Source organism: Lactuca virosa, chromosome 2 (genome assembly GCF_052849685.1).
Source record: "Lactuca virosa cultivar CGN04683 chromosome 2, Lactuca_virosa_CGN04683_v6, whole genome shotgun sequence".
Classification (NCBI taxonomy): Eukaryota; Viridiplantae; Streptophyta; class Magnoliopsida; order Asterales; family Asteraceae; genus Lactuca; species Lactuca virosa.
In genome coordinates, this window is record NC_136427.1 from 273,736,859 (window position 1) to 273,808,947 (window position 72,089).

The window sequence follows — 72,089 nt, forward strand, 5'->3', positions numbered from 1 at the left end:
AACAGTCAAATCGATCTAACATATCACAAAGCATAGCAACAATCCTATAACCAGGATATCGACCTAACAGGTCAGTAACATAGCATCATCCTATATACCAGGATACCGACCCAACCGGGTCACTAAAGCATAGCATATCACCATCCTAACTACCAGGATATAAATCAGTAAGCATAACATGCAATAATCCGAATACAATCCATAAAGGGCCGACCTTGGTGCCTTAGACCCCATTGATATAGTGAGGAGAATTCACCTGGCACTGCTGAAGTCCCGCGGATAAAACTCCAGCTACTGGTTGACAGCTTCCCGAACTGTCAACATCAAACAACACCCAATTAATAATTGGGTTCCAAGCCCAAAGTCCAACTCACACTACAAAACCCAATAGTCAAGTAATGGGCCAAAGCCCAACACATGGCCCAATTTTCCAAATTGGGCCCAACCCTTCACATGGGCCTTACCCCTTAGGCCCAACCATCCCTCCTGGTCCAAATACTTGGCATACTAACGTCCCAATCTCTCATAACCATAAAGGCCCAGTTATGGCCCATCTATGGTCCAATTTTCCAAATTGGGCCCCAGTCCTCACATGGGCCTTATCCTAAAGCCCATCTAATTATTTTGGTCCGTTAGCTTGTTCGTGGGTAGCCCATCAATAGTCCAATCACTAAAGCCCAATAGGAAGGCCCAACTCTAGGCCCAAGTGAAAATAGGGCTTTCACATGAAATGATGATTAGGGTTAAGTGTTTCTTACTTAACCCATTAAGGACTTAATCCATTAAGTCCATTATTGCCTTAAGTTAGTTTGCCAATGATTAATATTTAATATCTCAAGTTATTAAATAATCTCGTGTGTGTCCCGGTAATTTCTCAAAATTAAGGTTTTAAGCCATTAAGATTTTCCAAACCCAAATTAGGGTTTCCTTACCCAATACTAGCCCATTAGTCAAACGGTTGGGATTTTAGGTCACTTTGGGCCTCATTGGGCCCATTAAGATTTTATTAAGTCAATTAGGGCTTTATTGGGCCCCATTAAGCCCACTAGAGTTTCATTAAGCCCATTAGGGTTTCAAGCATCCCAACGAATCAATACCACAATACAAAGCACACCGCCACCCGACACGGCGGCCGGTGGCGGCAGGAGACGGCAGCCACCACCTCACGGTGGTGGTTAGGGTTTTCTTTTCCATTATTTCACTTTGGTTACAAATTACAATATTACCCTCTTAACACACACAACCAATAAAACACATACTAATTAAACACACACGGCCGCACCGTGGCGGCCGGTGGTGGTAGAGGGTGGCAGCCCTAGCTTTTCAGCCTCACAAAACACACACACCCACATCCGGTATCAAAATATACTCCAGCCACCCACCTGGCAGCAACAACAGCGATAACAACTTATTAGAGGCGGCATCCACCATCTTACGGTGGTGGTGGTGGCCTTCTTGTGAAATACGGCCAAAAAACACAGCCAAAACCGCATACACACATCCTTCTGTTGCGAGAAAGCTCAGCCACCCACCTGGTGGCGCGTGATGATGGAAACAACGGCCCTAATGGCCGCAACCAAGACTGACGGCGGCGGCGGACGGTGGCATCATTGGGACCCAACAACAACTAATCCGACTGGTCCTTCCCACGACCCCAGCATCAGCTCGAACCCTCGTCTCAAGGTCTCCAGCGTCCTACGGGAAGTCCTTTGCTGTTCACGACGTCCAACAGTGGCGGTGGGGTATCGCGAACCATGAGCAGCAGCAACGATGGCATGAACGGAAATCTCCCGGCTGAAGCAACACCCTAGCGGTGGTCTGCGTCCTCGGCCACAGGAGACGGTGGTTGAATGTCTCCAACGATGGGCACAGTGGCGGCGGCAGCACACGTAAATGGGTTTCCCGGCGGTCCTCAATGCCACCATCAAGAGTTTCGCGGTGGTTTGCGACTTCGACTACAGTGGGGAGGGGAAGGGGGTGTAGCAGTGTCGGAGATCGGAGAAAAGAGGAGTGATGACGGCTGGAGGGACTGGAGGCGTGGAAGGTGGCGGGCGCAACAAGCTATTAGGGTTAGGGTTTAGGTTACGGGGTGGCGACGACTTTATACCCTCTACATCCAAACTTTGGCCCATAATGCCACTCTTAGTCCCTCCTTCCTTATTTTCTTTAATATAAATCCCAAATTTACCATTTGACCCCTCCAAGACAAATTCTTTCCAATATGGGTCCAAAATTTACCTTTTAGCCCCCAACTCCCAAGAATCTTTTAAATCTAAGCCCAACATTTACCAAACAACCCCTGTCTTCAGAAATCCTTACAAAATAAGTCTTGAACTTACACTTTAACCCCCCCCCCCCCCCCCCCGAAGACTCAATTCTTGTCGTTTGGCTTCCCGGAACCAACAACCCGCTAATTATTATTTAATTTGAGCTATAATAAGTTAAAATAGTAATAAAATTACCTCTCGGGGTTCCGGGCTTATTCTTTAATTATTCTATTTTAAACGGGGTGTTACAAAAACATATACCAACTTCAAAAAGATGGAATTTTTTAAGGCAAATGAGCTTGATTCATTTGATATGTGAATCCTATTTATATGGGAAGATGATTCACAAATGTCTTTATCTATTAGCAGTTAAAGAACAAAAGGCTTGAAAAAGAATTATACATAAGTGATGTACGTAATGTTTTCAATCCATGAATATAATTGGTGATATATGTTTAATCAATTTCACTGACGACTTTTATTCGTTATTGATGAAACCTTTGATTTGATCAAATTGTTTCATAGTGAAGATTAAAATACAACTTAATGAGATCATCATTAACCTTTCGTTGTGATAAATAAAATGAGTTTTTGTGAACCAAGTCTTCTTGGAACATCTTAGGAGTTGTGGAATCGATTCACAACTCATTCCGACAAAAACACTCACTCGTCATTAGTATGGTTCTTTTGGCACAGGATCATCTAGTCACTTGGATCTATCTTTTGATGTTCGAGATAGCCTTCGAATTTGCTAGTGAGATAGGGTCACCTGGCTACTGGTTGAATGTCGATGGTACAAATTTTTGAAGAGGATAAAACATAGACCTTGCAGTCTATTATATAATATTTTAAAAGAACTACTTTATAAATTTTTTGGAATTATGCTCAGTGCAACAAATATTATATATATATATATATATATATATATATATATATATATATATATGTATATATATATATATATATATATATATATATATATATATATATTCCAACCAAACAAGTGGATTAAATACTTTCATTAAATTAAGGATGTAATGGTTTGTCCTTATCTAAAAGGTGTGGAGTTATAGAGCTTATGTTAGACAATAAGCTTAACCACTCCAGCATCTATTAATTGCATTTATGTAGACTATCCTAAATGATTGTTTAGGATGAAGTCTCTACTAACCCCACTAATTGTCATTCCATAAGACAAGTACTTAAAAAGTTCTTTTTCTAAGTGGGAGCAATTTGGAACTTTAAGAGCTAAAGATCCATAAGCTAAATGCATCATAGTTTGGAACTACCAAGTGTTCAACCGGTGTTGAATCCTCTAAATAGTTGACCGGAAACTAATAAAACACATAGAGATGCATTCATGTATGATTATCAAGTATGGGCTTGATTAATGTTCCTCGATATATTATGAATATAAAGAGTAAGTGAGTTTTCAGAGGAGAAAACATACATAAATGGAAATCTTTCCAAGATTTAAGGTAACATCTCAAAGTAAGAATCTTCGTTCTTATAAGATAATTACATAGTGTGATTTGATTATAAATCAAGATGATTCTAGTGTTTTTTTTTCTACAAAGCTAGTGGGAGCGCAGTAACATTCCTAGTCTTATATGCAATCAACATACTAATACATGGAATAAAGATCTATATAGATAGATCATGGCAACTTACAAGAATAAGTAAAATTGAATTATGTAACACCCTAATTTTCAAATATCGATTATATAAGAAATAATCGTTCCAACATCTCCCAAGATCAATTCTAAACTTACTTATAGACTAAACTACAACGGAAGCAAAATAATATAAATATAAAGTCTTCAACCGAAGAGCTTCGGGTGTTACGTCTTTGCGGAACTCCTTTGTCGTCTTCTTGATCAATCCTTCTCCCTATCCTTCTTACTGCCACTTGTTAAATAGTTTCCCGGGTTGCACACATTTAAAGTTTCTAAAAGGGTAAGCCTAAGGTCTAGTGAGTTTGTGTTGCACATACATGTTCATCACTTAATAAAAACAAAAGGTTTTATCATATATCTTCAATAAATCATGCAACAAAACATATTACCCGATGACATAATTTAGGAGAACGATTAATTATCCAGAGAAAGAACCAAATGTTCATTTCCCTTCTCTTTGAGACAACTCATCTTCCATTGTACTCAAGTGTTTTAAATATCCAAGGAAATGAGTATAATTCTCAATTCCCATCCCCGCCGATCACACACATCCGTCATGCTCACGACGATTAAACACCCCACACGTTCCCACTAAACATGTAACGCCCGTGTTTATAGGCTAGGCATTAATATTGACATAATGGTCTAGGTTAACCTTTGTGACTCATTTTGAAGAAATGAAAAAGGAATTATGTGAATTCTATGTGTTTTATGTGTTTTATGCTTAATTACTAGGAGTTAATTAATTAAGAATAAAAATAAGCGTCAAAACTAAATTTTAGATAAAGCCGATATCTATTAAGAAAGTTGTAGTGGTCGTGACAAGGATTACGGATATATAAAGAATGCCGAAATCCGAGTTATAACGAAGAAGTTATGACCTGTCGAAGTTTCACGACAAAACCGGTTCGGTGCTGAATGTCGTAAAAAGTGAGTTTTCGATAAACTACTTTTTAGCCTTAGTAATCTAAACGAAACTTGTAGTGTTCGTTAAACCAAGAAGTTCGATAAAAAGAACGCCCGAATCTGACTTCGTATGAGGAAGTTATGATTTTTCGAAGTTTCAGCTTAGCAGTAGACAGCTAAAAACTCGAATTTTAGATCGAGTGATTTTTAGCCGACACAACCTAAACGAGAATCGAAGGTCTCGTCATTAGTAGCACAACGGTAAAAAGTCTGACGGAAACGGACGTCGGATGAAGAAGTTATGAATTTTTAACGGATTTCCTGTCTCGGTCTGTTAAAAATAATAATATAAAAATTAAAGTCAAAATTAGCCGACGAAGTCTAAACGGAAGTTGTAGAGCGTAATTTTACCTACGCGTGCATATAAAGAACGTCAAAAACGGAGCTCGTATGCAAAAGTTATGGATTTTAGAAGTTTTTGCACAAAAACCGAGAAAATTCGCATAGTCACGATTTGCCACGTCACCCTCGCTTAGAAGGTGCCACGTGTCCGAAATGGTGAGCCAGGCGAGCCACGTGTCCGAGCTGCTGAGTCATCCGAGCACCTGATCTATCCGAAGTGGTCCAATAGCGGTGCGACACGTACTCTCTTCCCTCGTGTCCGAAACCTCGCAAGAATGCCACGGATCCCCCCTACTTCAGACTAGACCTCGGTCCAATCAGGAGAGGATAGCGAGGCCTTCGCACGTGCAGCCACCTGCACACCCTTGCCTGCGGACCCCACCACCAGAACCGACTTCGGACCGAGGCTTCGGTCCAATCACAAGAAGCCAGCAGCCACTTCGCACGTGCAACCCTCGTGCGAGCCATCACCTGCGAGCTTCGGATCTGCGACGCGTGGCTTCTTCTCAGCGGTTGGATCAAGAGGCTCGCCCCTATAAATAGAAGGGTGCGAGACCTCCCGGGGGTATTTTGAAAACTTGTCACTTTTAGCCCATAAACCCATATTTCTTTCATATTAACATCCCCCGAAGCCCCGATATCAATTATAAGCCCCGAAATACGCCACGAAGTGCCCGTGAATCCCGGAAAATTTATCTTTTCGGTTTCGAAGCCCGACTTTTGCAGAGCCCGGTTTCTCAATAAAACTCCCGGTTTTATTAGAAACGAACGTTTTAGGAAACGAATTGCTGCCCGATTATCATCAAATCATGTGAGTGTGTAGTTACTTTCACCTTACACATAGATATGAAGTATTTTACATAAAATACGTGCTGTGTGAATATATATATATATATATATATATATATATATATATATATATATATATATATATATTGTTTGTTTATTTGAGATGGGTGTTGAAGGAATGATTTATATAGGTTTTTAAATAATTTAAACTGTATATGTATTTTTATCTACGAAAAATGTTGGGTAAAACATGGGTAGATGAAATAGTGGGTGTGATGAAAGGTGAGTTGGACAAAGGAGATGATCAGTAATATTGATCATGAGTTGAGAGTGAGTGGTGAAATGAGATCATGAGTTGAGAGGGAGTGGTGAAATGAGATCATGAGTTGATAGTGAGGGGTGAAGCCCTTACCCAAACGTTGGCGTGAGTGGTGCAATATGAGAAAATCCCTTACCCAAACGTGGGCCCCCGTCATTCAGCAGAGTATGGATGACAACCATGGACTATTCTAGACAGTCTGTGGAACACTAGCAGGCCCGCAACCTGTAGGTGTAATGAACTATATGTTCATTTGCTGTACTCTAAAAACCCATTGACATGTATTGCAGGGGGGAATACCTGTAAATAATACTGTCGATAAATGAGAGCTATGAACTTAGCATATGTTGAATAAACCTTGGCAGCTATGGACTTAGTGCCCGTTGTATAAACCCCGGTGACAAGGTGACTTTGTGTCTATTCCTTAGGATGAATCCTTAGGAAGGAGTGATAGTTGATTCTTAGGGTAAACCCTTAAGAAATAAATAAGATAATGGGGTTGAGGTAATTCGGTTGATTGATTGATGTTTAAGCATATTAAATTATGTATTGTGGGTTGAAAACCCTATATGCTCACCAGGCTTCCAAGCCTGACCCACTCAGCTTTTTATGATTACAGGTAGTGGACCCCGAGCATAGTCGGATGATGATGATGAGTGATTTTTGGATTATAGGCCAATAGTTATAAATAACTGTTGTAAGGCTTATAATGTCTTGTTTATGCTTTTGATCTGTATCGGAACATGACATCCTGAGGTTTTGTTATAAAAGGAAATTTTATATTTCTTAAAGAAAGGTTTTGACAAACTTTTATCATGTTTTGTTTTGTGAACAAATTCCGTAACATCTTTTAAAAAGATTTCTCTGATTTTATTTTAAAAAGCATAAATTAAATCGGTCTTTTCTGGCCGAGAAATTAGGGGATGTCACAGTTGGTATGAGAGCATTAGTTTAAGCGAACTAGGAAATTTGTAGGATTTCTAGACTTAAACTTAGAATGCTAAGCGATGATTGTGAGTTGAGTGTGTCTATTATATTTTAGGTAGTACACCTAAATTGACACGAGCACTAGTTTATTTTAGGAAAGATGCCTAAAATGCTTTTATGTGCTAAATGCTATATGTTTGCCATATATGCCATTATTTGTTCGGATCTATGGTCTGTTGCCGACCGGATCTGGAAACCTTATGTGCGTAGGATTCTAAACATATGACTACGATATTAGAACTAACATATAAACGTTTCGGAGTAATAACGAAGACTTAACGTCTAACGAAAATGAAGATCTAAATTCACCTACGATTGGTGTATAGATCGAAATGACGAGTACTCAAAGTGGGTTCGGAAGCGATAATCCACAGCCTGAGCCAATCACGATGGCTGGGGTGCAGGCAATGGTGCGTACGATGTTGGATGAACAGATGGAAGAAACAAAACGTTTACTTCAACAAAGTAAGGGTGAACTTACTATGCCAGTACGTCAGGCATCTGTTCTTGAGGCAACTATTAGGGTTGCCAAGTCTGTTGAAGATATGATCAATGACAGGACCGCCAACAAGATTGAAGTTGGCAAGAAGAGGAAATTTGAGGGGTCTTCAAGGCCCAACAAGAGCAACATATCCTCAAAGTCTGGCAAAAGAGGAGGTGAAGGAAATTGGTGTGGGAAGTGCAAAAATAAACACTCTGGGGATTGTGACAGGAAGGTGAAGTGCTTTAGGTGTGGAGAAATAGGGCATTACGCCAATAAGTGTACGATTCCCAAGGATGTGTGTTATGTATGTAAAGAAGAAGGCCATATTTCTAAGAACTGTCCGAAGAACAATGAAGTAACAAGGCCAAGTGCACCATCAACGCCAAAGGAATTTCAGGATATCCTTGACGAAGCGATTAATAACGCTAGGAAGTAGAAGTAAAGACTTGATACCCGAAGATCAAGTTACGAAGTAGTAATGTGAATAGTAACAAGTGGTTTAGCCTATTAGAGGCATAGTATAGGGTAAACTTGAACCTTTGTGTAATCGTTTCAAGGAAATAATATAAACCCTGGTTTTGTCATCTGATGAATGGAATGGTTGGTGTAATTTTTGAAGTTGTCCCAATCGTCTGGAATTTCCATCACCAACCAAGTTGAAGCAGAATTGATGATTGAAGATACGTATGGAAGAAGTCCTAGTAGAGTCTAGGAAAATTTTATGATTAATTGGACACGTTCGTATGTGTTAAATTGTTTTGTGATTTTAGGACTTGGGGACTGCGAGACCGTACTTGGGACGAGTATGAGTAGGTGTGAATAGTAGTAGAGATCTATACTACTGGAAGCACGGGACTCATACTTGGATCAGGGAAAGTCACAAGGTTACCAAGAAACTAGTAATTGATTCCGTCTTATTCTAGTCTGTCGTTACCATCGTTTCAGTAATGACTAAGAAGATGATTGTTATTCCGACCTTAGAGGTCATATCGAATCGAGTCCGACTAAGATGAGTTTATTATGTGGTTCAGAGAACCAATTTCTATGTAGTATTTGACTTAAGCCAGAAGATTGAAGTGAGAAATGATCAAAGCGATCGATAGAAGTATCACACTCATTATTAAAGAAGTTGGTAGTTAGAAATGACACATGTTGAAATGTGATTGTATCACATTAGAACATGAAGGAAGGTATAGTTTGTTCCGAAATTTGTCCCTAGGAGATCTGAGTCTAAGTAGTGCAGTATATAATGAGAGATCATTAGAACATGACCCATCGGTCTGTTACAATAAACGAAGGAAAATACTTATTCTAAGAAGAAGAAGGAGTCCTCAATAAGGATTTATTTTGTAACTCGAAGGTTACGATCGAAAGTCCTATGGAGACCTAAAGCTTTTTAGGATTAGATGGATATTATCGCTGATTTATCCAAGGCTTTTCTTCGATCGCGACTCCATTGACAGCTTTGACCCACAAAGGAGCTGTCTATACTCGGAATGAGAAGCATAGGAAGCTTTGAGAAGTTAAAGAAGACGTTGTGTGAAGCACCGATTCTTTCATTACCTGAAGGAGTTGATGACTTCACAGTTTATAATGATGCCTCTGGAGTTGGGTTAGGTTATGTTCTGACCCAAAGGGATAAAGTGATAGCGAATGCATCGAGGCAATTGAAGGAGCATGAAAGGAACTACCCCACTCATGGTCTGGAGTTGGCAGCGATAGTGTTCGCCTTAAAGATATGAAGAAGGAATTGAACATGAGGCAACGGCGCTGGCTAGAGTTACTCAAGGACTACGACTGTGAGATACTTTACCACCCTGGTAAAGCAAATGTTGTTGCTAATGCTCTCAGTCGGAAGGTAAATCTTGAAAAGAAAATGCCAAGAGCGTTGAGAATTGAAGTTGTCTCGACAGTTGTGGAAAGTATAAAGAAAGCTCAAGAGGAAGCTTTAGAGAGAAATGACCGAAAGGAGGAACGTTTGGGCAAAACGTTGGTGTTTGATACAAACGGTCAAGGACTGAAGGTATTCAAAGATAGGATTTGGGTACCTAAGGCGGGAAGAGTAAGAGATCTTCTGATGGAAGAAGCTCACAAAACCATGTACTCGATTCAACTCGGCAGTACGAAAATGTATAGGGATCTAAAATCCTATTACTAGTGGCCGACGATGAAGCTCGATGTTGCTAAGTATGTGGTCGAGTGTGTAACTTGTGCTAGGGTTAAGGCACAACATCAGAAACCGTATGGGAGTTTAGAACCTTTACCTATACCCATGGGTAAATGGGAAGATATCACTATGGATTTTGTGACTAAACTGCCCAGAACAAAGAATGGTCATGACATGATTTAGGTGGTCGTTGATCGCTTCACTAAGAGTGCGCATTTCATAGCAGCCAACGAGAAATGGTCTATGGATAAACTTGTGAATTCTTATGTGAAAGAAATTGTGAGGCTTCACGGTGTTCCGTTAACGATTGTATCCGATCGTAACAGCCGTTTTACCTCAAGGTTTTGGAGGAGTCTGTAAGAGAAATTGGGTACCAAGTTGTGCTTGAATACGGCTTACCATCCGCAAACCGATGGTCAGAGCAAATAAACGATTCAAACATTGGAGGATATGCTGAGAACATGTACCCTGGAATTCCAAGGTAACTGGGATGAACATTTACCTTTAGTAGAATTTTTCTAGGGTAATAGTTTCCACTCAAGCCTCAAGATGGCACCTTATCACGTTTTGTATGGGGAAAAGTGTTGAATGCCGTCATGGTGACTGGAAGTTGGGGAAAAGCAGCTTATGGGACTTGAAATAGTCCATCAGACTGCTGGAAAGTTGAAAGTGATTAGGGAAAGGATGTTAGCTGCTCAAAAGAGCTATGCTGACAAGAAAAGACAACCGATATCATTCGAAGTTGGAGATTCGGTTTTACTTAAAGTCTCGTCGTGGAAGGGACTTATAAGGTTTGGTAGAAGGGGAAAGTTGAGTCCAAGGTTTATTGGACCATTTAAAGTTCTTCGGAGGATCAATAATCAAGCTTACAAGCTAGAATTACCGGAATAACTGGAGGGTATTTATAACACATTTCATGTGTGTTATTTGAGGAATTTCACGGGAGGTGTGCCCGACATAATTCCCATTTCTGAATTAAGGTTGGATGACAGCAAGAGGTTAATTGGAGAACCTGAGGCAATCGTTGACCGTAAGACTAAGAAGTTGTAACGTAAGATAGTCGATTTAGTGCTTGTGCGATGGAAACATATAAATGGGCCAAATCCCACCTGGGAAACGGAGAGAGACATGGTGAGTCGCTACCCGTAGTTGTTTGTCGTTGTGTGATTCCGGGGACGGAATCATCCTAAGGGGGAGAGAGTTGTAACGCCCGTGTTTCTAGACTAGGCATTAATATTGACATAATGGTCTAGGTTAACCTTTGTGACTCATTTTGAAGAAATGAAAAAGGAATTATGTGAATTCTATGTGTTTTATGTGTTTTATGCTTAATTACTAGGAGTTAATTAATTAAGAATAAAAATAAGCGTCAAAACTAAATTTTAGATAAAGCCGATATCTATTAAGAAAGTTGTAGTGGTCGTGACAAGGATTACAGATATATAAAGAATGCCGAAATCCGAGTTATAACGAAGAAGTTATGACCTGTCGAAGTTTCACGACAAAACCGGCTCGGTGCTGAATGTCGTAAAAAGTGAGTTTTCGAAAACGGACGTCGGATGAAGAAGTTATGAATTAGCCGACGAAGTCTAAACGGAAGTTGTAGAGCGTAATTTTACCTACGCGTACATATAAAGAACGTCAAAAACGGAGCTCGTATGCAAAAGTTATGGATTTTAGAAGTTTTTGCACAAAAACCGAGAAAATTCGCATAGTCACGATTTGCCACGTCACCCTCGCTTAGAAGGTGCCACGTGTCCGAAATGGTGAGCCAGGCGAGCCACATGTCCGAGCTGCTGAGTCATCCGAGCACCTGATCTATCCGAAGTGGTCCAATAGCGGTGCGACACGTACTCTCTTCCCTCGTGTCCGAAACCTCGCAAGAATGCCACGGATCCCCCTACTTCGGACTAGACCTCGGTCCAATCAGGAGAGGATAGCGAGGCCTTCGCATGTGCAGCCACCTGCGCACCCTCGCCTGCGGACCCCACCACCAGAACCGACTTCGGACCGAGGCTTCGGTCCAATCACAAGAAGCCAGCAGCCACTTCGCACGTGCAACCCTCGTGCGAGCCATCACCTGCGAGCTTCGGATCTGCGACGCGTGTATTGCAGGGGGGAATACCTGTAAATAATATTGTCGATAAATGAGAGCTATGAACTTAGCATATGTTGAATAAACCTTGGCAGCTATGGACTTAGTGCCCGTTGTATAAACCCCGGTGACAAGGTGACTTTGTGTCTATTCCTTAGGATGAATCCTTAGGAAGGAGTGATAGTTGATTCTTAGGGTAAACCCTTAAGAAATAAATAAGATAATGGGGTTGAGGTAATTCGGTTGATTGATTGATGTTTAAGCATATTAAATTATGTATTGTGGGTTGAAAACCCTATATGCTCACCAGGCTTCGAAGCCTGACCCACTCAGCTTTTTATGATTACAGGTAGTGGACCCCGAGCATAGTCGGATGATGATGATGAGTGATTTTTGGATTATAGGCCAATAGTTATAAATAACTGTTGTAAGGCTTATAATGTCTTGTTTATGCTTTTGATCTGTATCGGAACATGACATCCCGAGGTTTTGTTATAAAAGGAAATTTTATATTTCTTAAAGAAAGGTTTTGACAAACTTTTATCAAGTTTTGTTTTGGGAACAAATTCCGCAACATATTTTAAAAAGATTTCTCTGATTTTATTTTAAAAAACATAAATTAAATCGGTCTTTTCTGGCCGAGAAATTAGGGGATGTCACAAAACATGTCACCCAAGAAAACGCACAATAGATAAACAACTCAAAATAACACTTGCATAAAACCATACTTATCATAAAACACACTGTTAATAAATAATTGAAAACCGCATATAAATTGCATGACAAACATTTATGTGCGAGCAACCACAGAACACAAAAACTCATCTCGTTGTCGTTATGTCTTAACCGAAGCTTACTATGATATACGCACCCTAGATTCCACCAACAATATTTTCGAAGTCTATAATCCTAGAAAAATATCCTACACGCCCATTTTTGGTTCAACCATCCATATGTCTCGTTCGGCCATCCAATAATTATTCAATCACGTTAATTACAATGTTTGTAACAATTTTAGTAAAATATTATATCTATTTTTTTTTTGTCGAAGTCCCAGTATTAATAAGGTTTTACTCTTAAAATTTATACTCAAAGTCAATACATTTAAACCTTTAAAATACAAAAAAAAATTATGATATATATAAAAATATCAATAATAAAGACTATCAAGTTATTAAAACTTTAGGGACCGTTTTCGAAATTCACGTCTCCCGTATATTTACTATTATATAAAGCATATTAGATGTTTCTTGAAAATTAAGAGTACAATTATTATAACACCATATACAATCTTATTAAGCTTGGAATGAAAATGTATACATGCGCATCTCCTTTGTAACGTATTACGGTCTTATATTTCTTTATGTGTTGCGGGTTTCCGTTCGCTTTTTGACGGAAAAGCTGACTGGTGGTGCAACGGTGTTTCTGACAGCATGGCGCTGGTGAGTTCATGAAATTTCATCCCTTTATTTTTGCTTCTTCATTGGATTTTCTTCAGATGCATCGAATCTGTAACTTAAGTGATGTAAATTGGTGCAGGCCCTGTTTTGTGGGTTCTATTTGATCTACTTTGTTTGGGAGGTGGTCGTTTTTTCCTCTTTGGTTTGTAAATATTAGGGCTTCTTCCAGGTGATTCGTACACAACCACTGAGATAGATGTGCTCAATTCTTCATTTATGTTATAGATTCATGAGTTTTCGGGAAGTGATTCTAATATTCTTTTTGTTTCTTCAAATTCTGAGAATATTGCACTCCGCCTGTTTGTTGTTATGCCTACGAGATCATTCAACTTTTTGTATAGTAGTTTCATGGGGCAAACTTATTTCCTGTTAATGATTTTGTATATGAGCTTCATAGCTATATGTGTGCAACTATAGGTCTCTCTCTGATAGAACTCGAGAAGGTTGCGGTCTTCCCAAGATATGGTAGATGATGAAGTCGGTGTGACCATTGTTGCTATTGGAACTTTTGGCTTCCTGGCACCAGGTTTCTTTCTTTCTATACTTAAAGTAGAATGTTATAATAAAAAAAATATGATGTCATTAACACTTTTGAGTTGTTGAATATACGAAATAGAGTAATTTCAAAGCATCATAAACAATTTGATATCATGTGTATAGCTTTTGGGGTTTTGTTGTTAAACGTGTACTGGGAAAGAGACCAACAGATCCAACTTTCATGAAACGAGGCTAGAATGTTATTGGTTGGGTATGCATTTCTGTTTATTACCTGAAGTGTTGAACAAATTGGTAATTTCTTTATTTCATTTTGCAATTTTGAATGGTAGTTTTGGTTTTATTGGTAACCCCAGGCAGGTTCATGAATTCTAATATTTCTTTTTTGTTTTTATTGTAGGTTGTTGATAAACCCTTTTCGGGTGCCCTACCCTTCCATGGCTTCTGATTGTTCTCAAGTTTTTGTTGTGGATCCCATGCTAGCAATAGGTAAATGACATTTTTGCCCATCCTCATCTTTATACACAAATAAATGTTAATGGTTTCAAAAATGTTTTTTTTAACTCAAAGTTCACTTTTAATATTTTTGAAGATACATGTAGACGAGGTGTTAAAGGAAGGAGAAGGGTAAACAAATGCTTACTCATAATTTCGATTTTTGAATGTTTTTATAGCCTCAAGTTTTTGCAAAATGTTTTTTGATTGTTTATGTAGCCTCAACTTTTGAAGATCACTTGGGAATTCATTTGAAGTCCATGTTGGATTTCTTAGAAATCGAACTGAGCTACACCATCTTGATGATGGTATCACAAACCAATATGTTCTCTTTATAATTTGAGTAGAAACTTTTAGAAATTAAGGCTATTATAATAGTTAAATTCCAATCAACTTAAGTTTTGGTCTACACATACAATTAAAACGATGGAACTTTTGTACATGATTTAACTTTAAGGAGACAACTCCCTTAGTGCACTATTCCCCTATATCTCCCCTCTTACTGTCTGCAATTTTGGTTCTTGCTACATCCTTTTCATTTCTTATCCATTTTTAAATAACCGATAAACGTTACCTAAAATAGAAGTCATTGCTTTTTATGTTATGTACCGAGAAAATGAAATAATTGAAACCACGTTTTATGAAAAAACCTAAATATCTGCATTTGGAGCTCACATGATATTTACGCTATTCTAACACATAAACATAATCTAACATATAATAACCCTATTACATTATTATATTTCCCGTTCTGTATATTTTCCGTAAACCAGTTTTTGAATCAAATATTGCCTCTATTGGTAAAAAAAATGTTAGTATATTGCCTTTATTGGTAGAAATAGTTTAGTATGTTTCCATTTCTTGCGTACCTTGTTTTGATAGTCGATTAATGACATTCATTTGGTCTAATTTGCAGGGTTTAAAGTAAGTTTGCTTCAATGAATTAAACACAACCAAACTGCCACTTTGGGAAGTATTCAATCCGATAGCAATCGTATCATTGGATTCAAGAAGCTGCAGGTCAATATTTTTATTTCAAGTAATGTATTTTCTTCATAATTATGCAACTTTTTAGACATGGAGTGCAAGCTCGGATACTAAATACTTAAATCAATCATTAATTTAGGTAGTAGTGGTCTAACCGTCGTAAGTGTTAATTAGTTACACAAAACACATACATTGGGGCATCGGGGCATGATTATGGGATGTAGATGAAGACATATTTTGTTCATGTTTGGTTGGTTGTATTGGCCATTTTATTAAGTAATAAATTATGAAGTTAATAATATATGTCAAGATGGATCATGATTGCTTTTGTCAAATATATTATTAGCGGAAATTCTATGAATCCATTGTTTTCGATTTATTTTGTGTTCTCATGTTTTGGCTTAAACAATTTGTAACCAACCAAATAAATTTAAATATATTGGTCATGAAAAACAAATAATCTTAAGTTAAATAAAAAAAATGGATCAAATATTTATCAAACTTTAAATGATTAAAGCTTTAACTTCATAGTCGAAGTTGAAGAGTTTTTTATTTTTTTTTATTTTTTTTTTGTCATGCAAATAAGATTAAAGGAAGTTTTTGTTTGTCATGATAACAAAGTTAAAGGTACATAGAAAAATTCAATCTATCATAGTTGTGAATCAATCTAATTTTATACCTTCTAATTATGATTGTTTAAAAAACCTAAAGTTAATATTAAGTAAATGTTACTTGGAGTCAACGATACAACGTAAGTATTAACTTTATTTATTCACATATCAATTCATTATGTTTCTTTTGTTACAACTTATAACATTGTATTTAAAAAAATATTAATAATATATCATTAAAAATCTGCTTATTATATCAATCGGTTAATATGTGAATAAAAAAAGTAAATTGATGATTCGACTAATATGACAGATTAAATGGTAAAGCATATTACTAAAATTGAACCCATCCTACCCAAAAAGAGTAATGCACTTTTATTTTTAACTAAAAACAACAATATACTTTTATTTTTAACTCAAAGCAACAACAAAAATTATAGATATATAGTATAATCCTAAAAGATATTTGCAAATGCATTACGTGTTCATTGGAACACGACATGTTTCCGAAAGGGAAACAATTCACAAAACCAAATTATATGCAGTCGTCCAAATAGAAGGTTCATAAAAATAAACAGATTACCAAACTTCAAAAGAAAATTGATTTGTCAAAGTATTTATAGCTTAGGGACCATTTATGTACGTTGAATTTTATATTCAAAAGAAACATTATACATGGACAAAAGTTGAAATTGGCTAGCTCTATTAATAAAAATAAACAGATTACCAAACTTCAGGGATTAAAAAGTAAATTCGAAGTTCCAAAAATTAAGCGAGGCGTAGGAGAACAAGCGTGTGAATATTTTTTTTTTTGTTTTTGTTTTTTTTTTTTTTTTTTACTTTTACTGCATCCTTTTTTTTTAATAAAGGTTATATTAACCCACAAAATTAAAAGACCCGAATCACTTTCTTTTATACCTGAAAATTCCTTTTTTTTTTCTTCCGTTTCTGCCATTGTAGAGTATTCTAAAGCTTCAATTTTCCACCGATTAAAATATATAAATCAGATCTAGCTCTCTCTCCAATTCTTACTAACACATTCCCATTACGAATTTTGAAAATCAATTCATAACCATACGAAATTTCAGGTTTTATTATACTAAAATTAAGCTCATCATATTTTTATCAATTTGCTATTGTTTGGATCAAATTGAGACCAGAGGTTGAACCAAAATGCGATGAACATGCATATAAATCTATCTAAGCAACTATATCAAGCTTAAATCGAATGATCATACCTTAATTTCAAGAGAGACTCCGAAAATCTTCAAGAACCTTCACACCCGATTTCTCCCTTGATTCTCAGTCGATTATCGAAATTTCAGTAGGGTTTCCACTCGATTTTTCGTGCCACTTATAATGCCTAAGAGTATAACCGATGAAGACCTCTCATTTGCTCGAATTTAATGCCTCAATGAAGGTGACGATTTTGGACATTAAACCTCATAACTCTCTACTAATTAACTCATTAATCATTGAACTAATCATTTTATTTTAATGATATAATCTAATTATATATATATTTATATATTTTAAATTTGAGTTATCACAAATTAATTGTCAAGGATCTTAAAGGGCTAAAGATAAATGACTCTGAGAGAGTTCTCTTGTCAAGTACCACATGACATGATTTTGAGCAAAATCCTCGTGCAAATGTTGTTAACTAGATAATATGATTGTATTCCATATGTTGCTGCAATTGGATTAATCATATATGTCATGATTATACATAAAGGCCAAATAAGTCGTATGCTTGGAGCATGTTGATTGATACCAGTATAATCCAAGAACAAGTCATTATGTGACTTATAGGAACATTCTAAAGTACTTGCGAGAACTATAGAAATATTCCTAATCTGCGGAGTATTTAAAAGAAAGCTATGTTTAAAGTTGTTACACATGTGCTAAATTTTTAAATAGATTGAGATGACTCTCAGTCACAATCTAGCATATCCTCATTATGAACGAAGAGAAAGTTACATGGATAGTGTTTCCATGAAGATTTTAATTACAGTTACACATCAGAGTTAGAGTACCTTGTGGTTTGGAGAACCACATACAAAGATGCTTAATGTGTAGTTCATTATGACTATGTGTAATCCCATTACGTAAGTATTGGTATCTAAGTCATATTTAAGCATCTAATTCATTCTCAATAATTTTCTTTATATATGAGTTATATAAAACCGAAAATGTTTGTATTCGCAAAGTTTATTACAAATCAAGTTTGTCAGATCTACTTAACAAAGCTACTTCATTAGCTAAAGCATGAAAGTCAAGCTGGTGCTATATGGCCTTGTTGATATAAGTAGATGTGTTTGATTGAAATTTAGTATTTGGATATTAGAACAGTACAAGCAACATATATTGTAATGAATTAATATATTGGATATGAGTCTTTCATTGAATAATTGTTGTGTTCTATATTAGCATGTTTAAATCCTTGAATAACTAGGTTATTCTAAATGTCCATAGTCGTTTATAGTTGTGGGAGCATCTATGAGGTAAGACTAATATGAGTGGATTGGTTGATTTTCATGGAGATGAAAATTGCAAGAGCTGCTACCAACTTCATATATACTTGATTAGGAGAATAAGTATTGGACTTGACCCACATCAAAATCACTTTATGGATCGTAGTCTTGAGTGACGTTTTGATCAAGGTTGCATCTTTGTATTCTTAGACATGAGATACATATTTGGGACTTGAAGTGGAGGAAATGTTGTGCTTTGACATGGTTTTGATGGGTTTTGAGCATTCTAACACTCCTATGGTGTACATGCAACCCTAGAAACCTTGGATCTATGTTTTACTAAGATACATGCAAATTTGATTTTTCCAAGGTTCTTAACCTAACTAGCATGGCATGGGGAACTTGAAACATAAAAGCTAGTAGAAGAACATACCTTTCTTGTTGCTTGGATTCCTTAAGAACTTTGTGAGCCTAGCACCCCAAATATGATGCCTCAAATGTTTCACACAACACCACAACTCTTGGAATAACTTTGAGAGAAGTACATTGTCACTCAAAATCGGCTAGCCCTCCTTGTTCTTCACTTAGTGCCGATTTTGCTAGCCTATGTGGTCTTTATATAGTGTGTCACAAGTAGGGTTACACCATGTAAACCCTAATTGACATGGCTTTTCATTTCCTCTATGATCCATGGGTTTTAACCTCCATGGAGCATCCATGGAGCACCCTATGGGTTTTAGCCCAATCCAATAAACCATGGATCATTAGCTCACTATATAAGAATAGATGATTTACACAATCAACCCCATATATTTAATTAGTCTCTTTTTTATCACAAAATTAATTCCAAATCAATTCTTGATCAATACTAATTAAATAATATGATTTCATATTAATATATTATAACTTATAATATATTAACAAATCATAAGTGTCATTCTTCTCATTTTGTCTATCCAATTATCATGATGTCATGCAACCCAAATGGACCATGTCAACCGGGTCAAGTACATACCATAAATAGTTATGGACTTAGACATCTTATCCAACAGGTTTAACGTTGTTCCATAAAAGGCAGTTATAAGGACCATTGTTGGGTAAGACATGAACTACATTGATGGGCATATGTAGTTAAGATGGGATTTGTCCCTCTTATTCGTTGAGAGTTAGACATCTAAGGCCTTAATAAAAGTTGAACACTAAATGAGATTGATCGCGATCCATATCTCATGTCCAACATGATGTCTGAGACAAATGAATAATTGATACGACACCTTTAGTAAAAATTGTAGTTTAGAGCTCCTGGAATTGGTTGTTGATGAGATGGCACCCTTCACATGTTGTTAGGGGCAGTAGCCCGTTGCTAGACGTCAGCTACTGTCTATGTCAGTCTATAATGAATCTTGTGCAAGTGAGAGATTGTTGAATCTATATGCCCAATAATCATTATGGAGTGATATTGCTAATAATATATGATCCTATAGGGCCACACCTTTATCAAGTTGGTACATTTCGTATATTTATTATTAATATGATTATTAATAAATATTATCAATTCTTGTATTTAATTAGGGAATAATTATTGTTTTGTGAAAATAATAATTATAAAAGAGTATAACTAATTATTATTTCATATGGTATGAATTAATAAGTCATGCACAACCTTTTGAAATAGTTGGATTCTTTTGTCTTTTACCTAAAGACAAATTTTATAATTTATAAACTTTGAGTTTATAAAAACTGAAAAATCTTTCTTATAGTTAAAGGTATGACCAAAAATATTAAACAAAGATGAATGTTGTTTTTCAACCTCCATGATTTGTCTCCCATGCTTCTAAAGGCTATAAATACTTTAGAGTATTTTAATGTAAAGCCCTTACCTTGCATGTAGTATATAAAGAATGCCTTATGCATGAGAAACTAGCACTTCTTCTTCTTCTTCTTCTTCTCTTTTTCTCTCTAAAAACCGTGGGCATGAAAGGGCTTGGAACTCTTATTCTTTTGAAGATTATTCAAGTCTTTTGGTGGCTTAAAGTGTTTCTCTTTTAGTGCTTATTTTAGTTAACCACTTAAAGGCTTAAGAAGTACTTTATACAAGAAGAAACTAGCATTCCAAATGCCTTACTCTTGATGATGGATACTTGTAGAGAAGATCATGTTCTTTGATCTTTATATCTTTATCAACACCCCAAAACCAAGTGGGTTCAAAGGCTTCAAAGGTTATCTCTAAAACATCCTATGGTTACTTCAATATCATTCTAACCTCTATAAATGGATCATAGATGGTTTGGTTTTGTTATGAATTAAAAATAAACTTGTTATTTTTAAAGTCTTCTGTTGCCGGTTTTTGTGAAAAACAAACTTATATTTTGTATCAAAACCCATCATTATAATGGTTCAAATATCGAGGACCTAAGTTGTGATAAAATGTTGAGAAAAAACACATTATTCATACATGATTATTGGATCCATAATAAAGGATATGGTCAAACCTTGTTTAACTTGGAATGATTGATTTTATCATTAATATGTAATAGACTAGTTAGACTAAATTAGAGACATTAAAATTATTCAAGGATTGACAAACCCAGAGAAACAAAACATCAAAAGAGAAGATGATTGGGGTGAAGTTAGTCCAAGGCTCCGAGCAATGAACATGAGAGAAATGATAATTGATATGGTTATGAAGTCCAATCCATATCTTGGCCCATTTCATGATGCGGTCACGCAAAATCTCATGAATGCTTTTAGTATTTTAGAGTGTAAACTAAACTACTAAAGGGTACATACTGATACTATACATCAAAAGGGTATAAATTAGAAAAATAATTATTTAGAAGGTTATATATTGATAACTCTTGATAAAGAAATTAACTAATATTATGTTGCATGAAATTCATACATGTAACCAATAAGGTTATTTAGAGACAACAAAATAAATTATTTTCTAAGAGAAAATATCGAAATAAACAAAATTAATACAACGATATTTTTTTAAATCATCACAAATGGACTTATCAGACTGATATAATCAGAAGGAAGATGATCGAAATTGTAGATAATCCGACGAAGAGTGAAATCAAATCGAAAAATCAAATTAATTCACAGATATGATTTCATATTTTAGAAAAGAAGCGTAGTCGAAAAATATAAGGTTAAAGATGGTTCCTTCTCGGTTTTAATTTTTTTGATTTCGGTTTTTGAATTCTAGCAAACCCATCAAAGTTATTTATTTTGGTATCGCGGGTTGTCCTTAATCGTGTTCCAACGAAATAAGTTATTATTTTTGTCATTTTGTGAATTCCTACTCGTTGGAACTTAGAAATATGTGTATGAATTTTTTATTTCTTGTAATTTTTAACATTTTGTTAATTGCTTTTAATTGTATTCATATAGTTCAAAAAAGCTACCAACGTCTATTAATCTCTATACTAATAAAAAAATAATTTTAATCTTCTTTTGTCATGTGTTACTCTAATACAAAATTCCTCATTAATATTATGCCACGTGGCAGGGAGATATATTTGACAAATCACTATCACAATTAATGACATTAAGGTTTAAATAATAGATTTTAAAATTATTATAGAAACATTTACCTTTTGTAATTATATGTAAAATTTGAAGTTATAACTTATTTTAAAATTTTGGTATATTTCTTAATTAATAAATTATTTAAAATTTTGGTATATTTCCTGAGAAAATGACAAAATTAGCCAAAAATACTAATCACTTTGTGGAAAATAGCTAAAAAAAATTGAAATTGCAAAATTGGCCACTAAAATCGCAGATGGGAATGGTCCATTTGCGATTTGCACACTCCATCTTCGAATGTACAAGTGGCTAAAGCACAAGTGTGCTTTAGCCACTTGTACATTTGCAGATGGGTATTTTGTATAATTTTTTTTCTATATATATATAAGGGTGGAGCAGGCTTAAATCGCAGATGGACACAGCCCATCTGCGATTTCCTCTGTATTTCATCTGCGAAATTATGAAAAAAAAATTATTTATTTTATTTTATTTATTTATTTTGACTATGAAATCAATTGGTTTGACTACGAAATAACCTTACTATATATAAACTTTTGTAGAAAATTATCAGTTTAATTGTTATTTGTTTAGGAAATTTCTCTAAAATTTCTCTAAAAAAATGATTGAATATTTGGTTTTTCTTGTAACCGGTGGGAGATGGTAAGTTATTGAAACAAATCTGGAATACGTATGTCCACAGGGAGGTATTTCTGAATTCGCTTTGATATTTTCTGAGTATATTAGTTATAGTGATTTTGTATCTTTGGTGAGAAGCAAAATTGGTTTGTTAGACAAATATAGAATTAGTCTTCGTTTCCATCATCCTGAATTGAATTATTATATAGCTATAGTTGAAGACATGGATGTTAGAATGTTGATAAATGTAATCAAATGTAGTGGAGGAAGGGTTGTGAAAGTGTTTGTGGTGGTTGATGAAGGAGATGAGGTTAATGAGGCTGGTCACAGTGAAAATCAGTCGGTTGGTAATTTATGCAGCTATAAAGGGAGCAACGATCCGATATTTACTTTCAATACTCCTAGTGTACCTCAATTTCACAGTGTTGCTGAAAATGTTAATGTTAGTTATTCACCTATTCACTATGTGGATCCTGAGAATTACAAGTATGTTGGTGATGATGATGTTGGTACATATCTTAATGATGTGGGTGGTCGTTGTGATGATGTTCCCGAACAAGAAGTTAAAGTTATGAATAGGCGTGTAGTAGATAAAAGTAAAAAGAAAATTTTTTTGAGTCAAAAATATGAAAAAAAGCATGTTTACGGGCATTATGTTGATGTTGCTGATGTACGTTTAGATATAACCGACTTACAAAGCAATTCAGATAGAGATGAGTTGGGTGATGAAGTTAAAACTAAGTTTCCCGATAACCTTTTTTACGGTATGCCCCCTATACCAGCATGCCCAGTTGATATTAATGAAGATATCCCAACACAGATGGTAGACATCAATCTTCAAAACATTGAATGTGAGAGTATATTTAAGAACAAAGAACTTTTAAAGCGGTGTATTGGTAAAAAATGTCTTCGAGAAGGTTTTCAGTCGAGGACAAATAGATCCACCAAATCAAGGTATGAGGCTGTTTGTGTTTCGAAAAATTGTTCTTGGTTACTAAGAGCAAAAGCAATTAAAAATTCTGATGGACTTTTCCAAGTGAATAAATTTGTTGATGTACACACATGTTCTTCAACAATTTTGCAACCTAATCATCGACAAGCAAACAAATATGTTTTGGGTGAATATCTTGCTGATGTTTTGGCTGAAGATTATAGTAGATTTTATCGGGGAAAAGATATTATTAATGATATGAATGCTCAATTGAATATCAATATCTCATACCATCAGGCATGGCGTGCGAAACAATATGCATTGTTGTTGTTAAGGGGTACGAAAGAGGATTCTTTTACCAAACTTCCGGCTTATTGTCACAATTTGGTCAAACATAATCCGGGTACGGTGACGCATATTAAAACAGATGGTGATGATCGCTTTGAGTTTTTGTACGTCGCACTTGGTTGCTCGGTTAGTATTTTAATATATTATTAGTTTTTTCATTTTTATTTTGGTGTTTTTGAATAGATATACAATGTATTGTAGGTACGCGCTTTTGTCAGATTTTGTAAACCGACCCTTGTAGTAGATGGAGCCCACCTAAAGGGCGAGTTCAAAGGTACCATGTTACTTGTAGTTACTAAGGACGGACAAAACCAAATATTACCGGTTGCATATGGTATATGCAAAAATGAGTGTACATATTCTTGGACATGGTTTTTTCAAAAACTACGTGATTGCATAGGCAATATGCAGGAGCTTACAATTATATCCGATAGGTCTCCATCTATAGCAACATCTGTTGCCAACATTTTTCCTCACGCTCATCACGGAATATGTGGTGTCCATTTGTATTTCAACATAGTATCTAGATTCGGGAAGAGTAACACAGTTAAAGGAATTTTTTGGGAGGCTTGTAGGGCGTACACAGTTGATGCTTTTGACGCTGCCATGGATATTATGAAAAAGACAAAAGAACCAGTATGGGAGTACTTAAAAAGTATAAATCCAGAAACTTGGTCAAGGGCACATTTTAGAGGGAACCGATACAATCTTATGTCATCCAACAGTGTCGAGTCTATAAATGCACTATCTAGACACGCACGTAAGGTGCTGATACTTATGTTGATCGATTTTTTTCGTGCAACAATGCAACAGTGGTGGTTTCAAAGACGTAACTTTGCAGGTATTAAGTTAATTTTTAATATTAAAGTTTTATTGCCTGTTTTTTTAGCGGAAGCAACAACAACACTCACCCCTTGGGGCTGATGATATTGTAAAAGAAAACAAAAAAAGTTTTAGTAAGTGGGATGTTCGCATGATCTCAAATACGAAATGTGAGGTCAAAAAGGGGGCACAAAACATGATTGTTGATTTCTAACATATGACATGTACATGTAGGCATTGGCAACTTGATGGGATACCTTGTGGTCATGTCATAAGATGTTTAACAGTGAACAATTACCAAGACTGCTCGAGGTATGCGTTAAATGCTTACTTCACCGAAACACTGAGGAAAATGTATGGGGAATCAATAAACCCTTTGCCAAAGCCATCCGAATGGGATATCCCTGATGATTTGATGATTGTTAAGCCACCTATAATGGATAAACGTCAGCCAGGCAGGCCAAGAAACACAGATCGCATTCCATCCCAAGGCGAGGGTCTAATTAGAAAAGAGTGTTCTACATGTGGTCAACTAGGACACACGAGAAACAATTATACTGGAAGGGCGTCCGGTAGTGGAGCACGTTGCACAATTTCTACTGCAGAAATAACATTTAATATTGGTGGTTCAGCGAGTTGCTCACAAACCTATGACGCTGATTTTGATATAAAACAACCTTGAAATGAAGAGTTGTTAACTTATTATGTATTGTAATTTTTGTATTAAATCTTACAAGACATTGCTATGCTTTCATATTTTAGTTTAGTTTGTAGATTATAACAATTAATGAAGCTTTTATATTATAATATTTAGTTTGCAGATTAGAACAATTACAAGATGTTATTTAAAACAAAAACCATCAAACGATCCTTTTGCACCCTAAGGTGTATCATGATAATATTACAATATTTTTGTAACTAATTATTAAACTCAGGGAACTGCAATGGGTCCTTCTCTTTCTCGATTGTTATATAGTAATCCCTAATTCTCATTTTGTCTTCCAAACGATCCTTTTGCACCATAATGTGTATCAACTGCTCGTCCTTCTCAGCAAGCCATTTTTCAGTTGTTTCGATTGCCTTCTTAGTCTTTTTTTTATCCATTCTTCATGCTCTTTAATTTTGTTTTTATTGAGCTCTATCCATTCTTGAGCTTCTTTGCATTCCGATGCAATATCTTTACCACGTTGAGTGAGAAGTCGGGATGACTCTTTGTCCTCTTCTTGTTGTTCTTCAGCCTTCTTCAATTCTTCAAAATTTTCATCTGACATATATGGCCCAGCTGAAGAGGGTGTAAAAAAAGGGTCGACTGAATCACAGTAGTAACAATCTACTTCGTTTCATGAACAAACTTCGAATTTGTGTGAGGAAGTCATAATAAATTCGACATTATAATAAACTGGTGCTATAAGTGGTATTTATACATACTAGTCCAAATGTTATCATTTCGTAGTCAGAGTTGTAATTCATAGTCCAACTTTGAAATGACTAGACATTAATGACAAGTCACTGAAGTGACAAGACGTAAATGACTGTTTGACATGATAAGTCACTGCAGTAACCTGCAAATCATAGTCAAACTTTGAAAAGTGACAACACATAAATGACTGTTTGACATGATAAGTCACTGCAGTAACCTGCAATTCGTAGTCAAACTTTGAAGTGACAACACATAATTGACTGTTTGACATGATAAGTCACTGTAGTAACCTGCAATTCGTAGTCCAAATGCAACCAATTCGTAGTCAAAGTTGTAATTCATAGTCCTGTATTTATTAATATAAATAGATATTTAAGATCTAAAAACCAAACACCCTACTCACCTAAACGAAACCAACTCCCATATTTAGAAATGTCATCGAATGCAGCAAGTTCTTCGAATGAAGTACCTGGTTCCAATTCTGAACGACCATGGACGACAAACGAGGTGTTGGTTCTAACACGATGCTGGCTAAGTGTTAAGGATGGTGTATCGTTACTTGCTCCCCCGCATTGCCTGGTAGGTTATGAATGAACTCGCATAACAGCTTTGTTCAACCATGAGATGGGAGAAGTGATGGGTTTCGAGCACTACATCAATCCTATGGTGTACATGCAAACCCTAATAGCTTTGGATCTAGTTTTTCTAATGAACATGCAATTGATAATCCAAAGCCATAAACCCTAGATCTAATAAACAATAACTGAAATTAGGGTTTAGATCTTACATTTGATTGTTATATAGCAATAACAATCAATCCTTGGCTTCAGAAAGCTTAGTGCCTCAAGTGTTGCACCTCTAATGGAGTCACAAACACCACTAAGCAACATGGATGAAGAGGGAGGAGAGAGGAGGCACCAAAAACGGCTGGAAACCCTAAAGGATTAGTTGTCCACGTTTTTAGGGCTTAGGGGCTCCTTAAATAGGTAGGCAATTAGGGTTATCTAACAAGGAAACCCTAATTTGACTGCTTAAGCTTTAAGCAGCCCATGGACCCCTTCTGGAACATGCCTTGGACGATTTCTAATGGGCTTCCCCATAGAATTCGTCCAACCTATTATTCCAAGGTGATCCATAGCCCAATTATGTAATTATCTTATAATTACACAATAAGTCCCTTAAGTTTAATTAATCTCTTTTAGCCACAAAATTAATTCTTGACTAATATCAATTAAACATTATGATTTCTCCTTTAATATATTATTCTTATAATATATTAATAAATCATAATTAAACCTTTCTCTCCTTAATGCATCCTACATATTGCTATGGTGAAGGCAACCCAAAAGGACCATGCTCATAATCGGGTCAAGTACATACCAAAATAGTTATGGACTTAGATACTAATCCAACAGTCTCCCACTTGGATAAGTCTAATAACTATTTTGCATGACTTCAGAACCTAATCAGCAATCATAGCTTTCAAAAGCCCCTGTCAACTCTGATCTTATCAGATACGCGTGTCCTTTAGATAAGGGATCATATATTCCTCCATTCTCAAGATATCGTATAGACACAAGACATGAATTTCGATCATTCTCTCTATACAGTTTCCCGACTTCCGATTTATGACGACTGACAACAGACTACAATTGAACACATCAACTTAGTCCCGGCTTGGCCAAGCGCTTAGGGTGTCATCACTAAATCATCGAGGGGCACACAGATATCGTTTTTATCCCACTTTGGGTAAAAGGAATGGATAAACTTTGACTCAAATGCTTGCTTGCACTCACTCATTGAACACACACAACAATAAGTTTTATAACACCAAGTTACTGGTGCGTTTACTTATTATCAATGTGCAACCGATCAGCAAGTAACAACTCACACGTCTTGGTTTCAAGTATATACAATATTATCGTCTCACAATCACTCGTGATAAAAACCATGAAGTGATTCAAGTGAGCGTGGGTTTAATCCAATACTTTAATCTTATTAAAACACTCATGAACTCTGCAGCAAACTTGTGCTATGTCTAAACACTTTAGACAATCTACAGGCAGATTCATGACAGTCTTCCTTCATACCTACTTCCAACGTATGACCGACTGTGGAGGTTCGAATAACCCAGTTATTCTGGAAGTCAAAACATGCAAAATAAAACACAATAATAATACTTAATCCTATATGGTCCCAAAACTTTTGAGCGTAAATAAAACACCTTTTATTTAAACACCATATTGACTACTCATTATTCATTGTTTAATGTTTCGGATAATCAACTTGTTACTTGTATTACAACAATAGCTGTCCCATGCTCCGAGCATGCACACTATGTTTCATATGATCCTTACTTTGTGATATAGATCAATTGAAGACATTTCCAATAAAACTCATTTCACAACTTCCAATCCTTATCATTAGTGTAAGAATACCAAATTCTTGCTACTTTTAGAATATGTCAGATTCTAACATTTTATGCAACGGTCCTTTCGTGAAGTCACAGCACAACAGTCACTAAGACTCGGCCAATGAAATCACAAGGTACTCTATCAGAAACTGTTACAAAACAATTATATAGATGTGATGTCTCTCACTCAAAGTACATTCCTTTGAACATCCTTTTTGCATAAAAAGTTTCTAATCTAGACATATTTCTTAATATCCAACTCCCATTAATGGAAACATTTCCATATTTGCCATGTGACAACTCATTCTAAATAGAATCTTATCTATTCACAATAATGTGAACATGGTTCTTCCTTTACTATACTTCCAACTGCTCACAAGCGACAAATTCTCAGTGAACCTCAGATCGTCCTTTGATAGTTGTTTAATTATTTCAATCAAAACCGATTCTAGTCCTTTTTTCCCTCTTAATGCCCTAGGCATTTGGAAAATTTTAGAACGGTCAAATATTATAGCATATGCAATCGATCCTATACCCGAAGCGTACGAGACACGATTCATAATGTCTTACATGAAGACGTGACACTTTACCAGTCTTCTGCTATAATATTTCTAATTGCCATGTTCTCATAATTTTGATTATGAAAAGGGATGCCGTAATCATAACCAAATTTTGAGAATGCAATTATCCTTTCCATATATATAATTTCCTCATGTTGAACCATTCCAGCACAACTCTCATATATTTGACTAAATTTGATTAAAATTCCACAATCTAAGCCTTTAGATTTGAAATGAAGTATAATATTCTCTCCCTTAATTATAGCAAAACAACTTTTTAACCCCTACAGCTTGGCAAAGTGAATCTTTGTTTTCTATAATTAATATTGCTAACTTTCAATACTTGAAATGATAATCATGCTCCCACTAACACAATGATTATTTCCATAGAAGCATAACACTTATGCTCCCACTAGCTCTGACATGTATTCAAAAAACAATTGAACTTCTAGAAAACAATACTTATTGAATTCAAAAGTCCATATTTCTAATACTAGGTGCTTCGATAAGCCTTTATCTTAGCTTCTCAAATTCATACACATTTCCTTAGATAGCTCACATGTGTATCTAAACTAATTCAGAACTTATATTACTAAGTCCCCAACGTTCAGACTAATCGCCAAATCTCACAATTCGAACTATGAAAAGGGATGTCGTAATCATAATCGAATTTGAGAATGCAATTTACACAATCGCTATCTCCTTGAAATCTCTCTTAGTGAAAGCGTTTCCTCACAATAATTTTCATGAAGGAGAGAAACCTTATTACACATAGATTTTAAAGTGTATGTGTTCCTATCCATGTGAATTTGTCATAACAACAATCATAAGACAATGTTTGTGACAAATCCAACTCATATGGATTGAACTTGTTCAATTTTGATTTCGTGCCTCATGGTAGCACGAATGCCCACCATTGCTTCCAGGTCGTTGAGTAGCTCACCCCTTCCTATCAATGTACTTTCCATTGATTAGGGTGCCTTGCCTTTATGCAATCAATTTATAGAACTCATATTTCATAGTTGACTTAATCTGGAATGGCACATAAATAAACTTATGTCAACACGATAGGTCACCAACCTCAAGTCGTGTGCTAGTGATGATCGATAAGGTTTATTCTTGATTTGTTCTTGAAACTTTTCCAAGATCATTAAAACTCCCACTGACCTCTTGACATATATGATTCTCTTGTCAGGAAACTTTCCTAGACGAAACAAATATTCAAGAGTTAGTGTAGTTCTTATCAAGACAAAAACACTTCACATAATTGGTCGTAGTTGATCTTTGTCTTATCCAAGACAACACAACTTACCAATTTCAAATGTGCAAGAATAAGAAAACTTTTTTTCAATTCCACATTTCTTGAGTGTTATAAACCTACTTAAGACTTGTCACTCTTGTCACAATCTTGACTCTAAGACTTGATATTGGAACGAAGTATGATTGACTTCTTGATTTTAACCATTTCTATAATTCTCGATTCCTCTTCTTAGACATACAAATGCACTAAGACTCACTTGGAGGATCAATTGAGATATGGTTCTTAATCATTAAGACTTATCATTAAACACAATAAAAGTTACTCTCCCTTCTTCTTAGAATAGAGAAACTTTTATCTTTCTGCCTTCTTGATTCTTCTTATTCGTTATGCTATTGATTGAAACTCTTCCGATCAACTCAGAATTATACTTAATCTTATGAGTATAACCATATTTACTAAACTTTAGTAAATCATGACGAATATCTTTATCACTCTTGTGGTGGACTTGATCAACACACAACCTAGTGTACTCGATCTCCTAGTCCTTTTCTTGACACTTTGCCAAAGAATTAGTCTAATTTCCAAGTATGAAGTTTCTCATTCATCACGCAACCAAGTTGTATGATTCCAAGTTTTTGTCCAATTGAAACTTGGGCGATGAGAATCTTCCTTTATTTGGCAAATTCTCGACATTTCCACAAATAACATAATTAAGAATCAAATATATTATTGCTAATAGTAGAAACATTCAAACATCAATTTTTCATACATGCCACTGCAAGGATAAATAAATAAGACAAAATCAAAATTTATATTATTGCGGAAAAAATTTGTCCTTACAATGCAATTCAACTGAAAAACTATGCTATTACATATTTCTTATCAATCTATCCTAACTCTAGAGTAGCAGCTCAAAAATCTGATCTTCGAATCCATGCGATCGAAATCCATTTCTTCATGATCAGATTCAACACGCTTCTTCCTTAAGCTTCCTCTCTTTTCTTCGATCCTGCAAAACTTCAAAATGTAATCTTATCACATCACATATTAAGAATCAAAGAATAGGAACATATAGAGTTAGTTAATGGGTTTTACCTGAAGTAGAGCCATACGTCTTGACTCTCCTATCTCTTAGATCTCTCAGGTAAACAGGGCAGCTTCGTCTCCAATGCCCCTTCTCTTGGCAATAGAAGCAAATGGACTCTTTTGGAATGACAAAAGGAACTATCTCAGAATTTACCTTTTCTGGATTTCCAATGTCACCATTTTCAATGTCCATTGAAGTTTGAGAGTTTGATTCACCAGACAAATTTGCTTGATCAGCACGCCAAATCATTGCTGATTCAGCAGCTATAAGCAAATAGGTGAGATCAATGAGGGTCACGTCGTGTTCCATCATATAATACTCTCTTACGAACTCACTATATGATTCAGGAAGCGACTGAAGAACCCAGTCAACAGCCAACTCACCTGAAATCTCGACACCCAACATCCTTAACCTATCAATGTGTGACTTCATCTCTAAGACGTGTGCACACACAGGTTTCCCATCTTCGTGTTTACTTGCCAAAAGGGCTTGAGTGAGCTTGAACTTTTCAAGCCTTTGAACTTGTGGGTTAGGGAGAATAATTGGAGGAGGTGGAGGAAGTGAAGCATGACTCTCGTTTCCTTGATCGTATTGTGGAACGTCATCTTCATTTGGAAGGCTTGTTCCAAGGGACTTGGGAAGATCATTGTAAGATTTAGGCATCTACAAAACGGGAGAAAATTCAAGTTAGGTTGATTAAGTCCTTAATAAAACACCCAAATGAGTTATTAAGGCTAGGATCCAACACAATACTCTACAACCTAGAAGAGGTATGTCGTAATCTAGTTGCAGAATATTTGAAGGTAGGTAAATGACGGTTTACCAATTTCCACCATGAAAAACGAAAAAGAAGTTTAAGTTTTAAATGAATTGAAACTCCTAGATCTTTTGAGATTCATTGAACTTTTCAATGGCATGTTTAATCTCGATTATGCCCTTCAAGTTTGCGACTGGGATGCCGAGGATCACAAACAAGGTGTGAATAACCATACGAATCTACGTGGCACACTCAATGCTACTATCACCTAATCAATGTGCCGGTTAGCCACACACGCTCCATTGATCTATGATAAACATCGAGCCACCCTTCGCCACCAACGTCAATCCCAAATTAGTGTGCCGGTTAACCACACACGCTCCACTAACGTTTGACAATGGTACGAAGTGTAATTCCATGGATTAGCATACAATTTCACATTTTGCCTAAAGTAACTAGAATTTGGGAATATGTAAAAGCATGTAGTTACTTTGTACTTCATTATACTTATAATGGAAGGTTTTTTTTTCCTATCCTACCCGTTCGGATAACGACCCTCCACTAGTCAAGCGTGCGGTGGGTAAGAGTGGATACCCATTCAATCGCCATTTTATAGGCAATTTTCTTAAACACCCCTTATAGACCAGCTTCGTGAATGAGGCCTACTAACGGTAAGACTGACTCTTTACTCATATATATATATATATATATATATATATATATATATATATATATATATATAATATTAGACTTTTAATGTTACATATATATAGTATAGGGTGTATTTTACACTTTTAAAATACTAGGTGGTCTAATTTAATTAATTATACTTTTAATTTAATTAAACGTAAACCAAAACTTTATGGATTTATTAACTCTCATTTAATTATACACTTTAATTAATTAACAAAACCATAATGGTGTAATTTGAATTTTTCAAAATACGAGGGTTTTAGAATTTAACATTTCAAAATTAAACTTTTAATCAACTTTTAAATTCCAAAACTTGAGGGCAAGTTTTGAAACTTTTCAAAACATTAGGTTTTAAAATTTAAATCTTTCAAAATTAAACTTTTAATCAAAAAATTTAAATTCCAAAACTTGAGGACAAGTTTTGAAACTTTTCAAAACACTATGGTTTAACTATTTAAATTTCAAAAACAAAACTTTTAAGTTCAAATTTAAACTATAAAACCTGAAGGGGAAAATCGAAACTTTTCCACAAGATAATTCAAATCTAAATTACAAATAATCAATCTTTATCTAATAAAACAAAAGATTATCTAAATTTTGACAATTATCTTCTATTTTGGCAAGGATAATCACCCAATATAGATAAAATTCGGATTTTATTGACAAAAAAACGTTTTAGGTAATTATCCACAGCCAAAACAGGTCAAAATCCCGCAAAAACAGCATTCTGCGTCTCAGACTCGTCGAGTCAGCACTGGACTCGTCGAGTTCACTGTGGACTCGGCGAGTTCAGCCATGGAATCGGCGAGTCCAGCCCCCAGAAACTGAAATTTTTCGATTTTAAGCTTGAATAATCAAATATAGCATCAAATACATCAAACAAACAACCCTAGGCTCCGATACCACTGATGTGTTTCGAGCACTACATCAATCCTATGGTGTACATGCAAACCCTAATAGCTTTGGATCTAGTTTGTCTAATGAACATGCAATTGATAATTCAAAGCCATAAACCCTAGATCTAATAAACAATAACTGAAACTAGGGTTTAGATCTTACCTTTGATTGTTATATAGCAATAACAATCAATCCTTGGCTTCAGAAAGCTTAGTGCCTCAAGTGTTGCACCTCTAATGGAGTCACAAACACCACTAAGCAACATGGATGAAGAGGGAGGAGAGAGGAGGCACCAAAAACGGCTGGAAACCCTAAAGGATTAGTTGTCCACGTTTTTGGGGCTTAGGGGCTCCTTAAATAGGTAGGCAATTAGGGTAATCTAACAAGGAAACCCTAATTTGACTGCTTAAGCTCTAAGCAGCCCATGGACCCCTTCTGGAACATGCCTTGGACGATTTCTAATGGGTTTCCCCATAGAATTCGTCCAACCTATTATTCCAAGGTGATCCATAGCCCAATTATGTAATTATCTTATAATTACACAATAAGTCCCTTAAGTTTAATTAATCTCTTTTAGCCACAAAATTAATTCTTGACTAATATCAATTAAACATTATGATTTCTCCTTTAATATATTATTCTTATAATATATTAATAAATCATAATTAAACCTTTCTCTCCTTAATGCATCCTACATATTGCTATGGGGAAGGCAACCCAAAAGGACCATGCTCATAATCGGGTCAAGTACATACCAAAATAGTTATGGACTTAGACACTAATCCAACAAGAAGGACAACAACGACAATAATCAGATGTTGTTACTAAATGGAAGGATGTAAAGGAAGAAGTGACATGGTTCAATCGAGTGTGTAATTATGCGAAAAGTTCCAATCTTCGTTGTCGGGACGAAGAAGAGTTCTTGGAAGTTGTTACAGATTTTTACATCTGTGAGCGTGAAGGCAGAGACTTCGAATATGAGGAAGTTTGGAAGGTTGTTAAAAATAATCAGTATTTCATGTAGACCGCTCTATTTTTCGTTAATAATAACCCATGGACTTGGCTTTTATTTTAATGCTTTGTTTGTAGTAATGTCCTAAGTTTAATGTTTCATGTTATAGTTGTTAGTTTAATAGTTTAAGTTTAAATCGTTGTTTTTCATGTAATTGTTGTAATGTTTGTAATGGTTCATGGAATTGTTGTTAGTAATGTATTCTAATGTATTGTGAAAACTAATGCAATGAGCATTTATTAATTAAAATTAAACATAGGAGATGCATCCAAAACATACGTAATACATGAAAATAACCTAGTACTCACCTAGTAAATTGAAATAGATTTTAAATAAACGAGATATATTTCAAAATATTCCAAGGGGCTTCAAACTAGAATTCCAACCCGTCACTTAATGACTTGTATTCCTCCTTAGCAACTTCCAAGATGACCTCCTCAGTAGCATTTAAACGGGTGTCGTCAATTTTGGTATAAAGATCGTTGAATAATAGAACTTTCGTTTTCATTTCATACCATCTTGCTAAGATGTCTAGTTCGCCACGATCGTTTGTTGTAGTCATTCGGTTTTCAGCGTTGAAAATATTGGTTAAACGAGTCCAAAACATTGGATCGTTCAACTTGCTGGTCTCGTACACATGAATATATGCACGTGTAAGAACCAAGAACTCGTCATTGCTCCATGGTATAGAACTCGTTTTTATTGAAACAAAGAGAGTAAAATGTCAAAAATAATATATGAATAGCTGTAACATCGTTTAGTAAACTATTTATTTAACTTAATGTCAATTTATAGTAGTTTATACACAATATCGCAGTCCAATCTTCTAATTTTTCTGCAATTCATAGTCCAACTTAACTGACGAACGCAGTGTACTAACTGAGAACACAACAGATCATTGTTCGAGTTGACAAGTCATTCCATCGAATGACAACACAATACACTGCTACTTGAGTTGACAAGCCATTGCACTGGGAAAATAAAGAGTCGCTATAAATAGTTGTTAATATCCATTTTAATTGTATCGCATTACATTTCCCCTTGCAAATATGGACTCACCTGTACCACATATATGGAGCAACGAAGAGGAGGTCGCTTTGGTTCAAGCTTGGATTGTAACTGTAGAGGAGGATTTTCCACCGGGTCCGCCACAAGTTCGCGCTAGATCATTTTGGTCTCGTGTCTGTCATTTGTTTCACCATTTAATGGGGTGTATTCAATATCGAAGAAGAAGAGATGTCAAAGCGAAATTTCTGGATTTGAAAATAAAGGTGAAGCAATCTCAACGTATTTATAACGAGTTGGATAATGAACATGCAAATACGGATGAAGACATTCTGCGACAGGTGGCTTTGGAACTATACCGTTTTGAATATGATGGTAGCGAGTTTACCCACTCAGATGCATGGAATCTTTTAAAGAATGTCCCTCATTTTTAATATGCATGTTGGTTAAGTTTAATGTATTTCGTTAGTTAAGTTGCTTGTTGTTGTACGTGTGTTTTGTGACTAGTTAATAAATGTTCCTTACTTTTAATGTTTGTTGTTTCCTCAATCGCAATTAAAAAAGAATTAACAAAACAGGTACATAAATAACTAATACATAATACGACATAAAATGCAAACGGGGTACATGAATAACTAATACATAATACGACATATTAAATGCAAACGGGGTACATGAATAACTAATACATAATACGACATATTAAAAATGCATACGGGGTACATAAATAACTACATCTTTTAGGGAGGTAACAGGACCACCATTTCATTTGGTATTTCCCAGTGCACATGTGATGGTATACAATTCACCAACTCAGATCCAAATGCAAGTCGATACACGAAAGCAGTGAACTTGTAATCAACCATTTCGTGAATGGCTTCAGACGTACGGGTTCTTAGAGATGCTATAGCGTGGCCACATGGTATACCGCTTTTTTGCCATTTCCCACAACTACATACCATACGTTCAAGTTGTACTTTGCTGGTGGCAAAATTGTCATCGACTTCAAATGTAACCCCATACAAACGTCTTGCCATCCAATTATAAGACTTGTTGACACGTTTTTGAACCTTACTCTCAACATAAGGGGTCAACCCACCAGACAACCTCCCTGGAAAATTTGATAATTTTAGAAAAATAATAACACAAGAAAAAACTAAATATAACAATCTCCCTTACCCGCCACTTCAGCCCGTTCAGCATACTTTGATTGTATCGACGTATTGATTAACTCAATTATCGTTGTTATAGGAAACTCACGTGTGGACGTGGATATAATTTGCAACATTTCAGGGACATCAATCGATTTAACATTGTAACGTACTTTTGGGAAAAATGCTCGTGTCCATTTTGAAATTGCTATATCGTCAAGCCAGAAAATTGCACTCCTAAGCAAGTTGCAGAAAGGTGGTTTCCTACATGCACTTTGCAACCTTTCCAGACACAAGTAAAAATCATGAACACTATATGCATTGCATGACTTCCAAAACAACGATTCGACTTCCGTATCGTTATGTCCGACAGACTCACGTATTTTTCGAGCTATATCTTTAGGACAATATCCATGATACGAATCTGGGTAGGCACTCTGAACACCAAAGTCTATTTTATCACATAGGTTGCTTATGAAACCAACCTCTGTATCCTCACCTAAACACTCTTTTAACCTCATCATGAACCATCTACATGATTCTTCACACTCTAAGGTTCCCAAACCAATTGCTAAGAGTAGGGGTTCATGATTTCCATCCAAAGCCACTGCGAAGTACATTGTTGTCAGATAGCTCCCAAGAAGGGGTAAATAACCCACATATATTAACTGTATCATCCACCTAAGGAAGGTACGAATCTGCATAAAAAACAAACATAAATTAGTGATAAGTAAAGAGTACACGAGATACATTAGCAAGAAATATTAATTAAGTCAATAAAAAAATATGTTATACCACACAACCTAAAGCCACATAACAGAATTGAAAGCGGTTGGTATCCGTTTTCTTGATGGCTGTGAAGGTATTAGGATTTGTTATTTGTAGATTATGCAAGAATATTGGTAGCTGAGAAAAGCTTCTTTCGGTGTAAGTACTCATTTTCACAAGCAATGAAAGTTTATTATAATCATCACACAAATACAATTTTAATTATATACAAATTGGTGTTTCTCTATAATTCATATTTCATAGTTCAACTTTTTAATTTCATAGTCAAACCAGTTCATTTCATAGTCAAACATCACTAACCGACAAGACAAGACAATGTACTTGTATGCAGTTCATAGTTCAACTTTTTTAATTCATAGTCAAACCAGTTCATTTCATAGTCAAACATCACTGACCGACAAGACAAGACAATGTACTTGTATGCAGTTCATAGTTCAACTTTTTATATTCGTAGTCAAACCAGTTAATTTCATAGTCAAACATAGTTGTCTGTAATAAATTTTCTTCTATAAATGGGTGTAAAGTAACTCCATGAAATTTATCTGTGAAAGTAATTCATATTAGATAGAATAAAAAGGGTGAATGGCATACTGTAATTGCGGAGGTGAACGTGTCATTAGGATTTCGGGTACAGCTAAAAACCCAGGAAGATTATTTTACGCTTGCCCATATATGGTATCATGTTCTTAACTTCATTCATATTTACACCCTAATCATTATATGGCAACAATTCTTATTGTCAATGTTTAAATTTACAGGGACCAAAATGCGGGTTTATCAGTTGGGTTGATGAAGAGAGATCGACCAATCATCTATCGTAATAGCTAAAATAGCTAACAATAAAAAGCTCTTTCAATCAGAAAATAAGAAGTTAAAGATAGCTTTGGTTTGTAGTTGGGTGTTGTTTTTGGCAATTATTGTTTACAAGTTGTAAGCTTTTTAGTATTGTTTTCATAGTTTTCAGATTGTTACATCAATAAATTGTTGTATTTGTTGTTATGTTTAGAGCAGTGTACTTGTTACTTTAAAACAAATGGTGGTGTCGTTCTTATGTTGTAAGTATTGAAGTTATTAATAGGTCATTAAATCCAACATACAATTACATATACAAATATATAATCCAACTACATAGGACCAAGACTCGACCCCCAAAATTTTTTTGCCATCCGTTGGCGAAACTCTAAAGCTGCGTTCCTTGGGTCAATAAGTTCACGTATTGGTTAGCCTGAAACTAATTGTTCCATAAACATACAAACAAAAACACCGCAATCTCCCAAATGACTACTTTGTTGGGGAACATTTGTTTCGAATATGAATTGCATATTCAATGGAATCCTTGGGATGTTCCTCCGTGCCCAATAGTTAATCTTGTCTAAATTATCTGCCACCCGAGCTTCAAATTTGGTAAAGGTTCCATCAGAGTTGAATTTTTCATAAGCCCCTCTACCGAGACTGTCATAAATATGGACTTTCATATTCGCCAATCGTAGTTCCCCAAATAACCAGTGATTAGGGGCTGAATGAATCGGAAATAGGACCTGTATAAGGATAAAAAATAAATAAATTTTGTTTACAAATAAAAATACAAAAACATAACGACATTAACGATAATATTTTCAAAAAATAAAATTTAGTTTACCGTATCGACATCCCACCAAGCAACCATGAAGTTGGGGTATTTAGCAATACCAACCATAAACGCCCTCCAATCCTGCCCTTCCTCCAGAGCATGGCAAACAAAAAAATTTGTAGGCATTATTGTATGTCGGTCGCTATCAAAACGTCTCTCCATCAATAGTCTATACCAAAGGGTGATATGCTGCACAAAATTATGAGACTTTTGTTATTAACTAAAAAAGAAAATTCTTTAAAAAAAATAAATTAACTATTATTTTACCGCTGCCTCCAACCATCCGTCGTGTGTATGCCCAAACAAGGCGCTCCAAAATTCTCTATCTAACACCAAATTAAACAAACGATGTTGCACATCATATGAATGAAATAAATAATTTTGGATCACAACCTCACCGCCTGCTACGTAAGGTTGCAGGCGCAACACGGAGAAGTCGTGAGCAAAAGCAAATGCTGGAGGAGGAGCGGGGCTTGTTGATTTCATATCAACCTTCCTTTTTGGTCTTCTTTTTTGCTTCGGTGTCGTGTGCAGCTAAAACAATATTGAAATGTTTAGATCTCTATCTTTCAAATAATTCACATAAAAAAAATTCTATTATTACGATATAAGTTTTTAAATTAAACGAATACCTCGGTGTAAGGAGGGCACAAATACTTTGATGGATTTCGAGCCCTCGGTCTATCGGGTGTAACTTCTTTGCCATCAAAACCATAAGCATCATAATAATTTAGATTTCCCGTAATTTGTATTTCATCTTCCTCCGACACCTAAATTAATAAGCAAAAATCTCTAATTAAAACATGTTTCAATCTACTAAATAAAAATTAAAATAAATGTAAGCATAACAACCTCTTTAGCTTCATTATAATCATTTACATCAAACACATCATCATCAAATTTGTTCCTACTACAACCCGCATTCTCATTCCTCTCCTCCAACTCCTACATTAAAATTAACACATTATAGTTATTAACGAAAGACACATTAAAAATTAATTATTAAAATCGTAAATGTAATATATATAATAACCTTGTCGTCTTCAATATCACCAAAAATATTTTCATTTGTATTATTTTTTTTCATCACTTCATCTTCTACAACCTACATTTTCAAATATAAAATATGAACACAAATATTCATATATGTTAACAAATTAAAAAAAAATAATGTAGCGTGTAACTAACTCATTCATCAAAATTTGTTTGGAATACTGCAGGCTCCTCAAAACTGATGGTATTCCATAGATCTTCATTATTCACTTCTTCAACAAACACATCTGTAGGTTCTCGGTTCGTAAACGCATGTTGCTCCAGTGCATGTAGCCGTTTCAACACCTCCTCTAGGTTGGGTTTCCCACTGCGCCCACCTCTACCATGAGAGCAGCCACTAGACGACATACTAGACGAAGATTCGTCTTGTCTCCTAAAATGGTCCCGTACTGGGGATGAAACTGATTTTCGTTCACCATATACATACTCTTGAAATGACATATAATAACAAGATTTCATCTCATCATCACTCGCTGACATTTTTTTTTTCTTGGTGGTTGTCCCTCCTAAAAAATTGAACATATTAAAAATGCATATAAAAGTATAATAATGAATTTTATTAATAATAAAAAAATATTTATAAACCTGTATCTTTGAAAAAATCTTGTTCACATCAACCCATTTCAATTTTTTTGTCTCACTCCATCGTTTCATCCGAGGCATGTCTCTATTTTTTCTCAATACAAATCCACACGCACGAACAACCGGAAGTATCTCATATATCCATATCTACAATTTTTACAATTATAGTAATAAAAGTTAAAATTAAAATAACTAACATAACAATAAAACCATTTAAATATAAGTAAATTTTTATACCCTAATTGGAGCCGTAAATCCTGAGACGGTGTATTTTAAAGTTTGACGACGCTCAGACAATGATAAATATTTATTTATCTTGTTCCACGTATCCTCAAGGTCATCATACGTAAAATCCCATAAATAGTTACCCCAAACGAAACTAACAAAATAAAAAATATTAGTTATAATATAAATTAACATTAATAATATAAAACTTTCAAAGTAAACAAAAAATACATGTTCCAGACATCCAAATTCTCAGCCAAAAAAAACCAATCTTGTGGCACCCGATCATTTATTTCTTTTCCCAAAAAACTTTCACACAAAATGTATATCAAACATACTCTAACTGCATCGGCGTCGTCAACTTCTAAGAATGGTTGATTTAAAATAAAACTTTTCAGGTCACCGATTTTCACCGAACTATTTGTATAGTTCGGAAATAGCCGCTCATGCAATAACCATCTTTTTTTACTACTAACTATTTTTTCTGACACTTTTTTCCCGATATTTTTTGGATACTCCCCAAATTTCAACCCGGTTATCAAACAAAACTCTTCCGACCCATATACCATTTTCGTATCGCCTACTCTAAAATATAACCGTTTTATTCCATCTGGAGATAAAACAGCATCCGGCCGTATCTGATGAAGAAACATTTTGTGGAACAGCAATCCGTCCCCTTGTAAACGAGGGACGTCCAACAAGTAACCAAATACCGTATCTCTAAATATATCACGTCTGACACCATCTAACACTTCAAATACTTCCAATATGTTACACCCCGATCCTTTTAAGTTTACAATAGCTTTCACATTGAAATTATTATAATCATACTGCACAAAACACAATAACATATTAGAAAACTAAACAACTATATCATTTTAAAATATATGATTATTAAATGCAATAATAACATAAACAATAATAACAATGCAAATACAAATATTTAATCAATAATTTATATATTTACGCTGAAAAACAATAACATACTATAACAATTTTTCAACTTAAACGACAACTATATAAACAATTTTCCAAGTTATACGACAAGTATACAAACGATTTTTAACTTTCTAATTATATAAAATAACATTTTCTAACCATATAAACAAACAATTTTTCAACTTAAACGACAACTAAATAAACAATTTTCCAAGTTATACGACAAATATACAAAGGATTTTTAACTTTCAAATTATATAAAATAATATTTTCTAACCATACTATAAAATCTACTAAAACAACAAATATATACAAATTTTCAAGTTATGCGACAAATATACAAACGACTATTATACACATATTATAAAATTTTCATACCATACTATAAAAATTTTTATACTTCAACAACAAATATATACAAATTTTCAACTTATACGACAAATATACAAACGACTATCGTAGACATATTGTAAACATTATTTTAACCATTTTTCAATTTATAAAAACAATTATACGATAAGAATATACAATTTTTCAAGTTATACAACAACTACACAAACGACAAATAACATATTCTAACCATGTTATATCAATTTATCAACTTAAACTACTAACCAAAAACATTATTCTAACAATTTATTTAACTAAAAACTTAAAAAAATTAGCATATTCTAACAATTTTATTAAATGTACAACTATCCAATGCACACTCTACGCAGTCTTTACTTGTACATTCATACAACCATTAACAAAATAGCATTTAAACTTCAAGTTTACTAATAAAAATTATTAAAACTATCAAATACAACAAAATTACCCTATGACAAACAATATAATTTCATTTTTTTTACACTAACTAGTACAATAAATAATAAATTAATAAAGACATATACTAAATAAATGTTAATTAAAACATAAAAAGAGTTAAAATCTAACCATATTTTCGGGATTGTTGAAATAATCGTCCATTTTCTTCAAGAAATCGTCAAAAGGAATCCCCGAGAGAGAGAGAGAGTTTTTCTATATTGAAGAGTGAAAAATGAAGAAAAAAAACGGTTTTATAGTTTTTCAATTCGAAAATCGCAGATGAACATAGCAAAATCGCAGATGGAAAGCCAAAATCGCAGATGGGGCATTTCCATCTGCGAATTTAGTGGTTATTTTTGCAATTTCTATTTTTTTTGGCTAAATTTGTAAGGTAATTAGTGTATTTGGCTAATTTTGTAATTTTCTCTTGATTTTATCATTAATATGTAATAGACTAGTTAGACTAAATTAGAGACATTAAAATTATTCAATGATTGACAAACCCAGAGAAACAAAACATCAAAAGAGAAGATGATTGGGGTAAAGTTAGTCCAAGGCTCCCAGCAATGAAGATGAGAGAAATGGTAATTGATATGGTTATGAAGTCCAATCCATATCTTAGCCCATTTCATGATGCGGTCACGCAAAATCTCATGAATGCTTTTAGTATTTTAGAGTGTAAACTAAACTACTAAAGGGTACATACTGATACTATACATCAAAAGGGTATAAATTAGAAAAATAATTATTTAGAAGGTTATATATTGATAACTCTTGATAAAGAAATTAACTAATATTATGTTGCATGAAATTCATACATGTAACCAATAAGGTTATTTAGAGACAACAAAATAAATTATTTTCTAAGAGAAAATATCGAAATAAACAAAATTAATACAACGATATTTTTTTAAATCATCACAAATGGACTTATCAGACTGATATAATCAGAAGGAAGATGATCGAAATTGTAGATAATCCGACGAAGAGTGAAATCAAATCGAAAAATCAAATTCATTCACAGATATGATTTCATATTTTAGAAAAGAAGCGTAATCGAAAAATATAAGGTTGAAGATGGTTCCTTCTCGGTTTTAATTTTTTTGATTTCGGTTTTTGAATTCTAGCAAACCCATCAAAGTTATTTATTTTGGTATGGCGGGTTGTTCTTAATCGTGTTCCGACGAAATAAGTTATTATTTTTGTCATTTTGTGAATTTCTACTCGTTGGAACTTAGAAATATGTGTATGAATTTTTTATTTCTTGTAATTTTTAACATTTTGTTAGTTGCTTTTAATTGTATTCATATAGTTCAAAAAAGCTACCAAAGTCTATTAATCTCTATACTAATAAAAAATAATTTTAATCTTCTTTTCTCATGTGTTACTTTAATACAAAATTCCTCATTAATATTATGCCACGTGGCAGGGAGATATATTTGACAAATCACTATCACAATGACATTAAGGTTTAAATAATAGATTTTAAAATTATTATAGAAACATTTACCTTTTGTAATTATATGTGAAACTTGAAGTTATAACTTATTTTAAAATTTTTGTATATTTCTTAATTGATAAATTATTTAAAATTATTAATAATTATAAATTTTTATTATGAAAGTTTAATTAATTTTGTAACCGTAGTTTCCACGGATTATAAACTAGTTTTTAATAAGATAATCAACCCCTTCACAATTTAGTATTTTAGGTTATTGTACGGATTTTTAACAAAAGAAACAATTATTAGAGAAAACTAGCATTTAGAAAATACGACATGACTGAAAATGTTAACATCGCTAATAATAAACAACTTCACATGTTTTTATTCGTCAATCAGTTGTATAATCAATTTCAAGAAAATTAAAATAGCAATTCTATAATCGTTTTATTTTTTTGCGTACATAAATAATGTCATACTTCATATTTTTCTCAAATTTATATTTATGCAACACCATAAAAAAGAACTAAGAAACAAAAAACAAATTCGTTAGCAAACGATACCTTAATACATTAAAACAAATAAAAAAATTCTTTATCAAAAAGGACAAATAAATTATTGTCTCTGAGGAATTAAGTACACATGAGACTAAGAGTGATTAAGAAATGCTTAACCAGCCCATGGTTTTAATTATGTTTTTTTTCCAGCGCCAAGAGATACAAAACCAGACAGACGTACAACTATTTAAGTATAAATTACAAGTTATCAAAACACAGTTAATATCAATATATCAAAAGTTACTTTGGAAAAAGTACTTAACAAATCTTAAATTAACTCAATTTTAATATTTGAAAACCACTCCGGTACGACAAAATTTGCAATATGAACTTGGGATTAACCATTTCAATATACTTTATCTAACTGTGGTGTACTTTATTAAATTGATTCTCTGAATACAGTCATATGTCGACAAAATAATTACAGATTATAATTGTTGGTTCTAAGTCTAACCTGACATTTATAAGATTCCAACGATCATTTGGTATGCACATGAATATGTTGCTTGATGAATGATGATTATAATATATAAAAAAGCCACATAATATGTATAACTTGTATGCTCAAGGACCGAAATTATACTTATTATAAATTTGTCATTCGTTTTTATCCTTGGATAAAAATGAGTATATTATGTTAAAAACTAATAACTAACACACAAACATGGTATTGCCTAACTAATATATATATATATATATATATATATATATATATATATATATATATATATATATATATATATATATATATATATATTAAAGTTGTGGAAGAAAGGAATAGTAAAGTTGGGATACTTTGTCCAGGTTTGGTCCCTTGATTTACATATCCGGTCCATGTACTTCTTTAATTAATTTATTCATGTCCTTTTGTTTGTGTTCCATTCAACTTCCAATTTTTTTGGCAGAATTGGTCCCTGTATTATTGTTGGAAGTTAAAAATACTAAATTTGAATTTTTTTGGCAACTTTGGTCATTATTCTTTACCCATTTTGACACTTTTGGTCCTTGCAATCAATATTTTTACACTTTTTTGGAACCTTTTAATATTTAAAGTTTGGCCACAAAACTTTAACGGTTTGACAACTTTGATCCCTTTTCTAAAAAGTTGCTAATTCCTACCCCTTTAATTCTTTAGCCATTTTCACACTTCTGGTCCTTTCAGTCAAAACTTTTACATTTTTTGTCCGGGGCAAAGCCCGGACTTTTCATCCTTGCACTTTCTATGTCTGTCATATTTATCAATTCGGAAACAACATTGAAAGTTTCTGGCCCCCGCGTAGCGGGGGTAACCTTTTCTAGTATATATATATATATATATATATATATATATATATATATATATATATATATATATATATATATATATATATATATATATATATATAGAACAACTATTGTGCGGATGTGTGGACAATGCTATTCTATGAGAATTAAAGTTGTGGAAGAAAAGAATAGTAAAGTTGGGATACTTTGTCCAGATTTGGTCCCTTGATTTACATATCCGGTCCATGTACTTCTTTAATTAATTTATTCATGTCCTTTTGTTTGTGTTCCATTCAACTTCCAATTTTTTTGGCAGAATTGGTCCCTGTATTATTGTTGGAAGTTAGGAATACTAAATTTGGATGTTTTTTGGCAACTTTGGTCATTATTCTTTACCCATTTTGACACTTTTGGTCCTTGCAATCAATATTTTTATACTTTTTTGGAACCTTTTAATATTTAAAGTTTGGCCACAAAACTTTAACGGTTTGACAACTTTGATCCCTTTTCTAAAAAGTTGCTAATTCCTACCCCTTTAATTCTTTAGCCATTTTCACACTTCTGGTCCTTTCAGTCAAAACTTTTACATTTTTTGTCCGGGGCAAATCCCGAACTTTTCATCCTTGCACTTTCTATGTCTGTCATATTTATCAATTCGGAAACAACATTGAAAGCTTCTGGCCCCCGCGTAGCGGGGGTAACCTTTCTAGTATATATATATATATATATATATATATATATATATATATATATATATATATGTAGAACAACTATTGTGCGGATGTGTGGACAATGCTATTCTATGAGAATTACTAAGAGAATAGGTTGTTCGCTAATATGAATATGTTCAACCTTACACAGCTATCATCATTTTCATGCATTCTCACCAATTCTTATTCATTTTTGTTCTCACACATCGTTTTTTACTTATTTTCATTCTTACAGAATACGACTCAGTATACATTATGACAACATTCTGACAGAATAAGAATAATAAAAAAGATATATAATAACCTTATAGACGATTTAATTAGTGAGAATGTGTGATAATGACAATAGTTATGTAAGATTGAACATATTCGCATTACCAAACAACATATTTTCTTTGTCGATCTCACAGAATAGTACTGTCCACACGTCCGCACAATAGATGTCAATCCACATTTGAACCGAGCTCTCTCTCTCTCTCTCTCTCTCTCTCTATATATATATATATATATATATATATATATATATATATATATATATATATATATATATATATAAAAGGTACGTTCAATCGAGAAAAAAAAGTTAAGAAAGTAAGAGTCATTTTATATTCATATATAAATATAAATGTATTCTTATATAAATATACATATTTATATAAGAATACTAGGCGACTATCCGTACGTTTTGTGGAATAAAATTATTTAGTTAACCTTTTAGTAATAATATGTCATTGAAAATATTTATGTCATTTATATAAAGTAAAAAATAATTATTATTATTACATTTAGATATTTAGTTAATATAACATTATGACTAATTTGAACAATAGATAATATAACACTTATTAAAATAGAATCATTTAATGGTATACGTGTGTATAAAATTAGTTATATTTCTCATCTATTTTAATTAACTAATGTTATGATTTATTAAATTTAAAAAAATAGACGACGTTTTAATTTCATCAAGATTATTATTTAAATTATCAGCCATTGTTTGTAATGTAACAAAATTTAATTTATAACTTTATGTTATTTTAACTATTATTCTTATAAATTAATTTAAAAACAACTTAACTGAATTTCAATTATTATAAAAAATAGTTTTTGGAGATCTTTTAGTTAATTTTATTTTTAGATTATGTTTTTTTACGTTTATTGTATTTAATATTTTTCTTTTTAACTCTTGTAAAAAATATACATTGAGTTTTTTAAAACTTTATTTGATATTTTACTTTAGTTTTTAAATTTTAGACTATATTTTTAAGTTTGTTTGATATATTAATTTAAGATATGCATTTAACATTATATTGAAGTTATTGATAATTCAAGAAATCTTTCATTTATCATAATATTTATAACTAATAACATATTTAAATTAGAAAGTATATTATATGGAAATATGAAAAGTTGAGAGTTTCAAATTGATGTGGTGAAATGAAAAAAAAAATTCATTTATAAGTATAGTATGATATTATATATACTAATTAATATATGAATATAACGTATTCATATATTTACTCATTTTCTCAATTAAACCTTATATATATATATATATATATATATATATATATATATATATATATATATATATATATATATATATATATATATATGCTGTCTAAAACAAATTCTTTATATGTTTTTGTATTCATATATGAATATGATCTTACTCATTTTCTCAATTAGCCGACGTTCTTTATATGCACGCGTAGGTGAGATTATGCTCTACAACTCTCGTTTAGACTCCGTCGGCTAATTTTGACTTTAACTTTTATTATATTATTTTTAGTAGGCCGGGACAGGAAAACTCCGTTAGAAATTAACAACTCCTTCATCTGACGTCCGTTTTCGTCTGTCTTTTTACCATTGGACTACTATCGACGAGATCTTCGATTCTCGTTTAGATTGTTTCGGCTAGAAACCACTCGATCTCATATTCGAACTTTGGGCTGTATACCGCTAAGTCGAAACTTCGAAAAATCATAACTTCCTCATACGAAGTCAGATTTAGACGTTTTTTATGCACGCTCTCGGTTTAACGTATTCTACGACTTTCGTTTAGATCACTAAGGCTAAATATCACTCTATCGTAAATTCACTATTTACGTCACGCAGTTTCGTACCGGTTCTGTCACGAAATTTCGACAGGTCATAACTTCTTCGTTATAACTCGGACTTCGGCATTCTTTATATATCTGAAATCCTTGTCACGACCACTACAACTTAGTTAAGATTATTCATTCTAAATAATCTTTTATCAAAAAGTCACTTTTGATGCTTATCGTCTCTAAATTTACTAGCCCGGATCTCCAGGCGTTACACATGAATACGTTCAACCCCACATAAATATCGTCATTATCATGCATTCTCACTAATTATTAAGTTTTGTTCTCATTCATCGTTTTTCACTCAATCTCATTCTTAGAGAATAGATTATCAAGAACACATTCTAATAGAATGAAAATAATAATAAAAAAATCATAATACCCTTATAAACGATTAATTTTAGTGAAAATGCATTATAATGATTATAGCTATGTGAGGTTGAACGTATTCATTTAACCAAACAACAAATTCTTTTAGTCATTGTCATAGAATAGCACTGTCCATACATACACATAATAGATGTCGATCCACATATAAATTTAACTTTATCTATCTATCTATCTATCTATCTATCTCTCTCTCTCTCTCTCTCTATATATATATATATATATATATATATATATATGATATCAATAGAAAATGCATAAACTTTGAAAACCCTAAAAACCTAGAAAATCAATATAAATACATAGAAAAAATACTTAGAGATATCTAATATTTTTTTGACTTTACAAACCTAAAAATCGTAGTTTTTATACCAATTCGCTGAAAAATATATTGAATGTTTTTCAGCTGTTTTTAATAAATAGTTTCAATTTTTAGGTTTGTAATGTAAAAAAAATATTGTATCTCAAAGTATTTTTTTCATACATTTCTAGGGTTTTTAGGGTTTTTTTAGGTTTATTCATTTTCTATTGATACTCTCACTATATATATATATATATATATATATATATATATATATATATATATATATATATATATATATATTATGTTTAGATTATCGTGTTTTTGATAACTATTGTATGGATGTAGGAATGATTATGACCCAATAATTTTTATTAATTTACGTAAGTGATTATCTTATATAATTAAATTAAAAAATCATTTTAATTAAATGAAAATTGTGACTTAATGGTATTTTAGTCAATTGAATTTTATTTAAAAATGAAAACTTTGGGTTTTAGGGGATAATTAATTCTCTTAATTTTTAAAATATAATTTAAAAGGATAAAAATTCTCTAAATTCGAAATTTCTGACAGAATACAAATCATGACAAAATACATATTTTGATTGAATAAATTTCTTGAAAAATAACAAATTCTTGGATAAAGTTAAATTTTAGCATCACATTCTTAAAAAAATAAGAAACTTTATATACTATTCTATAACAATGAAACACTCACTAATAACAAACATAATTTATATACATTCTACCTGAATATTCTACTAGAATATAATATTACATATAGTCTTATCATTCTATTGTAAATTATTTTGTCAGCATATATATCGATGAACAATTTTTCTTTTTGGAAGATCGACGACCATTGTTCATCTCCATCCTACACACTGTCATCCTACCTTTAAGCCCTAGATCATCATGTTCCTTTCATACATTCTATAAGAATAACTGTCATGAAATCAAATTATGTAAGAATAGCATTACGTGAGAATTCTTTTATATGAATCATTAAACCTGTATTTCAATTACCATTTCAAATTAAGACATAATACATACCATATTATTTTTGTTATAACGTTTACCACATCTTTATTAAAATCTTTAAAACCAAATTCATAAATTGCAAACCAAATCTTTCAAATCATTTTAAGTTTCATTTGCAATAGGCCAGTATGACGAGATTATAATAAAATACGAAGAGATTGTATTAGTTTGGTATTTAAAAAAAACTTATATTTCACATCCAGCAGAGAATAGAAAGTACCTAAAATATCATATTTACTTTCTTTATTTTTTCATGTGTATCAAATAAATGATCACAAATAAATAGAATTAACCCAAAACAGACTAATTAATTACTCTATTTTTCTTCTTTTCATAGCTATCTACTGACAACACTCTAGCTTACCCTTGATCCACTAACCGACAACGACACTCAGTCCTACCCCCGATCCACTAACCAACAACAACCTCGATCCACTAACCAACAACAATACTCAGGCCTACCCTCGGTCCACTAAACAACAACAACACTCAGGCCTACACCTCGATCCACTAACCAACAACAATACTCGGGCCTACCCCCGATCCACTAACCAACAACAACACTCGACTTAACAAGACTTAATTGATCCTACCAGGTATTCGGGCCGTAACTCAGACCTCCAAGCCCCAACCAAACAAGAACAGACAAGGAAGAGCTCATCACATCCCTCAACCTGGGCTCCTAACACCCTAGAGTCTAATGCACAAGCACACCTTACATATGATGCCACAACTAAAACTAATACGACTTGAAGGGAAATCCAACAGCTGACGATTATTTTGATGTGAAACCAGAAGATTCAACAGCTGTGCGGAAGTCTTGAACTTGGAAAAATCCGACTAAGAACCGAACATTGGCACAAGGTCTTCCTGCTGCGAGTTTCCACTCTCCCCCACTTGAAATATGCTAGAATTCAACAACTTCACAATCCTTCAATACCCAGACTTACTTGAACTCCGCCACTTGATCCTAACCACTGATATCCAAATACACAGGAGAATCTGAACCCACTTAACATTCATAAATCCCAATACACATACAATCCAATGACAAAGATAATTAATCCATTTATAACAAGAAATCAAATTCAAATGATGTAACTAAGATAATTCCATTTAACGGACCATCCAAGATTACAACTGAACTTCGAAACATAAAAAAACACAAAGATGAATACCATCACTACAACAATCGATTAAATAGAAGAACCGATAACTTAAACCTCGGCCCCCGAAACTTCCGTTGTCCCATGAAGTCCGTCGGGTAACTGCCAATGTTGGGGTGTAGGATCCAACACCTCACCAAAACACAAGAAAGGGACAACGAACTCTGATGTGGCCCTTTTGGCCGCAATAGAAACAAACACACGAACTCCGCCTGCAATCCCTACCAAAAGGACCCTCCTTGCCACATCTGCGACATACAAAAGATCGGTACCTCCCCTCGGCTGATTCCAAACTCTGGCCGACGAACTTAAACTACTTTTCTGCAGGTTGGGACTGAACCGGAGCCTAAAGTTGCTCCCTTGTTTGGGTCTCTATCTCAATCTCTCGCCTCCTCACGACATTCTGAAGCTCAGCAAGGGTATTGTATTGCTGGGTAGACACAAACTGCCGAATATCAATCTTGAGCATGCTAAAATACCGAGTCATCTGGGCTTGCTCTGAAGCAGGGAGCTAAGGAAAGAATAAAGCCCTCTCAGTGAACTTCTTGGTGATCTCCGTCACCGACTCGGTCGTCTGTCTCAGATCCAAGTACTTCTGAGCCAATCACTCCCGCTCCACAAAAGGAATATACTCTGCTCGAAACATGTCCAGAAACTGCTCCCAAGTCACCGTAACCCGCTCAGCCTGCGAAAAGCCCTGGGTCACAAACTCCCACCAATTCTTCGCACCCTAGTGAAGAATATTCAACAAAAATTTCACCTTCTGGCCCTCGGGACATGAACACGTGAAGAAACAACTCTCCACGCTAGAAATCCATCTCGAAGCGATGATTGGGTCCCTGTCGCCTTTGAACTCTAGAGGCTTCATATAACTAAACTCTTGGTACTGCATTGCCCTGCTTCCCTGAGATCCTACAATGGTGACAGTTGTTGTGGTTGTGGCAACAGCGACCTGTGGAATGGCGGCATAGCGCCGGTCAAAATCCTCGATCAATGCGGTCTTGACCGACCCACACAGCTCCAGAATTGCCTCCCTAATCGTCACTACCACCTCGGCAACAATGATCCCGTGGATCTCGTCCTCACACATACCTGCTCTCCTAGTGTCACCAACACCTGATCCTGAACCTCCAAAATCCGCCATACTGATAATATACCAAGGAAATATCAGACATTAAAACATAGTGCTCAACACACTAGGCCACACTCCTATTAGTTCCTTAGTAACCTCGAGGCTCCTCCTGAATCTCATATGGATCCTGTGCTTTTAGTAGTACGGGCCAATGCTACCTTCCACACCTACCTGTAGTCGATTCATAATTCATCCCAAGGTCCTAAGTCACTGCACAAGACCACTCCTAGGTGTGCTAACACCCACTTCTCCTATGAGCTACAACTAACTTCCTAGGCAATCTTCCTATGATTATCCTCGCTCCCGCACCACCGGTTGCTTTTGTGCATGCTTTTTGTACACAATATGAGATTAGATAGACTGTCAAATAATCGACTCTGCCCTAAGTCCACAACCAAAAAAGGAACAGGAAGTAAGGCTAAGTCGATCATTAAAAGGGTATTCAATCCCGACCATATAAAACTAATCAACATACACACATCAAACACAAATCAAGTAATATATATCAGGCAAGCAACTCCCTATATCATAAGGCATCACATAAATCAGGCATTTCTATCAAACAGTTCCTAAAAGAATCTTAACTTATCCACTAGCATGCTTTTCTAACAATTCATATATCAACAAAATCAAAACTCAACAAACATAACAAGTATGTGTATTTTGGGAGCCACTCTCCTGTTCGGGCTCTAGTTGACTATACGCACCGCATCTTCCTGAAAAAGCCAAAGTTAAGTCAAGGCAGACGTTCCCAATCCCAAGCCAACAATCAAATAAGAAATGGAAAGAGATCAAGCCCATGTCCCTAACCCAACCGTTTTATTATAAATTCTTTTTGATTTTTTTGCAAAAACTCTCGGATCCTAGTTTGAGACTGGATTCACACAAGTGTTCCTCCAATTCGCTCAAACCAAGGCTCTAATACCAACTTGCAATGTCCCATTTTCACAACCAAAAAAATTCAATTTATTTAAGTAGAGCTTCCCATTTATAAATCCATTTTAAAGAAAACCATTTAATCCAAATACTTTTATTGAATTATGATAATATTAAAGAGAACAATCTTCATTGTTGCTAATGAATGTGTACAGTCACGCATTCGACTTCCCATGATGACCGATTTTACCTGAAACAATAAAAAACTGAGTAAGAACAAAGCTTAGTGAGTTTACCCCAAAATACGCCATACGATAAACATACAAGCATGCATTGGGTCCACTCAGCCTTCGGGAAGGAATTCTTGGATAAGGTGTCTAAGTCCATAACTATAATTGGTATGCACTTGACCCGAGAGTAGCATGGTCCATTTGGGTTGCATTTCACCGGAACAATTTGTAAGGATGGACTTTTGAGTAGAGGTTATTTATGATTTATTAATATATTATAAGTTCTAATATATTAATATGAAATCATATTATTTAATTAGTATTGATCAAGAATTAATTTGGAATTAATTTAGTGATCAAAAGAGACTAATTAAATGTACAAAGATTGATTTGGTAAATCAATGATTCTTATAGTTTGGGCTTATGGTTATTTAGGATGGGCTAAACTAATATGGTAGTCCATGGATAGTCCTGTTGGATAAGGTGTCTAAGTCCATAACTATTTCTGGTATCTACTTGACCCGGTTGGCATGGTCCATTTGGGTTGCATGGCATTGCAATACTTGGATAGATCAAATGAGAGAAAGGACACTTAAGGTTTATTAATATATTATAAGTTCTAATATATTAATAATATTATTTAATTAGTATTGATCAATAATTAATTTGGAATTAATTAAGTGATCAAAAAGACACTAATTAAATATATGGGGTTGATTGTGTAAATCATCCAAATCTTTTATAGTGGGCTAATGATCCATGGTTTATTGAATTGGGCTAAAATCCATAAGGTGCTCCATGGAGGTTATAAACCCATGGATCATGGAATGTGGAAAGCCATGTCAATTAGGGTTTACATATTGTAACCCTACTTGTGACACAACTATAAAAGGACCCCATGACTAGCAAAATCTGCACTACTAAGTGAAGAACAAGAGGGCTAGCCGATTTTGAGTGATAAGTGAACTTTTTTCAAGGTTATTCCAAGTGTTGTGGGAGACATTTGAGGCATCACACTTGAGGTGCTACGCTCACAAGGTTCTCAAGGAATCCAAGCAACAAAAGGTATGTTCTTCTACTAGCTTTTATGTTTCAAAGTTCCCCATGCCATGCTAGTTAGGTTAAGAACCTTGGAAAATCAAATTTGCATGTATCTTAGTAAAACATAGATCCAAGGTTTCTAGGGTTGCATGTACACCTTAGGAGTGTTAGAATGCTCAAAACCCTTCAGTGGTATCAGAGCATAGGCTTGTTTTCTTGACACTTGATGCAAATTGTTGAAGAAAGTCGAAAAATATGCATTCTGTTGAGTGAACTCGCCGAGTCCATGCCTAAAATCATCCTACTCATCGAGTAGGTTCATGCACTCGACGAGTAGAATGCCCAGAGTGCAATTTTTCGAGTTTTGCTGCTGGAAATGGACTAGAAACATTACCCTAAACTGTTTTGGACTTATAAAACCTGTTTTAGATGGTGTAATGGTTATGCTAATCCATTTCAATGGCTATTATCAAAATTTCAAGTCTTGTATGGTTTATTTTTTATTCTTGAAATTGTTGATATGAATATTCATACACTTATGTTATGATTTTGAAGATCATATGAATTATTTGCAACTTGTTTGTTAGTTTAATTCTTGATCATTATGTTTTTTAATGGAATCCATAATTTGTCCTCAAGTTATGGATTACCAAAAGTCACTCTTTTAAAGTCCATTAAAGAAACACATAGGTTACATAAAATAAAAAGTCTCTCATTTTAATAAACCATTAACTCATAAGTTATGAAAGATGAAAAGTTTTGAAAGTTACAAAACTTGCCCTCAAGTTTTGGAACATGTAAAGTCACTTTAAAAACTTTAGTACCAACCCTTAGCATTTTAAAAGTTAAAATTCAACCCTTATACTTTATAATATTATAAGTTAATATATATATATATATATATATATATATATATATATATATATATATATGTATGTATGTATAAGAACAAGTCGTTTTACCGTTAGTAGGCCTCATTCACGAAGCCGATCTATAAGGGGGGTATAAGGTTGTTGCCTATAAAATGGCAGCTTAATGGGTGTCCACTCTCACCCACCACTTCCTTGACTGGTGGAGGGTCGTTAGCCGAACGGGTAGGACAATAACTTTAATCCTCATTAAAAGTATGATGAATGTAAAGTAACTAAATGTTTTTATAAATTCTCAATCTTAGTTACTTTAGGAAAATGTGAATAAGGTGCTAACCCATGAAATTACACTTTGCACTTTGCTTAAGTCGTTAGTGGAGCGTGTGTGGTTAACTGGCACACTAACCTGGACTTAACAAGGTAGGCAAAGGGTGGCTTAAGGTTATCATAGGTCGGTGGAGCACGCGTGGTTAACCGGCACATCGATTGAGTGATAAACATTAAGAGTACCAAGTAATTTGCATGGTTACTTCACACCTTGTTTTGTGATCCTCGGCATCCCAGTCACAAAACTTGAAGGGCACACTCAAGATTGAAACATGCCGTTGAAAAGTTCAATGAATCTCAAAGAATCTAGGAGTTTCAAAACAAATTAAAACCTAATAATTTATTTCGTTTTTCATGGTGGAAATTGGTGAATCGTCATTCACCTACCTTCAAATAGTTTATAGCTTGGATTACGGCATCCCACTTCTAAGTTATAAAATATTGTGTTGGATCCTAGCCTTAATATTACATTTAGGTGTCTTATTAAGGACTATCTTTATATCTAATCTAAACTTGTCTTTCTTCTTTTCAGATGTCTTCCAACAATGCTGCTTCTGGCTCAAACCCTACCGACTCCTTCTCTCTCATGAACCTTTGTGGGAGAGTCATCTTTGATGGATCCAACTTTATGGATTGGATCAGGAACATCAGGATGGTCACTCGTTATGAGGACAAGGAATATGTCTTCGACAAGGATCTTAAGGAACTTGATGATTCGTCTGCTACTCCTGAGGAGATCGCTGAATACCAGACTCATGAGAGAGATGTCACGAAAGTGGCATGTATCATGTTGGCCAAAATGATAGCCGGGCTCCAAAAGTCCTATGAGGACTATTACCCGTTTGAGATGCACCAGGACTTGATGGACCGCTACCATTAGAGTGCTCGTCAAGAGCGGTATGAAATCATCTCCTCCATGATAACAAACCGGATGAAGGATGGTGAACCCATCACGGGCCACATGCAGAAAATGCAAAGGTATGTGGACCGTTTGCTGAAACTAAATGTGAACTTCCCCGAGGAGTTGGCAATTGACATCATTTTGCACTCCTTACCTTCTTGTTATGATCAATTCTGAATGACATACCACATGAACAAGGAGGAAGTTACACTCAGCAAACTTCAAGGACTCTTGAAGACCGTCGAAAGTGGTCTAAAGGGTAAATCGGTTGTTACCACTCCTACTCCTACCGCGACCCCTGTCTTGGCAATCGGGCAAGGCAAAGGAAAGAAGAGGAAGAGCCCTTCGAAGGGTACCAAGGGAAAGTCCCTTGATGGCTCATTTTCAAGTGGAACCAAGGAAGGTTCTGTCACTCCTTCTGCTAACCCTAAAGAGGCTGAATGCTTCTATTGCCATGAAAAGTCGCACTGGAAGCGAAACAGCCCGAAGTACCTGCAAGATGTTAAGGATGGGAAAGTAAAACCCAACCATGCAGGTATTTACACTATATTGTCTAATAACTCACCCTATTCTAATTCTTGGGTCCTTGATACACGTTGTGGTATTCACATATGTACTGATTTGCAGGGACTAAGAAGAAGTGAGAATGTGGAGCATGGGAAGATAAACTTGATCATGGGGAATAGGAAAGCTTCACTTGTCACCAAGATTGGAGTTTATTCTTTGTTGCTAAGTAGTGGGTTAGTGTTAGAAATGAAAAAATGTTGTTACTCGTCTGAAATGGCGAGAAATATTATTTCCTTTCATGGTTTGTACAAACAAGGTTTTACCTTTTCATTTGATAATGAATGTGGTGGTATTAATGCTTTCTTTAATAATGTTCTTTATTTTAAAGCATTACCTTGTGATGGTGTGTATGAAACTGTGTCGGTTGTAGATAACCTAGGAAATACTGTATTGTGTATCGATTCTTCCACTAGCTTGGATAAAGCATCATTATGGCATTGTCGTCTTGGACATGTAAGCATGAAACGCATAGGACAACTCCAAAAGGATGGATTCTTGGAGTCATTTGACCTAAAGTCAGATGATAGTTGTGAATCTTGTTTACTTGGAAAAATGACAAAGTCACCCTTCACTGGTACTTGTGCTAGGGGTGAAGGTTTGTTGGATCTTGTACACACAGATGTGTGTGGACCCTTCGAAACCGCCACAAGGGATGCTAACCGCTTCTATGTGACTTTTACTGATGATTTTAGTAGATATGGATATGTCTACTTAATCAATCATAAGTCAGAAACCTTTGAAAAGTTCAAGGAGTTTAAACAGGAAGTGGAGAATCAGTTGGGCAGGAACATTAAGATGCTTCGATCCGATCGAGGTGGTGAGTATCTTAGTACAGAGTTCCTTGACTATCTTAAGGAATGTGGGATTGTCTCACAATTGAAACCTCCCAGGACACCGCAGTTGAATGGTGTGGCTGAGAGGCACAATCGAACCTTGTTGGATATGGTTCGTTCCATTATGAGTCGAACTTCGCTGCCAATCTCATTCTGGGGGTATGCCTTAGATATTTCCGCCCATATCCTTAATCTAGTCCCTACAAAGAAGGTTGCCAAAACACCTCATGAGATGCGGACTGGAAAAGTTCCCAATCTAGACCACATCAAGATTTGGGGTTGCGAGGCTTTCGTGAGGCGCGAGACTCACGATAAGCTCGAACCTCGAAGTGAGAGGTGTATTTCATCGGCTATCCACAGAAATCCTTTGGTTACCTCTTCTACAGACCCAATGATAATGTGGTCTTTGTAGCAAGGAGAGGAGTCTTTCGCGAGAGAGAATTCATAAGCCAAGGAAACAGTGGGAGGCAAATTGACCTTGAAGAAATTCAAGAGTCAAGTGGTGAAGGAACCTCAAACCCTAGCAATCAACCTGAGGAGGAAACTCCTGTTGATCCGATAGATGAGTCTGTACCTCTGAGGCGTTCCACGAGAGTTAGGAATGCACCTGAGCATTACTATGGTTTCCATATTATTGCGGAAGGTGATACACTTATCAGTGATAATACACTGGTAAGTCTGGATGAACCTAACAGATACACGGAAGCCATGGCAGGCCATGAGGCTGCTAAATGGAAAGAGGCTATGGACAGCGAGATACAGTCCATGTATGATAATCAAGTTTGGAACTTGGTTGACAATGTACCAGGTCGCAAGACCGTCGGGTGCAATTGTATCTTGAAGAAAAAGACCGACATGGATGTTAATGTATACACTTATTGTTGGGTTATGAGCATTCTAACACTCCTAAGTGTACATGCAACCCTAAATACCTTGGATCTATGTTTTCTCTATTATACATACAATTATGAACATCCAAGGTATTATCCTAATCTAGCATACAAAATAATAAATATAACAAGATAGAATACATACCTCTTTGATGTAGAATGTCTTCATGAAGCTTGAGTGCCTAGTGCCCCAAGTGTGACACCTCAAATGGTTCACACAACACCAAATACACTTGGAATAACTTGAGAGAAACTTGAACACTCCTTGAAATCGTCTAGCCCTCACACTCACACATTAGTGCACGATTTCTTGAGCCATGGGATTCTTTTATATGGTGGCTATTAGGGTTACACCATGTAACTCATAACTTTACCCATTCCTTATGCTCCATGGATTTTAACCTCCATGGAGTATCCATGGGTCACCCCATGGACTTAGTCCAACATAAGGAATCTTGGATCACAAGCCCACATATATAAGAATGAATGATTTACACAATCAACCCATATATTTAATTAGTCTCCTTTTGATCACTTAATTAATTCCAAATTAATTCTTGATCAATACTAATTAAATAACCTTATTAATATGTTAGAACTTATAATATATTAACCAACCTTAAGTGTTATTTCTCTCATTATAGTCTATCCAAATGCATGATGCCATGCAACCCAAATGGACCATGCCGGGTCGGGTCAAGTCTTACCAATTATAGTTATGGACTTAGACATTAATCCAACAGTCTCCCACTTGGATAAGTCTAAAACTATTATTGCGTATGACTTCAGGAACCGATCAGCAATTGTAGCTCTCAAAAGCTTCTGTCGAACTCTGACCTTGTCGATGAACTCTGACCTTTGTCAATGACTTGTCCATTAGATAAGAGATCATATATTCCTCCATTCTAGATATCATATGGACTGAGACATGGATTATCAATCATTCTCTCTGTCCATTTGTTGTTTCCCGATTTCCGATTCATGATGACTGACTGATTGAACAAATCAAATCAGTCCTGGCTTGGCCAAGCACTCACATGTATCATCTTTAAATCATCGAGGGACCCACAGATATCGCTTTTATCCCGAAGGTAAAAGGAATGGATAAACTTCGACTCATATGGCTTGTTCTACTACTTGTTGAATCATACACAAAGGCACGTTTTATAACATCGAGTTACCAATGCGTTTTCGTGCAATCAATGTATAACCAACTCATAGTAACAACTCATATCTCTAGGTTTGAAGAATATAAGATATTATCGTCTCATGATCACTCGTGATAAAATCCATGAAGTGATTCAAATGAGCGCGGGTTGAATCCAATACTCAGAACTTATGAGCACTCATGAGTGTTGTAGCACCACTTTGTCCACCAACTTGGACCTCTACAAACCAACCCATGACAGTCTTGATTCATATCTACTTCCAACATATGACCGAATGTGGATGGTTTGAATAACTTAATCATTCAGGAAGAGCGACTTAGTTATTCTGGAAGTCAAAACATGCAAAGTGAAACACAAGAATAAATAAATCAAATATGGTATCAAACCCTATGAATATAAATAAACACTTTTATTTATCACCATACTGATTACTCATTATTCATTGTTTCGGTTTTATCAACTTTATACTTGAATTTAAAACAATAGTTGTCCCATGCTCCAAGCATGTACACTATGTTTTCTAAACACTAGTCATGCCATACACCAAGTATGCATACTATGTTTGTCTATGATCTTTACTTCGTAAAATAGATTAACTGAACATCACTCCAATGATCCTCTTTTCACAGTCCCAAATCCTTACTGCAAATGCAGGAATTCCAAATTCATGCCATTTACTGAAATCTGTTAGATTCTAAACTTATATGCATTGATCCTCTTAATGATTATGCACGAAGTCAGAAAGACTTGACAACAATCATTACAGAGCATTCCAAAGGAGATCAGCTCCTTGGAAACATCCTTCTTTCATTAAGTTTCCTAATCTTACACAGATTGAATAATTTCTAACTTTGAAACATTTCCATATTCCATTTTGACTATCACTTCTGAACAAGATTTGCCTCCTTACAGATTATGTCAATATGGTCCTTCCAGAATTAACATTATACTTCCAACTGTCCTTGAGCAACCAATCTTTGGTAAACCTTAGATTGTCCTCGACAATTGCTTAATCATTTTAGTCATATCCAATTCTAGACCTTTTCCCTTCATAATGCCCCAGGCATTTGGAAAATTTTAGAAAGGATGAATATAGCACATGTAATCGATCCTATATCCGAAGCATATGGGACAAGAGTCATGATGTCTCACATAAAGACTAAACCAGTCTTTTGCTATAATATTTCCATTTCAATTTGCCAAGTTCTCAAAATTCAGATTATGAAAAGGGATGCCGTAATCATAATCGAATTTTAGAACGCAAATAATGGACCCATATATAGAATTTCCTTATGTTGAGCCATTCCAACATGAAATTCATATATATATCCTTGATTAAATACGATTAAAATCTCAATCTAAGCTTTTAGAATTGAAATGAAGTATAATTTCCTCTCCCTTAATTATAGCAAAACAACTTTTTCAACCCCTGCAACCTCACGAATTGAAACTTTTGTTTTCTATAATTAACATTGCTAACTTGCAACCTTTGTCATAATTATCATGCTCCCACTAACATGATGATTATTAGCATAACACTTATGCTCCCACTAGCTTTGACATGTACTCAGAAATCAGCTGACTTTCTTACCAAAGTTCAGATTTCTGATACTAGATTGTTTTGATAAAACTTTATCAAAATCATACACCTCTCTTAGATAGCTCACATGTGTGTCTAAACAATTTTAGAACTATGAAAAGGGATGCCGTAATCATAGTCTCAATTGTTTAGACCTTTGCCACTTCTCACAAGTCCATGTTAGTGTGCCGGTAAACCACACACGCTCCACTAACGACTTTGAGAATGCAAATATCACAATTGCTATCTAGCTAAAATCTACTTAGTGAAAGTGTTTCCTCACCATCATTTTCATGAATCGGAGAGAAACCTTATGACACTTAGATTTAATAGTGTATGTGTTCTTATCCATGTGAATTTGTCAAAACCATAATCACAAGACAAGGTTAGTGACAAATCCAAACTCATATTGATTAAACCTGTGCAATCTTAAATTCTTGCCATTTGGCAGCTCAGGTGCCTGCCATTGCTTCCAAGTAGTTGTGCAACTAATTGAGAACTCTCAGAACTCCTATGCAAAGCCAACTTGAATAGGCACAAAAATTTCAACACGATAGGTTATAAACCTCAAGTCGTGTGCTAGTGAAGGACTTTAGGTTTTATTCTTGATTAAGTCTTGAAACTTTCAAGAGCTTTAAGACTCCCACTGTCCTCTTGACATATAAGACTCCCTTGTAAAATATTCAAGAGATAGTGCGGATTCTTTATCAAGACTAACACTTTACACAATTGGCCTAAGTTGGTCTCTGTTTTATCCAAAACATCACAACTTACCAATTTCAAATGTACAAGAGTAGATAACCTTTTACTCTTACATTTGACTAGTGTTAACAAACCCTCTTTAAGATATGTCACTCAAGTTACAATCTTGGAGTATGACTCTAAAAATTGTTTTGGAACGAAGTATGACTCATCTTTTTGATTTAACCATTTCAACAATTCATGACTCCTCTTCTTGACTTTAGAGGACCAATTGTGATATGGTATCTTAATCATTAAGTTGATCATAAACATGATACTAAAGTACTCTCCCATCTTTTCAGATTTGAGAAACTTTTATCTTTCTGCCATACTTTGATTCTTCTTATTCGTTCTGTCTCACATTGAAACTTCTCCAATGCTACAGACTTATACTTAAACTTATAAGTATAACCATATTTACTGAACTTAAGTAAATCATGACGAATAGTCTTCTTGATCTTTTGTGGTGGACTTGACCAGTGCACAAGAATGTGTACTCGATCCCTTAGTCCTTTCCTTATTCACATAAGGAATTAGTCTTAATTTTCCAAGCTAAAAGTTCTCATTCATCATACTATACAACTTGCATGATTCCAAGTTTCGGTCCAATTGAACCTTGGGTGATGAGAATCTTTCCTTATTTGGTAATATTAGACACTACCACAACCGAAAGAATCAAATCAATTTTTCCAATATTGCTATCAATGGAATCTTATAAGCAACAACTTTTCACAAATGTCATTGTAAGGATACTTAAAATAAATAAAATCAAAACCTTTTTCTTTTATTTTAAAACTTTGCGGAAAAACTTATCCTTACAATCCATATGAAAACCTTGTTGTTATCTATTCCTAAGCAATATAAATATCATAACTCTTAAGTAATAGCCCAAAATTCTGATCACCGAACCATGCGATTGAAATCCATCTTCGCGATCAGAATCAGCATGTACTTAATAGAGTTAGACAATGGACTTTACCTGAAGTAGAGCCAAACTTATTGACTTTAACATCCTTAGGTAAATTTGGCAGCTTCGTAACCAATGCCCCTTCCTTTGGCAATAGTTACCTATGGACCCTTGATAATGGGACTATCTCAGACTTCGCCTCTCTCTTTACCATTGGGTCAACAGAGTTGACTATGGCCGATCCCTTTCCATTGCGAAGAGAGAGCTTTACTGGATATCCAATGTCATCATTGTCAATGTCCATAGCGTTTTAGGAAGTTGATCTTAGCAAATAGATAAGATCATTAAGGGTCTTGTCTTAGTCGGTTTCATAGGATTCCCAAAAGAACTCACTATGTGACTTAGAAAGTAGTTGAGCCACCAACTTTCTCAAGACTTTGACACCCAACTCTCCCGGCTTGTCAATATGTGACTACATCTCCAAGATGTGATCACACCTAGACCTTGCCTTGCCAATAGGGCTTGAGTGACCTTAAACTTTTTAGGAACTTGTGGGTTAGGGAGAATAATTGGAGGAGGTGAAAGAAGTATGATATCCATGGGACACCATCTTCATTTAGGAAAGCTTGTTTCAAGAGATTTGGGAAGATCATAAATGTCTAGACCAGACATCTTTTTGGGAGATATTCAAGATAGTTGATTTAAAGTCCTTAATATGACACCCAATATGAAATATTAAGGTTAGGACCCAACAAACTATTTTATAACTTAGAAGAGGGATGCCGTAATCCAAGCTATAAAATATTTGAAGGTAGGTGAATGACGATTCACCAATTTCCACCATGAAAAACGAAATAATTTATTAGGTTTTAATTGGATTTGAAAGTCCTAGATCTTTGAGATTCATTGAACTGTTCAAAGGCATGTTTCAATCTCGAGTGTGCCCTTCAAGTTTTGTGACTGGGATGCCGATGATCACAAAACAAGGTGTGAATAACCATGCAAATATACTTGGTACCCTTAATATTTACCCCTTAATCAGTGTGTCGGTTAACCACACACACTCCACCGATACTATGATAAATATTAAGTTACCCTTTGCCTACCTTGTTAAGTCCAGGTTAGTGTGCCGGTTAACCACACACGCTCCACTAACGACTTAAGCAAAGTGCAAAGTGTAATTTCATGGGTTAGCACCAAATTCACATTTTCCTAAGTAACTAAGATTGGGTATTAATAAGAGTTTAGTTACTTAGTATTTATCATTAATACTTTTAATGAAAGGAGAATTATAGTCCTTGTCCTACCCGTTCGGCTAACGACCCTCCACCAGTCAAGGAAGCGGTGGGTGAGAGTGGACACCCATTAAACTGCCATTTTATAGGCAGTAACCTTATACCCCCTTATAGACCGGCTTCGTGAATGAGGCCTACTAACGGTAAGACTGACTTTACTCTTATACATATATATAAATATTATTAACTTATAATATTATAAAGTATAAGGGTTGAATTTTAACTTTTAAAATTCTAAGGGCTAACTTGGAATTAAAGTAGTCATAAGTGAAAACTTTTCAAATTCCAAAAATTGAGGGCAAGTTTTGAAACTATTCAAAACTAATTAATTCCATAACTTATGAGTTTAAAGTAGTTTTAATTAAAAAAAAAAAAAAACTCTTCAAGTTCCATAACTTGAGGACAAGTTATGGAAGACTTTAAACTAATTAATAAAAAAAAATAACTTTTTTTTATTGTAACTTATGGAACTAATTAAGGTTACACTTTTTTTTTAATTTAATGAAGAGACTCTTGAACCTCTATAACTTGAGGACAAGTTATGGAGTCATAAAACCATTTAATTAGAACTAGACTCTTCATTTTGTAACCTTTGCCAACTTTTATGAGTTTTATGATTCTTAAATGTGACTTTTCATATAACTTGAGGACAAGTTACAAAAACACACTTTGGAATCAACTCTTAGATTAAAATGGATTGAAAACAACTATTTCACACAACTTTTCTATTAATCTAAGAAGCTCATAAGAACAAGATAATTCAAATCATCAATCTTCAAGAAATTAGCATGAACATACAAACTAATACAAATCTTGAAATTATGACAATTATCTTAGAAATTGGATTAGCATGAACATTACCACATCAAAAACAAGTTTATAAGTCCAAAAACATCTTAGGGTAATGTTCCTAGTCCAATTCCAGCCAAAACAATCGAATATATGCATCCAACTCGATTTTTCAGCTACTTTTGCAAGTATAACAAGAAAACAAGCCTAGGATCTGATACCACTGTTGGGTTATGAGCATTCTAACACTCCTAAGTGTACATGCAACCCTAAATACCTTGGATCTATGTTTTCTCTATTATACATACAATTATGAACATCCAAGGTATTATCCTAATCTAGCATACAAAATAATAAATATAACAAGATAGAATGCATACCTCTTTGATGTAGAATGTCTTCATGAAGCTTGAGTGCCTAGTGCCCCAAGTGTGACACCTCAAATGGCTCACACAACACCAAATACACTTGGAATAACTTGAGAGAAACTTGAACACTCCTTGAAATCGTCTAGCCCTCACACTCACACATTAGTGCACGATTTCTTGAGCCATGGGATTCTTTTATATGGTGGCTATTAGGGTTACACCATGTAACTCATAACTTTACCCATTCCTTATGCTCCATGGATTTTAACCTCCATGGAGTATCCATGGGTCACCCCATGGACTTAGTCCAACATAAGGAATCTTGGATCACAAGCCCACATATATAAGAATGAATGATTTACACAATCAACCCATATATTTAACTAGTCTCCTTTTGATCACTTAATTAATTCCAAATTAATTCTTGATCAATACTAATTAAATAACCTTATTAATATATTAGAACTTATAATATATTAACCAACCTTAAGTGTTATTTCTCTCATTATAGTCTATCCAAATGCATGATGCCATGCAACCCAAATGGACCATGCCGGGTCGGGTCAAGTCTTACCAATTATAGTTATGGACTTAGACATTAATCCAACACTTATAAGGCGCGACTGGTTGCAAAGGGATTTTCTCAAACTCCGGGAGTTGATTATGATGAGACCTTTTTGACCAGTAGCAAAGATTAAGTCTATTAGGGTTATGTTAGCCATTGCTGCATTTCATGACTATGAAATATGGCAAATGGATGTCAAAACCGCTTTCCTTAATGGGAAGTTGGCTGAGGATGTTTACATGAGTTAGCCAGAGGGTTTTGTCAGCACAGAGTACCCTAATAGAGTGTGTAAGCTTGAGAAATCCATCTATGGATTGAAACAAGCACCTCGCAGATGGAATCTTTGTTTCGATGAGAAAGTCAAAGAGTTTGGCTTTTCGAGTTCAAGGCTAGTGGGAGTATAGTTAGCTTTTTGGTATTGTATGTGGATGACATACTACTCATAGGAAATGACATCCCAACTCTGCAGGAAGTAAAGTCCTGGCTTGGGAAGTGTTTCTCTATGAAGGACCTTGGAGAAGCTGCCTATATCCTAAGGATAAGGATTTTGAGAGACAGGAATAAAAGACTAATTGGACTTAGTCAGAGTACCTACTTGGATAAGGTGCTGAATAGGTTCAGCATGCAGAATTCCAAGAAAGGAGAGTTACCGATCCAGAGTAACGTCAGATTGAGTAAGACTCAGAGCCCGAGAACAGAGGCTGAGATAGCAGATATGAGTCGAGTACCGTATGCTTCCGCTGTAGGCTCGATCATGTATGCTATGACTTGTACTCGTCCTGATGTGGCCTTTGCTTTGAGCATGGTCAGCAGATATCAGGGGAACCCTGGCAAGGCTCACTGGACTGCGGTAAAGAATATTCTCAAGTACCTGCGGAGGACTAAGGACTGGGTCCTTACCCTCGGTGGGAGTGATGACTTGAGAGTAGTAGGGTATAGTGATGCTAGCTTTCAGACTGATAGGGATAATTTCCGCTCTCAGTCAGGCTGGGTCTTTACCTTAAACGGAGGAGCAATAACTTGGAAAAGTTCCAAGCAGGAGACAGTGGCTGATTCAACTTGCGAATCAGAGTATATAGCGGCAAGCGAGGCAACAAAGAAGGCTATATGGCTAAAGAACTTCATTGGAGACCTTGGGGTTGTACCAGCTATAAAGGATCCTATGGAGATTTTCTGTGATAGTGAAAGTGCAGTTGCCTTAGCCAAGGAACCAAGGGATCACGGGAGATCCAGGCACATCAACAGAAAATACCATTTTATCAGACATCGAATAGAAGAAGGACTCCTCATGGAAAAGAGGGTATCATCGGATGAGAACCCAACAGATCCCCTCACGAAGGGACTGGGTAGGGTTAAGCATCTCCAGCATGCGAGGCGCATAGGGATGAACGATGATATTAGTTTTAGTAGTATAACTTTGAAATTTGTAAAGTGTAATTGACATTTGATGATAAATAAAAGTTGTTGTTTATTTATAAGTAAAGTGTTGCTATCTTCTGTCAATCGTTTACTATTATTTCATTTTGCATGTTTTGACTTCCAGAATAATTATGTTATGGTATATCATATTATTCAAATTCTCCACAGTCGGTCGTATGTTGGAAGTAGATATGAATCAAGACTGTCATGAGTTGGCTTGTAGATGTCTAAGATGGACATATCAAGAGTTGCTACAACACTCATGAGTGCTCATAAGTTTTGAGTATTGGAATCAACTTACACTCACTTGTATCACTCCATGGAATTTATCTCGAGTGATCATGAGACGGTAATATCATATAAGTCTTCAAACCTAGAGATATGAGTTTTTGACTATGAGTTGGTTATACATTGATTGTACAAAAACGCATTGGTAACTCGATGTTATAAAACGTGCCTTTGTGTATAATTCAACAAGAAGTATAACAAGCATATGAGTCGAAGTTTATATGTTCCTTCGTGTATTAGAAGCGATATCTGGGCCCCTCGATGATTTTGTTGTGACCTATGTACCGGTCCCGGTCAGAACTAAATTGGTGTGTTCGATTAAGTTCTATGTCAAACAAATCGGAAATCAGGAAACAAACTGCTGGACAATAAGTAAGACTATGTTCCATGTATTTGTCCGGCTGATATCTAGAATAGAGGATTATATGATCACTTATCTTAAATGGCGTATCATCATCATCTCAGTTCCGCGAGACCTTGAAAGAGCTACGATTGCTGATCGGTTCCTGAAGTCATACTTGCAGTTATAGTTATTAGACTTATCCAAGTGGGAGACTGTTGGATAAGGTGTCTAAGTCCATAACTATTTCTGGTATGTACTTGACCCGGTTGGCATGGTCCATTTGGGTTGCATGGCATTGTAATACTTGGATAGACCAAATGAGAGAAAGGACACTTAAGGTTTATTAATATATTATAAGTTCTAATATATTAATAATATTATTTAATTATTTGATCAAGAATTAATTAAGTGATCAAAAGGAGACTAATTAAATATGTGGGGTTGATTGTGTAAATCATCCAAATCTTTTATAGTGGGCTAATGATCCATGGTTTATTGAATTGGGCTAAAATCCATAAGGTGCTCCATGGATAGTCCATGGAGGTTATAAACCCATGGATCATGGAATGTGGAAAGCCATGTCAATTAGGGTTTACATGTTGTAACCCTACTTGTGACACAACTATAAAATGACCCCATGACTAGCAAAATCGGCACTACTAAGTGAAGAACAAGAGGGCTAGCCGATTTTGAGTGATAAGTGAACTTCTCTCAAGGTTATTCCGAGTGTTGTGGTGTTGTGTGAGACATTTGAGGCATCACACTTGAGGTGCTAGGCTCACAAGGTTCTCAAGGAATCCAAGCAACAAAAGGTATGTTCTTCTACTAGCTTTTATGTTTCAAAGTTCCCCATGCCATGCTAGTTAGGTTAAGAACCTTGGAAAATCAAATTTGCATGTATCTTAGTAAAACATAGATCCAAGGTTTCTAGGGTTGCATGTACACCTTAGGAGTGTTAGAATGCTCAAAACCCTTCAAGTCCATAGAGGTTTAACCCATGGATCCTAAGTAATATGAAAGGTCGTGTCCATTATAGATTTTACATGGATGTAACCCTAGACTTTGCCACACAATAAAAGAAGCCCCTTAGCTCCTAAAATCGGTACTAGTGGTTCAAGGAAGATCATAAGAGCCGATTTTTGTGCAAGTCACTCTCTCTCAGGTCCTCCATTGTTGGTGGTGTTTTGTGAAGCATTTGAGGCATTACATTTGGGGTGCTAGGCTCTTAAAGGTCCAAGTTAACAAGCTACAACAAGAGGTATGTAATCTAACTAGTTTTTGTTATTCAAGTACCCATGCTTTGTATGCTAGTTAGGATAATGCTTTAGAAAATCAAATTGCATGTATAATGAGAGAAAACATAGATCCAAAGCATTTAGGGTTGCATGTGCACCATAAGGTTGTTAGAGTGCTCAAAACCCATCAGGAATACCCAGGGTTTGTTGGCCTACTGCCTAAACCCAACCGTTCTTCTTGAGCCTCTGTGCCTACGGCTTACAGCCGGCCCGTACCAGGTATCTTGGCCTACAACGCAAAGCAAGACCGCCTCAACCCACTACTACCATATGTCGACATATAAACAATCAGGATCAAGTAGGCACATAATACAGGCAAACAACAATCATACAACTCACTACCGCCTACTAGTCCTCTCACATCACATAATCCCGCAACAACTAACCTCCATGCAATGTATCATCATAAGTAAGCAGAGGTGATATAGCCACCCGAACAGATGATCCTACTCTAGAGCCAGAACCAAACAAGGAACATGATAGAAAGCCTAGATCTAGAGTTCTCAGGTTATCCTACATGACCACATACAATCTCTAGGGCACTCCACTAGATGATAACCAATAAGTACAGGTAAACATACAGATCTAAAAGGTCACTATAACATAGCAACATCCTATATACCAGGATACATATCTAACATATCACTACATTATAGAAACATCCTATATACCATAATACAGATCTAACAGATCACTACACCATAACAACATACTAAATACCAATAATCCAATGAATGCATAGCCGTATATACTCAGAGGTGAGATAGACACCCGTATAAGTGATCCTACTCTAGAGCCACAACCAAAAAAGGAACATGCAAGAAAGCCAAGATCAAGAGTCATCAGTCTATCCTACATAACTATAAACAGTCCCTATGTCATCCCTATACTAAATATAACCAAAACTATTGGGCCGACATTGGTGCCTTCGACCCACGGTGCAATGAGGCAAGACTCACCTGAATCGAAGAACCTTGAAACAGTGCGATATGCTCCCTTCTGCACTGCTTGCTCTCGCAAATCCACTAACACCAGAACCAAATAAAATCTTAATCAATAGCCCAAAATCCTCAAGTTTGACCCGTGGTCAAACTTGGTCATAAAGTCAACGGCCAATGGAAGTCAACAAAAGTCAAAGTCCAAGGTAGATGCGTACGCCCAACGTGCTCCTCGTATGCCCAGCGTACACGAACTGATCTTATTTCTCCATTAAGTACTTTATCACTTAAGACCTTTTGTCTAGAGCTCAGATATAGACTCAAAACTTCGACTTAAGTCATAAAGTTTCCACTTTTATGACTTTCTATGGTTAGAAAATGTCCAAAAGCCAAAAACCTAACTTATTAATTGTGACAACCCGAAACTTTGTCCGTTTCTGTTACGCGATTTCCATTAATAAAATTTCAAATTCGTTAACTTTTCCGTCAAACTTCTTGGTTTAGAAAATAATCTAGTTATTTATAATTAAAATTATTTGCAAGTCGGAACCAAAAATCGCGCGGAAACCCGAATATCTCGAAAAA

General features: G+C 34.9%; 1 long non-coding RNA gene across 5 annotated transcripts; it reads left to right on the forward strand.

The window, feature by feature from the left end:
• Positions 1-13,394: 13,394 nt before the first annotated feature.
• LOC145157009 (uncharacterized) lies at positions 13,395-15,830 on the forward strand. 5 transcript variants are annotated; one of them, XR_013737035.1, is made up of 8 exons: positions 13,395-13,534; positions 13,632-14,078; positions 14,213-14,341; positions 14,448-14,536; positions 14,640-14,674; positions 14,762-14,850; positions 15,459-15,581; positions 15,669-15,830. It is a non-coding gene; the product is annotated as an uncharacterized LOC145157009 (long non-coding RNA). The 5 variants fall into 5 exon arrangements; XR_013737034.1 differs by having other exon boundaries at positions 15,459-15,562; XR_013737031.1 differs by having other exon boundaries at positions 13,397-13,534; positions 15,459-15,830.
• The last annotated feature ends 56,259 nt before the right edge of the window (positions 15,831-72,089 follow it).